This window comes from Eptesicus fuscus, chromosome 1 (genome assembly GCF_027574615.1).
Source record: "Eptesicus fuscus isolate TK198812 chromosome 1, DD_ASM_mEF_20220401, whole genome shotgun sequence".
Taxonomy (NCBI): domain Eukaryota; kingdom Metazoa; phylum Chordata; class Mammalia; order Chiroptera; family Vespertilionidae; genus Eptesicus; species Eptesicus fuscus.
In genome coordinates, this window is record NC_072473.1 from 126641256 (window position 1) to 126713344 (window position 72089).

The 72089-nt window shown below is 43.9% G+C and overlaps 2 protein-coding genes across 6 annotated transcripts; one reads left to right on the forward strand and one right to left on the reverse strand.

The window, feature by feature from the left end:
• Positions 1-3956: 3956 nt before the first annotated feature.
• RRAGB (Ras related GTP binding B) lies at positions 3957-29750 on the reverse strand. 5 transcript variants are annotated; one of them, XM_008158281.3, is made up of 11 exons: positions 29124-29750; positions 28194-28227; positions 23757-23856; positions 19340-19423; positions 17365-17431; positions 14568-14790; positions 11774-11869; positions 9226-9348; positions 7221-7312; positions 6042-6157; positions 3957-4476 (listed from the first exon to the last, which is right to left on the reverse strand). In XM_008158281.3, the coding sequence occupies exons 1-11, from the start codon at positions 29213-29215 to the stop codon at positions 4379-4381; spliced, it is 1125 nt and encodes a 374-aa protein (XP_008156503.1). In that variant the 5' UTR covers positions 29216-29750; the 3' UTR covers positions 3957-4378. The 5 variants fall into 5 exon arrangements, with proteins under 5 accessions (XP_008156503.1, XP_008156504.1, XP_054569702.1 ...); XM_008158282.3 differs by lacking the exon at positions 19340-19423; XM_054713727.1 differs by lacking the exon at positions 19340-19423 and having other exon boundaries at positions 28155-28227.
• Positions 29751-49196: 19446 nt separating this feature from the next.
• MAGEH1 (MAGE family member H1) lies at positions 49197-50134 on the forward strand. Its single transcript, XM_008158312.3, has one exon. It carries the CDS (start codon positions 49453-49455, stop codon positions 50110-50112), a length of 660 nt encoding a protein of 219 aa, XP_008156534.1. The 5' UTR covers positions 49197-49452; the 3' UTR covers positions 50113-50134.
• The last annotated feature ends 21955 nt before the right edge of the window (positions 50135-72089 follow it).

Below are 72089 nucleotides of genomic sequence, written 5' to 3' on the forward strand. Positions count from 1 at the left end.
TGGCTGGCTGGGGGGAGGGCTGCAGGAGGTTGGCCGGCCACATAAGGTTGGCTATGGGAGCACACTGACCACCAGGGGGCAGCTCCTGCATTGAGCGTCTGCCCCCTGGTGGTCAGTGTGCGTCTTAGCAACTGGCTGACTGGTTGTTCCAGTAACGGTCGCTTAGGCTTTTCTATATATAGATATATTATCTAACTGTGTGCCTTCAAAACAAACACATTGTACAACCTAAACATATAAATTTTGTCAATCAAGCCTTAGCAGAGCTGGGGGGGCGTGGATGCTAATTGTGTTCCACACAGTAAGGAAATTTACACAATGGGGCTTGTTTATGAAGGCTGCAGAAGACCCTGAATGCCTTCCTGCTAAAACATTGCTGTAGAGGCCTAAGAAATGTTACAAAGATTTCCCCTCCTGTTTTAAAGGGCCCAAGAGAAGTAGAGGCTATAACTGCTCACAGTAGCCCAGTTCCGGGAGGACAAAAACCCTAAATACTGAAAATTGCTCTGGTTTAACGTAAATCCTACGAGCTGGAGGTATTTTTCTCCTATTGACTCTGCTTCTCACTGCCTACTGTGGTAAAGCTTCTTATTCCATGTGGCAAAGCCCCAGTGAAAACAGACATGAGATAGGTTAACAGCGTTCGGTTTATTATTTCCATAGTAGCGAACAGAGTGGTAGCCTCAAAGCTAGGTATCACACTTGGCACCTCAAACTCTCCACCATGAGCAGATTCTTAAATTCAAGAAGGCCAAGTAACTTCAAGAGTAAGGTTAAGTGCACAAGCTCTGCAGTTTACTACCCAGTTCAAATTCCAGCTTCACCACTACTGCATAACTGTGGGCAAGTTTCTTACCCTCTCTGGGTCCACTTTGCTTATTTAAAAAAACAGGATAGTGACGGACAGCATCAACCTCGTGGGGTTCTTGTGAAAATTAAATGAGATAATCCTTTTACAGCCTTACATTTAGTAAATACTCAACATTTCAAGTAAAGGCAGTACTGTTTGCATTTGGCAAACCCACCTAAGTTTTCATGATATTCTATTGGGTTAGCAAAGAAAGGTGGTCGAATATATTAGGTCCTTATACAAATTGCTATCTGTACTCTTTAGGCTAGCATTGGTTTCCATTTGCAACATACCAGTTATGAAATAGGAACTTCCTAGTCATTACTTCTAAAATAGTGCTTCAAAAAATTGTATATTACTTTGAGAATCAGTGGCCTAAACTATATATATCTTACTTGGTATAATGCCTTCAACTCACCTTGCAAACCTAGTGAACCTGTTTTCCCACTCCTGCTTCCACATCTACATTTCCTCTTCTTTTTTAAAAATATATTTTATTGATTTTTTACAGAGAGGAAGGGAAAGGGAAAGTTAGAAACATCGATGAGAGAGAAACATTGATCAGCTGCCTCCTGCACACCTCCCACTGGGGATGTGCCCACAACCAAGGTACATGCCCCTGACCGGAATCGAACCCGGGACCTTTCAGTCCGCAGGCCAATGCTCTATCCACTGAGCCAAACCGGTCAGGGCACATTTCCTCTTCTTTTCCTTAAGGTAGTGGTTCTCAAAGTATAGTCCCTGGACCAGCAGGATCAGCATCAGTATCACCTGGGAACTTGGTTTTTAAAATTTTATTTTATTTCCATACTAGTGACCTGGTGCACGGATTCATGCACATTGAAAGGATATTAATTAGAAGGTAGCCAGTGGGGTGGGACTGGGTGAGACAGGCTGGACACAATCTGGAGCCAACCTCCTGCAGTCCCCCCCAGCCAGCTGCACCTGAGGCGGTGCTGTGGCTTGAAGGACGTCTGCAGATCAGGGTCCCTCGGGCAGGTGGGGTCCCTCAACCTGGCCTGCGGGGATCTGGCCGAAACCAGCTCTCTGACATCCCCCAAGGGGTCCTAGAGTGTGAGGAATCAGGCTCCCTCCTCTCTGATTCCAGGGTGTGTCACCTGAACACCACTGCTTCTAAGTCACTGCAGCTCGGCAGCTCCTGCATTGAGTGTCTTCCCCCTGGTGGTCAGTGTGTGTCATACCTACTGACCAGTCAGACAGTTACTTAGCCATATATATATATATATATATATATATATAATCCCTTCTAGTCCCTTTTCAACCTCCTCCCCTCCCCCCAGCAATCACCACACTGTTGTCTATATCCATGAGTTCTTTTTTGCTCAATCCCTCCACCCTCCCCAACATCCCCCTACACACACATACCAGAGCTGTCTGCTTGCTTTCTATCTAGGAGTCTGTCTCCCAGCGATTCCACTTCTGGAAATTTATCTGAAGAAACACGAAACACTAATTTAAAAGAATATATGTACCCCTATGTTCACTGCAGTGCTCTTTACAACAGCCAAGATTTGGAAGCAGTTCAAGTGCCCATCAGTAGATGAGTGGATAAAAAAACTGTGGTACATTTACACAATGGACTACTCCTCTGCCTGAAAAAGGAAGAAAAATTTACCCTTTGTGATAGCATGGATGGACCTGAAGAATAGTATGCTAAGCAAAATAAACCAAAGACAAATACCATACGATCTCACTTATATGTGGAATTTAATGAACAGACCTATCTCTCGTTTGATTTCTTCTCTCCATTTCTGTGTTCATGCCTTCACTGTGCACTTGTTTACTTGTGTCTAAGCAGCTCTACCTTAAAATATATTTTTGTCTTCAATCACAAAGACGACTGGATAGTCATTACCATAAGAAGGATTATGTTGAATCATGTTATTTTGCTAACCTTTCATCCTTTTAGACATCCAAGTTATAACTAGAATCTGAGCAAGATGAATCAAGAGCAAATAATGATATAACTTTGTGTTTTTTTGTGTGCTCATATAATTTAATGTCTATATCTATATCTATCTATCCAACTTCTAAAAAAATGCTTTTAGTAGCTCTTTCAAATACCACCCCAGGTATTGAGGATAATGAGTCATGCCAAATCATGACTCCTATTAGTCAGAGAACAGATCCCCGGTTCATTTGCTCTCCTCATTTTCCTAAGTGTTAAAAGGACAAAAAAATCTGGAACATCTACTGAAAAAACTCTCCTTCTCCAGAAGATGAATACAATTATTGATCAAATTAGTCCCGTGCAGTTCTTTTAAGACTTGAGATTGTTAAGCTAAATAATGTAGACTACCAAAACCATATGTACTTTGCTGTTCAGTGAAAAACTCTCTCTCTCGCTCAACTGGGGATAATATGATGGGAAAAGGTGAAGTTCTGGTGGTCTGAAAGAAGTATCTTCAGAACATGAGACGAGAAATGAGATGAGTCTACTGTGCTGTAGACTCCCTAAATGCATTTGTGTTCTGTTAGCGTATCTATGGAAACTGAAAAAGTTAGGGCTTTGAGTAGTTGTAGTGTGTGTTGTTAAGCTCCATTTCTCCCAGTTCACAATGCATGTTTTCTTTAGGAGATGAAGTCAAATAAAATAATGCTACTTGACTAGCACAATGAAGGCATATCCCATTAGGTATAACAGAATACATAAAATTCACCATTTCTGGACCTCAAAGAAAGAAGAGTCACATTTCACAAATCCTATTATTTCTCCTCAACTTTTTATTCATTCCTTCTCCAGTTACATCCTGGAACAGGCTTTCAACACACCTCAGGCCTAGATTACTACCAGAGCTTCCCCAACTGCCATCGGTCAGCCCATATAGTCTAGGTTAATTTTCTTTCAACATTCCTTTCATGTAATTCCCCTCCTCAAAAACCTACAATGGTTTCCTATTTCCTAACACATTACATCTAAACTCTTCTGCCTAGATTTAAGGCTATAATCAGGCTCCATCCTTTGCACCCAACTTTATTTTGTACTATTTCTCAGTAAGAAATAGGTTCCCTTCTAGACTGTGAAATTAACTTGCTCTTCCCTAGGAAAAACTTAAATAAACAAGAAAGAAAAACAGACACTGAATCCCTAACAGCAAGTTTATTTGTAATTGGAGTTAAGGATTATTTTAATGCATGCTGAGGAACAGTAATACTCCAAAGTTCTAGGTTACTATCTTATAGGGAATACAAGACAATGTTAGAAGAGGCTTTGGCACACACAACTATTGGAACAAGATTATCAGAACACACTATTAAAACCTTATTATCAGAACACTCACATATTACCTACTTTTATGTCAGATCAGCTTCATGGACAGCTCATCTAATTTCTCACTGGCTATTTGAGTAAATAGCATTCAAGGGTAAACATTAAGACTGGGGAGTAGGGAAGAAATACAGAAGTGGTAAGCATCACAACATTTCAGAGTCTACATATACTAATACAACAGTAAGATTAAGAAACAGTATTTCAATTTCTTTTCTGAAACAACATTTTGGCAATGTTTAGCGCATGAGAAGACACTGCTTTGGTCCGTCCACTCTTTCCAGCTTTTCAAAGTGTTTCCTGGCATTGCGGATGTTGATCAGAGTCGCTGCAGAAGCTGGGGGTAGGGGTGGGGGAGATACCCAACAAAGTAAGTACAGGCAGTCAAAGGAATGTCTATTAAAAACAAATAAACAAAAGAGAGCCAAATCCCTCAACGTAGTAGGACACAGACAACATATAGGAATATGCAGCCCCAAGTTAAGCACAGTTTAGTTTTTCTGAAAAAGTATATGTGTTTATATTATAAACACAAACTTTACAACATAAATTATCAAAAATTTTTATTTGGGGGCTAATACTATAAAACCTACTATCCTATATTATATTATATATTTTAAATATGTTTTATTGATATCAGAGAGAGGAAGGGAGAGGGAGAGAGAAATAGGAAGATCAATGATGAGAGAGAATTATCGATCGGTTGCCACTCACTGGAGATTGAGCCTGCAACCTGGGCATGAGCCCTGACCAGGAATCAAACCCTGACCTTCTGGTTCATAGGTTGATGCTCAACCACTGAGCCACACCAGCCAGGCTTATGTTACATTTTAATATTAACCAAAGGTAGAAAAAAACAGTGAATCAGAGATAACTTAAACTTCTGGGAACATCATGAAAATACTGCTACAACCTTTATTTTAATGGTTGAAATGAATCTGGCTATTATGGCATGGAAGCCCCAAATATCTCCCTTTATGCCCATAACACAAATATGGAATATGCTACTTAGAAATATACAATGACATATAAAATGGTCAATATTTAATAGTTCAGAGCTAAGACTGACTAGTCTTTTAAAAATCTAGCCTGGCCAGTGTTGCTCAGTGGTTAAGTGTCGTCCTATGAACCAGGAGGTCACAGTTCAATTCCTGGTCAGGGCACAGGCCTGGGTTGCAGGCTTAGTTCCCAGTAGGGAGTGAGCAGGAGGCAGCTGATCAATGATTCTCTCACCATTAATGGTTCTAACTCTCTCTCCCTCTCTCTTCCCCTCTGAAATCAATAAAAAAATATTTTAAAAAAATCTATACTATATATCATACATTTGGGTTCTCCTTTCTTGAAAATACCTATATTTAGTAATTTGATTTTTGAAGTTCCCAAGAACAAAATACCATAGAGCCTAAATTATTTTTAAGCTTCAAAATATACATTTATTAAATAGAAAAAAATATTTATTACTAGTACTAAGTTAGTTTTTTTTTTTGTGATAAAATATACATAACAAGAAATTTAGCCCTGGACATGTGGTTCAGTTAGTTGGACATCAACCCATGCTCCAAAAGGTTGCCAATTTGATTCCCAGTTAGGGCACATGTCCAGGTTCTGGGCTTGATCCCCAGTAGGGCGTGTGAAGGAGGCAGCCGATCGATGTTTCTCTCACATGAAAGTTTCTCTCTCCCCTCCTCTCTCTAAAAAAATCAATAAAGTCTTTTAAAAATTTACCATTTTATCTATTTCTAAATGTACACAGGTCAGTGGCCTTAAGTACATTCACCTGTTGCAAAACCATCCTCACTCACTACAAAATAGTTTTTCAGTATCTAACAAAGTCCTACCTCTAGGGCAATGAGTTTAAAAAATATGTGGCTTTGAACCCATGTTAGCTAAGTTTAAACTTACGAATGGATGGATCAGACATCACAACCATCACATAAGTGTTGGATGTAAAGATATCAATGAAAGCAGCAAAGTTAGAGTTCCTAACTTCCATGCTCTGGAAAGAAGCAGCCAGCTTGCTATAGGAGAGAAGAGAAAAGAGCAAAAAACATAAAATAATAGCAATATAAGAATTTTTATGTTTTAGGAAAACATTTTCATAGCATTATACCTCAACCGACCTCTTCATTAAGAGTTAATCACTAGCTCCATTTTGTTTTCCAAGGAAACTCTAATGCTCAATTGATCATAGTTTGGAAAGTGACTTAGAAAGAGAGTTAGGCCTTGATATTGACTGTGAAATGAAAGTGGGTTTAGACTTAGATCCCTGTTAAAAATCATGTTATAAAAGATTTCTCTTTTATTTAAGAAGCTTTTAAAGTTGAAATTCCTCTATCACTAAGATTAACTTTTGAATTTTAGTTACATGAAATTCAAGAAATGATCCCATCTCTTTGAAAACAAACAAGGAAATTATATTTGCATTTCATTCTATATTTCTCCTTAAAAACGTTAGCATTAAACATGCCAAAAAGTCCCAAAGTGTCTTTTATGCTAAGGCATAAAAGGAATAAACTCATACCTATTCTACTGTCTGGGTATCCAAGTTGTACCAGAGTAAGAATTGTGATTCTTAGATATTTAATAAATTGTGATGTTCAGCCATTGCATCTGCCTATATTCACAACGCTAAGACTCAAATTGTATTTAATCCAAGCTGAGGCAATATGATTAGACATTTCTAGACTCTATTTTGTAACATTCCTGAATCAGTACCTCCCTACTTTAATTACTGTAGTTTCAGAGAAAACCTTGGCATTTGGTGGGGTAAATTATCCTACTTTCTTCTTTTTTAAAACTCTCTTGGACATTTTTTATTTCTTCCCAAACAGAATCAAACATCTCAAAAGGGTACTCTGCTTAGATATTTTTCATATGCTTCTTCTGTATCCCTCGAGTTTACACGAAAGGACAATGAATTTCATTCACCTTAGTCAACTGGAGACTCCCTTAGACTTCAGCTTTCTTTTAAATTGAAGGAACTATTCTGGATATAGAAGTGTAGGCCACTATAGTTATTTGAACCTCTCAAAAGAACATTAATTTTTTCCAGAGGTAAATAGATCCCACAAGACCTCTTACCTGCAGCTCAGCTTAAACTGCTTAATAATGTTGCTGATTTTTTCAAATCTGTGGGCATCACGCTGCTCTTTACACTGATAGTGAGAAATCACCTATGAAAAAGAGCAATGCCCTTTAAATCCATGCAATGTAGTCATATCACCCACTGTTACAGCTCTAGGCCAGCATCTGTCAGTCTCCTGGTCACCTGATTTTCAGGGCAGACTTGGCACCTGGCTTACTATTTCTTTTCCTCGGCCCCATAAGCTGCCAACATTATGCAGAATTTCAACATCCTCATGGATGACTCATCCCATACAGTTTGGTTATAATTTTATTAGATCATTCATGTATTATCTATTTTGATTTGTTGGTCTTCTTTATCACTTACGTTAATCATTAAACGTTCATCTTATTTCAATATTTCTGAGGATGGTCTTTGATTAAAAAAATACAAATCAAAAAAGAAAAAAATATACAAATTCTTAGCTGTTCTTGAGGTACACTTAATGTATTTAATTTTAATAAAGCCTATAACCAAGTGGCTTTTGGTATTATATTTAAAAATCTTAACGAAATGATTATAACCTCTGAGAATTGACTATTTATAATGAACCTACTCAGGATGGACATCCCCGCCAGTTGAGAATACTGTCCCTCACACTTTCAGATTTTAATAAAACCTAAACGAGGCTGAATATACAGATGTAAAAATTTTCAGTAGGAAGCAAAACTGAGTCACTTGCAAGAACCTATGAGATAGATATTATTATCTCCATTTTAGGGAAAGGGAACCAAGCTCAGAGATTAAGAAATGTGTCTAAAATCACTAAGCATTGGTAGAGCTCAGAAACAAATTATTTACTGTAAATTGCTCTTAAGAGTTACATTTACTGAGCTGATCAGCAATTACTTATGCAGTGCTTTTTGACATCTCAAATTCCTTTCTGCTACTGTTATTTAAAATTTTACTTATATGCCCAGCTGGCATGGCTCAGTGGTTGAGAGTCGACCTATGAACCAGGAGGTCATGGTTCGATTCCCGGTCAGGGCACATGCCCAGGTTGTGGGCTTGATCCCCAGTGTGGGGCGTGCAGGAGGCAGCCAATCAGTGATTCTCTCTCATTATTGATGTTTCTCTCTCCCTTCTTCTCTGAAATCAATAAAAAAATAATTTAAAAAAATAAAAATTTTACTTATAAATATATTGGTTTTTGTATCGCCTCTCAGGCCCACACACAGAGTAGGCTTTAATACAGTTAAGTTGAATTTATAACAAAAATTAAAATACCAACATGCCTCTTTTTTCCATTCTGCCTCTCTATGTGAACTCTTAGCTATGTCAGTGAGTTGACCATTACATCTCTTCCATGCTAAAAGTTCTCAACTCAGTCTTTTGTTGAAAAGGGTGGGATGTGAGCTTCCTCAAAAGGGAAATAACCCTCATCTATAATAATAAAAGTGTAATATGCTCATTAGACCGGACGTCCTTCTGGACGACCTTCCCGACGAAGCCAGGGCTGCGAGAGCCAAGCCCCTTGCACGAATTTCGTGCACCGGGCCACTAGTTTCATAATAAAATTCAATAGGAAACAGGGATACTTCAATACAAATGAGCAGTGATTTTCAGATATAATCTAAACTCTGTGTATCAGCAGTCGCCAATTGGTGGTCCGCAGACCATTAGTGGTCCATGAGGTCCGAAAGGCTGGAGACCACTGGTTTAAGGAAACCTTTGGAGCAGCCATCGCCAACCGGTGGTCCAGAAGGTCAGAAAGGTTAGTGACTGCTGCTGTAGATTATACCTACAAAAATCTAAGTTTTTACTAACTACCGAAGAGTGACAAACCAAAGGATTTCTTTCAGGTCGCTTACTGACAATACTACTGTATAAATAAGGCTGGGCATGTTAACATAAACACAAGAAGGAAGAAGGTTCTTCCAGAAAGTAGCACCATGGTGTCCTCTGCTGCTGAATAAAAGAAGGTGAGTGTGAAGTAATATTTGCAGAGAAGAAAGTTCTCACCAGAAAAGTAGCTCTCTCAAATAGAAGCACTTCATCAGCCTCAATAATTTCAGCAAAATTCCTCAGGTTCATCTCTAGCTGCTGAACATTGGGAATCAGCTGATAAACAATGCTGGACCAAGCCTAACAGAACAGAAACGTGGTGGAATATTACCAACAGGCAGCCAGTCCCAGACCTTTGCAAATGAGTAAGCACACTACGACACATGGACAGCAAAACACGGTGATAACTGAGTCCCAAATACTGATAACCAATGACATAAAACAAATAAAATGAGAAAGCAAAGCTAATATTTGACATTTACCCTTCAGTTGGAGTTTTTTAAAAAATTTCAAACACTTTTGTAAAATGCTGCAGAAACTTTTTCCTATTGATAATAAAAAAATAAAAAATAACTTAATTCCATCATGTTATCTTAGGAAAAGTTGAAAACTCTGATCTCCTATTGGGCTATAAAGCTTCTACTCCTGTCATTCAACAAAGATTTAAATCCAACAGTGCAGATTGTACTAAAAAATCAGAACCTAACGATGCTATAGTTAACATATACCTAAAAATCAGTTTTTTTAAAAAATATCAGAGCCACAAAGACAAATGGCCCCTCCCCTCAATGGGATAACATACAAGAGAAATTTTAAGAAAAATTAGTGGCATTATCATTCCAAAAGGCTTATATTCAGCTATATAAATTATTGAATTTAAAATGGTCCACTGCGTGTTTGCCTAAAACTGACTTCATCTAGAGGAGTATGACTAGTGAAAGGAGTTGAAATTAACCACACCTCCCTCTATTCTCTTCTGGCTCTTTAATTTAGTTTGAACCTCCATTAGAATATGTCCTTCAATCTTGCTCTAATTTGTCTGGCAAGGTGTGTAATGTTCTTCTCTCCCACTAGAGGGCAGGAACCTGGTCTTAGTCATTTGTGCGTCCTACAGCATCAAGCGGATATGTGATGAGTGCTTGCAGAATAAAACGGAATATAAAAATGTAAGTTAGCTCTATGCGACATTTATGCAAGCGATAGTAGTGCCATGTCTCTGCTCCAATTAGTTTTATTACTTAGGCATGGGGTTTCAGGCTCCAGGTTCCCAGGTCGGTGTTAATGTCACTGCTGAATTTACCTTGGAGAAGACACCAAAGCTAACCACAGCAGAGACATTGTCACTCACAGCAGTGTTGTGATTAGCCAATTGTCTTTGGTCGTGTTATGTATTGCCATCCTTCACACGGCAGCTGGTTCTTATCAGTGCGTCATGTCCATCCTTATTCACGGTTACCTGTTCTATGGGAATAAGGCTTTGAGAGAAATTCGGCCCAAATTAATCTAGAACAGTATTTCCTAGACAGGTATCTCAAAAATGATCTGTTAATAGAGCGAGGCTGGGTCAACATAATATTGGGGGGGGGGGGGAATGAATTAGTTAAAAAAAATAATAATAAAGCGATGGCTATATTTAAAGTCCAGTGGGGTTTTTTTCTCTCCTTGAGAAATCAGGTTTCTGTGCTTCTGGTTGTAGATACTTGTCGGATGCAGTTGATACTGAGGCTGTAGCTACCAGGGACAGAGAAGGATGTTTTTCCTACCCAGAGTCAAACTTGTCAACAGATACCAGAAGCAGTCTGAAGGAAAGGTCTGACCACAGGAGGGTGTCAAGGAGCCAGTCTTTCAAATCGCTGGATCAGTAGGAGAAAGGGAGGAAGCAGGATAAGGAACCTATGTGCCTATAAGGTCATTTCAGCTTTACCCATAACACAGCTATTGTTGTAACCTCGACAACTACCGCAAGCGGTGTGGTATCCATTCCAGCAGCAGGAACAATCTTTCTGGTTGAAAGAATGCTAGTCTCGCCCAGCCGGCGTGGCTCAGTGGTTAAGCGTCAACCTATGAACTAGGAGGTCTGGGTTCGCTTCCCGATCAGGGCACATGCCCTGGTTGTGGGCTCAATCCCCAGCGTGGGGCATGCAGGAGGCAGCTGATCAATGATCCTCTCTCATCGTTGATGTTTCTCTCTCTCCCCCTCTCCCTTCCTCTCTGAAATCAATAAAAACATACTTATAAAAAAAGAATGCTAGTCTCCATTTGGCATGAAAATGGATGCTACCAAATTCTAGGCAGACATGTCTCATTCTAAGACTCCCTTTGCCAATCTCTCCCTTAAATATTGTTCTTCTCCTGCCATCCAAACTTAGGCAGACTAGCACATATCCTGTAGAAGTACCCGAATATTAGACACAGCTCCAATCAGCACTGAGACCACAACAGGTCAAAATGGATGACAGCCAATGAAACCTCAGCTGTCATGAATATCAGTATCAAATCAATCCTGACCAAACTGGCTAATTCAGTGTGGTTGGTAGGCATGTCGACCCGATCTAAGATCAAAACCAAAATCTCTTAAGGTTAATTCTGATGTTTCAAACAATTTATTATTATTTTTTTTAGTTCAACATTTAGATGGCTATGAAAGAGTTTAAATCTTTTTGATAATACCCTTCTTGCTTTTTTTCATGCTCTAAAATGAGGGAACTCGGAGAAACATACACACCTTATAGAGAGTTTCATCCCAGATAGATGTCCGGAAGCAAGAACATTCCAGTGGGCGAGACAAACGCCTCAGATCTTCTTCTCGCTCTTTAAAAATCTGAATGAAAAAGCCCAACACACTGATCAGTATATATAGCTCTCCTCTTTCTTTGCAAAAGCTGAGATATAATGATCTCTGCATATTTTAAACAGAAAGCATTTCCTCTTTCCTCAGAGGGATTTTTCAATGTGTACAGTACTTCAGAGACATTCTGGCAGAAATGTTTTTAGGTCAGGTCTAAAAGTGACCCTACCTGTGATGGTTAATTTTATGTATTCATTTGGCTAGGCCAGTGGTTGGCAAACTGCGGCTCTTTGGCCCCTTCAGTGTGGCTCTTCCACAAAATACCACGGCCTGGGCGAGTCTATTTTGAAGAAGTGGCGTTAGAAGAAGTTTAAGTTTAAAAAATTTGGCTCTCAAAAGAAATTTCAATCGTTGTCTGTTAATATTTGACTCTGTTGACTAATGAGTCTGCCGACCACTGGGCTAGGCCATGGTACCCAGACCTTTGGTCAAAGATCACTTTAAATGTTGCTGTGAAAGTATATTTTAGATGAGATTAATAATTAACTCAGTAGACTTAAAGCAGATTCCCCTCCACGATGTGGGTGGGCTTGATGCAATCAGTTGAAGGCCTTAAGAGGGAATTCTTCCTCCAGGCTCCCTTCTGACTCAGAGCTGCAACATCTACTCTTCCCTCTTTAGCCTATAGCCCTGCCCTGAAGAATGCAAACTTGCCAGTCTCTACAATTGTTTGAGTTAATTCCTTAAAATCCATCAATCAACCTCTCTACCCCTTCCCTCTATTATATCTATCTACACACACACACACACACACACACACACACACACACTTACTTATTGGTTCTGTTTAAGGGTCCCTCACTAATATATAGAAATACCCATCTTATTTGAAATTGATACTTGGAGAAGCACCCTCGCCATTTTTACTTCAAAATTTCCAAGTCTGACGGAATCTTTAATGAAACAGAATATATCTTTCTTAATTAAGTTTCAAATCCCACAAACAACAGCAATGTATCTTTGGAGAGATCTATATAAGCATTCGGAAAACAGTAAGTTGCCCTAGCTGGTTTGGCTCAGTGGACAGTGCCAGCGGCAGAATGAAGGGTCCCAGGTTGGACCCCAGTCAAGGCCCGGAGAGAAGGGAATAAAAAGATTCGGTCCTCTTTCCATGACCCTAATTTTTAGCAATATAAAACTGAAACTCCTAAACACACACAGTAGTGTGGTGGTTGCCACAGGGAAGGAGGTGGAGCGTGAAGGGGGTCCTAATATATGGTGATGGGAGAAGATTTGACTTTGGGTGGTGGGCACACAGGGGCAATATACAGATCCTGTAACATAGAAACCCACACCTGAAACCTATATACCATATTAACCAATGTCACCCCAATAAATGTAATTCTAAAAAGGGAAAGAAAAAAAAAAATAAAGGCTGTTTAGTGATATTACATAGTTGGGTTCCTTACCTAAATCTGAAAGTTATTTATTAAATGAATACTATCTTTCCCTTACCAGGGACAATTTGTTTTTGAGTGTTAAAAAAAAAAGAACAAATGCCCTAGCCAGTTTTGCTCAGTGGATAGAGCAGTGGTCGGCAAACTGCGGCTCGCGAGCCACACGTGGCTCTTTGGCCCCTTGAGTGTGGCTCGGCGTTAGAACCACTTCTTCAAAATAGACTCGCCCAGGCCGAAAACCGACTTCTGCGCATGGGCCACGAAGTTTCAATTGCACTGTACATGCGCGCCCGCACGTGGTATTTTGTGGAAGAGCCACACTCAAGACTAGCACATATCCTGGGATTGAGCCTGCAACTGAGGTACAGGGCCAAAGAGCCGCATGTGGCTCATGAGCCGTGGTTTGCCAACCACTGGGATAGAGCATCAGCCGACGGACTGAAGGGTCCCAAGTTTGATTCCGGGCAAGGACATGTACCTTGGTTGCAGGCTCCTCCCTGGCCCTGGCCCTGGTCAGGGCGCGTGCAGAAGGCAACCAATCTATGTTTTTCTCACATCGATATTTCTCTCTGTTTTTTCCCTCTCTCTTCCACTCTCTCTAAACAATCAATGGAAAAATGTCCTTGGGTGAGGATTAAAATATATGTGTGTGTGTGTGTGTGTGTGTGTGTGTGTGTGTGGTGTGTGTACACACACACAAAAATGACAAAACTTTATTTTGAAAGCTTAGGTGGAGATTTCTGCCCTGAAAAAAAGGATGGCACAAATGTCCCTATCCTACCTAATAATAGACAAATATGCAAATTGACCGCACCTTCGCTATGCCCAAGCCACGCCCACCAGCCAAGCCACGCCCACCAACAAATCAGGATGAGTATGCAAATTATCCCAACAAAGATGGCGGCTAATTTGCATATCAAGACAGCGTAGAAAGAAGCCAAGAGCTGCAGAAGGGAGCAAAGCTGCAGAGAAGCAAGCAAGCCGGAGGGAGGAGAAGGGAGTAGCGGAGGCGGGGCCGAGGGAGAAGAGAGGAGCGGAGGCAGGGCCAGGGGAGAAGGAAGAAGAGCGGGTGGGCTGGGGGAGAAGGGAGAAAAGCAGGGGGGCTGGCAGAGAAGGCGGGGCTGGGGACAAGGGAGGAGAGCAGGCAGGGCGGGGTAGAGTGCAGCAGGAAACCCTACTGCAGGATTTTTCCTGCAACGGGAACGCTAGTACTTCTATAAAAGAAGTTTGCAAAGCATGTCTACCATTTCCTATAGCACCTTTCTGTTTCTTACCAGATCCCGCTGATCCTCCTGTACCAGATCCATCTTGTGCACCAAGCAAAAGATTTTGGCATCTGGCGAGTTCTGCAGAATGGCCTCCAGGCAGGACTGGTAATAGTGCATGTCCTTTTCCAGTTCGCGGCTCTCCACGTCAAAGACATAAATCAGAACCTCCACGTTTCGGAAGATGTTGTCTCGTTGGCTAGTGAAGTAGTTTTCCATGAATGTGTCCTGTCTAGTAGGAAAAAAAAAAATAAGCAAGTCCTCAGTTTAGGCCCTTCTACTTATGACCTATCTTACGTGAAAGATAATCTAAAAGCTTCGAATGACAGGGCGAATAATAGCAAACCGGTCTGGCTTCAACTTCTTACTTAAGCCTTGCACTCCCCTAAGGCCCTCTCCTTGTGTTCCAAACATACTTTGAACTGTCCTTGGTTCTCCAGGCCCACCATCTATTCCCCGAGGGGCCTTGACACATGCTGTTCATTGTCTCACCTGGCCCTACCTCTACTTCTCATTAATTCCTACTTATCCCTTTAGATTGCAGTTCAATCCGTATTTCTTTACAAAAAACATCCCTGATCTCCCTGACGGGCAAATCCAGTCACCACAGGCCCTTTTACTTTTTAACATTTACAAGTGTGGTATTACTCATCTGCATGAGTTATTAATTAATGGCATTCACTTCCCTAAACAGAAAGCTCTAAGGTAAGGAACATGGTCTGTTACTGTTCGCCGCTGTTTCCCAGCTTTTAGCATAGAGCCTGCCATTGAATAGGTGCCCAGTGAATATTTACTGAAGAACAGTCAATACTCTGAACTATATGAAAATGACTCCAAGAACACTTTCTTTTTTTTAAAAAATATATTTAATTGATTTTTTACAGAGAGGAAGGGAGAGGGACAGAGAGCTAGAAACATCGATGAGAGAGAAACATCGACCAGCTGCCTCTTGCACACCCCCTACCGGGGATGTGCCCGCAACCAATGTACATGCCCTTGACCGGAATCGAACCTGGGACCCTTCAGTCCGCAGGCCGACGCCCTATCCACTGAGCCAAACCGGTTTTGGCCAAGAACACTTTCTAGCTGAACGTTGCTCTTTGCTCCTTAGGCTGTGTACTGTTTCCCAAGGAATTCTCAATGACCAGATGCCTAGCAAAAACCAGAATTTTGTTATGGGAAAAAAACTCATGAACCTACCTGCCAGTCCTGCACTTTCCTATTAAATGGCTGTGTAGCCCGGCCAGTGTGGTTCAGTGGTTGAGCATCAACCCATGAACCAGGAAGTCATGGTTCAATTACCACCAGTCAGGGCACATGCCTCACTGCAGGCTCAATCCCCAGTGTGTAGGAGGCAGCCGGTCGATGCATCTCTCTCTCTCCTTCTCCCTTTCTCTCTGAAATTAATAAAAATATATTTAGCCCTAACTGGTTTGGCTCAATGGATAAGAGTGTCGGACCACTGAAGGGTCCCAGGTTCTATTCCGAACAAGGGCATGTACCTCAGTTGCAGGCTCAATCCCTGGACCTGGTCAGGGCCCACGTGGGAGGCAACCAATCGATGTGTCTCTCTCACATCGATGTTTCTCTCTGTCTCTCCCTGCTCCCTTCCACTCTCTCTAAAAATTGGTGGAAAAATAGCCTCAGGTGAGGATTAACTATATATATACATATACATATACATATATATATATATGTGTGTGTGTATGTGTGTGTGTGTGTGTATATATATATATATAATGAATAAATACATATAAATAGATAAATCGCCGTGTGACCTTAGGAGATGCATAATCTCACTGGACTTCAGCTGCCTTATGTGTAAAAATGACTATAACATCTTATTGCCTAAAAGTAAGAGACTTGGACTGATCTTGACACAGATTACAGAATTGGAAGCAATGGTAATGAGGAAGGATTTGTGTGGAGAAATCTGCTAGAGTGTTAAGTGATCCATCTGCTAGCAATAATGAAGTCATTTTCTTATGGGATATTTGGCTATTTTATTGTTGTTTTTAGCAGATACTCATTGAGCACCTAGTCCATGTCTGGTTCTATGCTAGGAACTGGGAAATGCTGAGCTAACCATGTCTGTTTATTTCGTGAAGCACTTGGCTATGCGTTTTTTAACATATTATCTTACTTAATCATCAAAACAACTCTATGAGTTGGCACAATCATTATCTCTATTGTATGGATGAAGAAACTGTGGTTCAGAGAGTTTACGTGATCAATGCAAGACAACAGCTAACAGGGCTGAGATACAAATGCTAATATACCTCCAGAGTCTAAGCTCCTCACCAGTACACTACACATCAGCCAAAGATCAAATGGCCACAGGGTAGGGAGCAATACCAGCATATAAGCACAGTGAATGTTCATTTATGATGGGATATTCGAGAACTGCCTTGGACATGAGAGAAAACACTGTCTCCTACTCCTTCCACGGAGGAAAGGTATGTGCTCAGGTCTTACGGATAGTGCTTAGACTGCCTGGAGATAATTAATACATAGCCTGGCCTGTGTAGCTCAGTGATGACTCTCTCTCATCATGGATGTTTCTATCTCTCCCTCTGCCTTCCTCTGTGAAATCAATAAAAACATATTTTCAAGTCAGAGATCTTGATGTAATCAAATGCCAATTCTAAATAAATTTTTATCCAATGTATCTATTATGGAAGGCAGCTATGCTCACCACTAGACCACCGACGCCAACCAATGTGTCTATTATGAATGGTAGTTACTCAAGTGCATTCTCCATGCTGATTACTGCCACTGGCCTCACAAGTAATCAGATGGTACTTACCCACCACAGTCCCACAGGTTCAACACCAGGTTTCCCAGAAATCGAACATGGGAATGCTCTACATCAACTGGAAGGTAAATATGACAAATCTAGTAATTGCAGCATGCGAGGCGAAATTCAAACTAAGCAAAGCACTAAGCCCAGGATTTAGAAGGACCAAAGTGGAGTGAAATGCTCAAAGCCACAAGAAGGTGATTTTCAGCTTAGTAGCGTGGTTTAGTGGCAAGGTGGCACCCCGATTACCCTGAGCTACAGAACTGGCTCTCATGTAAGTCGTTTTACTTTTTAGTAGTTTAGTGCTTAAAGCAGAAACAACTGCCAATTAAAATACTAATGTTAAAATCTCAACATGTAAGACAGAGACATATACCATTTAATAGCGCTTCCCTGACCCATTTACCCCTACCAAAGCCCTCCACAAAAAAATTTTTTTAAAGCAACAACCAAAAAAACCCCCCAAAACATACAACGTAACCATATTCACTCCTTCTATTGATTTCCTTCTTTTCATTACTGACCCGACCAAATTCACATCGGGGGTGGTCATTTTTGACCCCTCTGTCCACATTCATTCATTGCTATCCTTTGTAATCTCTCTCAATTCCCACGCCTTGCTTTATAACCTGCCACTAACATTAAGGAAGGCCCTTCCCATCTCAAGCCTACACAACCACAATAGCTCCACAGTTACCTTCCAACAGGAAGCCTTACCCCCTTTATTTTACCCTCTAGGCTACTGCCAGGTTCATCTTCTTAGCACTACTTTGAACATGTCACTCCCCATTCAAAAAACGTACAAAGGCTCCTCTATGTCTATAGGGGGGCATTCAAGGTCCTTCAGAATGTGGCTTCCAGTCTCCCTTTATATTCCCCAATGAGGCATATTAATGATGCCTTTTGCTCCAGTCCAATCTGGTTTATTCATAGTCCTCCCAAACCCCACTACCTCCCCAACCCCCAATGTCCCTGACATCAGGGGTCGCAAACTTGCTAATAGGGGCCAGGCCAGTAAACATACAAGAGCAAAGTTAATCATTTCTGAAGAGTAAACATTTACCCAAGGGGGTCGATGGCGTGAGTGGCAGTTTACTCGGCTGTAGCTCATTTGCCATGCAGGAACATGGGTTTAGGATTAACAGAGCTTTCAATTTTTCAATCGTAGTGGGAAATCCAGATTTTTTAGGGAAACATTTACGTGTTGATAACTACTTCCAATTCTTGAAAACATTGCACAGGCCAAACAAAACACATCTACAGGCCTTTTCCAGCACACAGTCTGCCTGTTTGCGACCTCTGCCTTACTCTTCCCTCCCATGCCCTCTATACTTTGCCTACTCTGCCCATCTGCTTAGAAAGTCCTCCCCACCTTTCTTTCCGAGTTAGATTCATCTTGTAAGACCCAACTAAAACCCCCCACTCTTCTAAAAGCCCTACCTGGCCACCCCCACTTACCGTCATCACTCCCTCTGAATTCATTCAAACATTTACTAAGCACCTACTCTCTGCCAGGCACTAAAAGTCACAAGGTGGAAAAATACAAATTCTCATCCTGGAAATTTCTCCAAGTGGAGCAACTATCACCTTGACAATTTATGTGATAGTCGATCAAGCACACAGTGGTATTTCTTCTATGACTAGCTCGAAGCTGTTGCCTAAACTGGCTGCTAACTTTTGTGCAATTTAAGATTCTCATAAACTGTATCGTAAGCAGCAGAGCATTTTTTTTTAAACGGACACTGGAGCCAAACAGTTCTTAGTTCTACGTCTCTGTGTGACCTTGGGCAAGTCACTTAACCTCGAAGTATAAGTTTCCTCTTCTATTAAAAACGCTGGGAGGCATACTACTGACCTCACAGGCTTACTGTGAGGATTAAAGGAGTTATCATACATAAAGTGCCTGGCACATAGTAGGTGCTCAAACTACCTCCCTTCTCCCCTTTACTTCCCCCTCCTTGGAAAAGGAATCATATCTTACATGTCCTTGTATTTCCAACAGAGTCTACGAGAGAGTAGGTGCTCAAACTGCTATTAATTTGAAGACTATGTAAACGGTCTAGTACTAAAAAAAAATGGAAAGAAGTGCTACTGAGAAAGGGAAAGACAATAACAAAAGAAGTGACAGGATTCAGTGACTGTTTAGATATGGAGCACATGGAATAGAAATCTGGTTTCTATTCCCCATATCACAGATATTGTTCTCATTAAGTGACCAATGGCCTCATTGCCAAATCCAGTGGACTTTTTAGTCCTTGTCTTACTTTCTATAGTATGACACTGTTGACTGCTCTCTTCTCAAAAAATTCTCTTCTCTCGGCCTCTGATATCACGTCTACAACCTTTTTGGCAGATCCTCCTTCATGGGCTCCTATTCTTCTTTCTGTCCCTTAAATGTTAGAGTTCTTCGGGATTCCATCTTTGGTCACCTACTCTCCTATGTATTCTCCTCTTAGGCATGCTCATCTATTCATATTATTTTATTTTCCATTTGGATACTGATAACTCATAAATATGTTATCTCTAATACAGATTTCTCTCCTCCCTTCCTGAATCATATAGTGGACATCTTCACTTGATTAAACCACAAGTATCCCAAACTCAACGTATGCAACTATAATTCATCATCTCCCCATTCTTCCCATAAAATCTATTCCTCCTTCAGTCTTCTCCATCTTAGGGAATGTAACCAGTTGTTTAAGCAAAAACCTTGGTTTCATCCTTGAGTCCACTCTTTTCCCCGCCATTCCCCCCAAACCTATCAATCAGCAAGTCTTATTGACTCTACCTGTTAAATACATCCCAAATCCATTTACTTCTCATCGTATCTATGACCACCACCCTAACCCAAGTTAAGCCTCCATCATCTTTTACCTGGTCTACTAAAATAGTTTCCTGATTTGTTAACCTGTCTCTACCCTTGCCTCCCCTAACCTATCCTTCAGATTACAGATATAATGGTCTCTCAAAAATGCAGATTTTTATTCCAGTTTTCTTTAAAAAGAAAACAACACACGTTATCTCTGTATAATTCTATATATGTATGATTGTATACACTCAGAAAAAAAAAAGGCCTGAGAATGAGGACAGGAATATACTTTCTACACTTCTATGATGTTTGAATTTTTCACAAATATTATACTCTTGTCCTTAAAGTTGAACATTAAAAATGTTAAAATATAACTGTTACTTTCTGTTTAAAATTCTCTAGGGGCTGCCCTCTACTCTCAGTTCAAACTACCTGGCATGATTTATAAGGCACTTTATGATCTAAAACCCACTTTTTGCCTCCCTCTTTAGTCTCCTGTCTCCTATATGGCCCTCTGGCTCTCCTAGTCTTATCCTCTATTATAAGAGCAACTGAAACGAACCAAGAACAGAACTTTGGGAAATCACATACATTTATGGGGCAGAAAGAAAAAAAAATATTCTTTAAAAAAAAGGGAGGGCTGATTAAAGATGAAGGAAGAAAACCAGGGTAATAAGGCATTAAAGAAAAGCCAAGGGAACAGAATTTTGAGAAGATCGGAAATCTCAGAGCCGTCAACAGTGTTTTAGAATAAATTACTTCATAATCATATTTTCATTGACAAATTTACTCTTCCAACACAAACACATTTTAACAGCCCCCTAATGAAGTCATTATTATCACCATTCTGTATCCTTACTTCAAATTTCAAAACAAGTAGACTCTAAGTTTAACAGAATAAAACTGGACTTTTTCATCAATGACAATCTAGAAAAAACACTACACATGAAAGGTGATGTAATATATTTGAAGTACTCTTTTACTACTTTTTAAAGAAAATTTTAAAAGCTGCATACAAAGGAATAGCAAGTAAAAACCAATGTATTTTTAGTCTATAAGTTAAGCAGTAGAACCCAATGACGAACTAGTTAATGATACACTAAAGCATGAAGGTGAACACAATATTTTAAAGTATTAACTTTTACTACCTTTAAGGAAATACAGTAATTGCTAACAAAGTATTATCAATGACGGTCCCGCTTGAGATATCTTTAAGGGCAAGATCTCTGTCCCATTCACAGCGCCTGGCACATAGGAAGCTCTGGAAAAGCACTTGTTGAATAAACGACCTGCTTTGATGTATACGGAGTCATATAATTTGCAACGTACTGTTTATAACATTTCAATGATGCAGCTAGATTATTTTAAAACTATTTTAAGTAGCTACAATAGTTCTGAAATTTGGATCGCAAGACTATTCACTAGACTTAGGGTAGTACGTAAACTCTGCTAATTCCCTAAAAACGAAAATATTAACTGGACGAGAAAAAAGGTGCTTCAATAAAATGTACAGAATTTAAAACACAAAGAGAAAGAAGTCTTCCAAGAATTGCGGCTGTCGCATAATGAATGGAGCAGGAGCACAGACTGACATCCAGCTTTCAGGCTTTCGAGTTGAGTGAGCTGAACTCCTGGGTCACACTTTCCTCATCTATGAAAATGAAGCTCATATAAGGACTAAAGTAAACAAAATAGCATACAATAAACATTAGCTTCCTCTAATCTACTAAAACCATGTGATTATTAGGCCCAGATATTTAACTTGGAAGAACAGGAAAAAAAAGTTAAAATTTAGCAAATCAAGACAGGGAGGAAACTGGACAGGTACTTTCTAGAAGGAAGTCTCTTGAGGCATGATAGGCCAAAGGACCCTGTCCTGACCAAAATTTCTGATGGACTACTTAGCTAAAAACTAGAGGAGATGTTTATCCAGTGTATGAACTGTACAAAGGCTAGGAAGAATAAATAACATATCAGATGAAAGAATTAAAGATAGGATTTACCCTCTTTGCTACTGATAAGGAAACTGAAGCCCAGTAAGACAGCGACTTTTGTGCTGGACTTCACAGTTAACAAACACTGAGTTCAGGAACATGTCATGGGCTAAAACGAACGAAACTGAATAGAGGTAAGCATTCATTCTTAGGTTCAAAATATTAACTGCACAAGAATCAGGAGAATACGTGTTTCGATGATAATATATGTGAAAAGAAATTGGGTGTTTTTATATGACTCAACATAATGAAAGTCACTCCACAAAAAAAGAGAGCCAGACGGTGCTGCCCAGAATATGAGATGTGACAATTTTATCTGCCCTAATCAGGCCACATCAACATTCGAGTCTTAGCACTTTAAGAAAAATGTAGATATGTTCAAACAAGTCCTTAAAAATCCTTCAAAATTATGTCAAGTGAGGAACAGATGGAGGAAGTGGAGATGTTTGACCTCAGGAAGATAAGACTTGGGAGGTAAGAGATGGCTAGGACTGATTGAGACATTTATCATACACAAATATTTGTAGAGGCTCAAGAGAGCGGAAAGGGGGCCAGCCAACAGAAATAAAGGGAAATAGACTCGAGGCTGTAACCAAGAAATGGCTTTCTAACCATTAGAGCTGCTCCAATTGAGAGTCGATACTACACGCCTAGCACAGAAATGAGGTCTCCCTTCTCCTTTGTATCCTAGCATCTGGAACATAAGGTGTTTTTAAAATGTTTGTTGTTCTCCAAACCACAGTGAGATACCTTATGAAGTAGTGGGAGACTCGTCCCTGAAAATGTTCAGGATGCTAGAAACCCACATCAGGAAATCTTTAAAAGCCAGATAAGGGCAATGGCTTCATCACCTAAAGGCCAAGGACCATGAGAGGATCCAGAAATGCTTGGATGCTGCAAAATGAAATGGCATTACAGCCTAGAGACAAAGGGATCTCTCAGGAGCGTGGATCCACTGGCAGCCCAATGGGCCGACACGAGGCAGCCAGATTTAACATTCAAACCATCAAGGGCAATGAAACATTCCTCAAGTCGAAGCCAGAACTCCAGTGAGAACATCCATGTGTATCCAGGAAGAGAAACAGCAGAGCACAGATTAGGTTAACCTCCCTCTCATAACCCCTTCCCCCCCCCCCAGCAATTTACCTTTTAATGAAGCCTAGGACTAACAGCTGCTTAAAAAAAAATCTTTTGGCGATTTTATTGTTATGCTTGTTAATACCCATCAATTAATTTCCTTTTACATAATAACAGTTAAAAAACACATACCTGCCCCCCCCAAAAAAAAACAAAAAACAAAACACGAACAAACAAACAAAAAGATCCCTACGCTTGTTTAAGAAAAAGCAGGGTAAAAAAGAAGTTGCACACGGGCATCCCACTTGGTAAGCAACCTAGAAAAGAAGCACCCAAGAGCGCAAGCAGTAGTAGCCAGAATTAGGCCAAACACCTCTGCGAAGAAATGCAAACAGGGAAAACATGCTGCAAAACAAATCTTTCAACCTCTGCATGGCCAAGTTACTGCAACCAAGTGTGTTATGCGGATCATTAAGAGTTAAGATCACCTGACTTTACAATAAGATAAAACATCTTACTTGTTGCACCAAGTCGACGCGTGTCTCTGGCAATATAATTTGCAAAGATAATAGATCGCATGCTGGTCTTACCAGACCCACTTTTACCCATCAATAGCACCTAAGGACAAAGTGGGGGGGAAAAGAATGAAAAGAAGTTAGCAATCTAAAGCAAATCAAGTCTACAGGGATCTCTCTCTCTCTCTCCTGTACTTGATGTTTTCCTGAAGTAACAGTACCAACAACCTGCTGCGGATAATGGCGACTAACTCCTCAACCAACGGTAAAGGCAGAATACCCAGAATTCCAGGGCCCAGATGCTTAGCTGTCATGAGTCACACATCCTCTTGGCAACAGAACTGCAGTGAGTTTATTATGCTATTAGTATACACTATCATATATTCAAAACTGTGTTAATGCCCAGCCAGCATGGCTCAGTGGTTGAGCATCCCGGTCAGGGCACATGCCTGGGTTTCGGGCTTGATCCCCAGTGTGGGGCATGCAGGAGGCAGTTGATCAATGGTTTTCTCATCATTGATGTTTCTCTCTCTCTCTCTCTCTCCCTCTCCCTTCCTCTCTGAAATCATTAAAAATATATGTATTTATATATATATATATATATATTTCTTTATTGATTTCAGAGAGGAAGGGAGAGGGAGAGAGAGATAGAAACATCAATGATGAGAGAGAATCATTGATCGGCTGCCTCCCGCACGACCCCCACTGGGGATTGAGCCCGCAACCCAGGCATGTGCCCTTGGCCGGAATCGAACCTGGGACCCTTGAGTCGGCAGGCCGACGCTCTATCCACTGAACCAAGCCGGCCAGGGCTAAAAATATATGTATTTTTAAAAGACGATGTTAGCGACATAGCAACTTGAAAGGAAACTGAACCCTGATCTCGCATAATCTAATGTTTTGTGCACTGAACTATAGGACAGGAGATTTCAGTATAACCGAAAGTTTTTTCCTCCTGCTCAAGGTCAACCTTTCCATCTCTGCTACCCATCTCATCCTTTCTACTGACCTCCATGATTTTGCTGTCTCTTTTTTCTTTTCAAATGTCCCATGGCCTACAGCAGTGGTTGGCAAACCGTGGCTCGCAAGCCACATGCGGCTCTTTGGCCCCTTGAGTATGGCTCTTCCACAAAATACCACGTGCGGCTGCGCACGTACAGTGCGATTGAAACTTCGTGGCCCATGCGCAGAAGTCGGTTTTCGGCCTAGGCGAGTCTATTTTGAAGAAATGGTTCTAACACCAAGCCACACTCAAGGGGCCAAAGAGTCGCATGTGGCTCGCGAGCCGCAGTTTGCCGACCACTGGCCTCCAGGATAAAGTCCTTAAACTACATATAACACACCCCCTGATCTGGCTTGTTTATTCCTCTGCCCTCATCTTCTGACCCTCCTTGCCTGGAACTTTTACTGTCCAGCCATACGGAACTGAACTGCTCGTAGTTCCTTTCATTGCTCCCAGATCTCCAGGGACCTGTGCACTATGTCTTTGTTTCACCTTGTACTCTCTGCCAGTAGCTTTCCATTCCCTTTTCTTTCTTCAGCTAATCTCCACCCATTCTTCAAAATTCAGTTCAGTGACCATCTCCTCAAAAAGCTTATCTGGCCCTGGCCGGTGTTGCTCAGTGATTAGAGCACCAGTCTGCACACCGAATGGTCGCAGGTTTGATTCCCAGTCAAGGGCATGTACCTGGGTTGAAGATTCAATCCCTAGCCCTGTTGGGGTGTGTATGTGTGTGTGTGTGTGCAGGAGGCAACCAATCAATGTTTCTCTTTCTCTCCCCCGTTTCCTCACTCCCTTCCCTTCCACTGTCTCTGAAAATAAAAAATATCCTTGGGTGAGGATTAACAACAACAAAAAGCTTCTCTGACCCCAATATGCTAGGCTGGCTTAGGTAATTCTCACCTCTGCCCTTCCATGACACTCTTATAGCACCGCACAGACCATAATGCATTGCAGTTAGCCCATTTTTTGGTCTGAGCTCCTGAATAACAGAGAGAATCCCCTTGGTATCTTCAGTGCCTAACATATAACAGATGCTCAAAATATGTTCCTCAAATGAATGAACAAACTATCAAAACAAAGGTATTAACAAGCATGTCAAACTCGCGGCATACAGCCTACTGGCTGCGAGTTTGACATGCTTGGTATAAAACAAGCACGTTATTAACAATGAGAATTGTCCAATGGAAAGACTGGCCTTGTGACAGTGAATAACCTTCCTGTCAAGGTCAGCATTTAACAAAGACAGAAAAACACCTGTCTGAGATGCTATAGATTCTTGCACTAGAAGGGAATTGGATAAGGGGAATTCTAAGAGTCTTCAAATTTATGAAACAGAGTTCCAATCACCTTGCTTTTCAAATGAAGGGAGGGGTACATGTTCTATCTTCAACCCTAAAATAATTTATAAAAGTTTCTAATTACAAATATAGGGAGGATTAATGAAAGTACACTGCACTCAAGCTCAATTTAATCTAGCTAGATAGCTATGTAACTGTATCGAACTAAGGCAGTGGTCGGCAAACTCATTAGTCAACAGAGCCAAATATCAACAGTACAACGATTGAAATTTCTTTTGAGAGTCCAATTTTTTAAACTTAAACTTCTTCTAACTCCACTTCTTCAAAATAGACTCGCCCAGGCCGTGGTATTTTGTGGAAAAGCCACACTCAAGGGGCCAAAGAGCTGCATGTGGCTCGCGAGCCGCAGTTTGCCGACCACTGCACTAAGGAAATGTTAATCATGAGCCAGTATAAAGTTGTTATAAAAAACGTTTTGTTTTTCTTATTCATGCACAAATTTCTGTTATTTTTAGATAGCCTTATTAATAACTTTAGACAGGCTCATCAAGAACATCCCCTTAGCAAAGCAGAGTTTTTTATATACCGTATTTTCCGGTGTATAAGACGACTGGGCGTATAAGATTTTCCTGGGTTAAAAAGTCGTTTTATAAGCCAGAAAATACGGTAGTCCAATATATCTAATCCATTATATCTAATCCCATCAATATAGTCCAAAATGCTGTATTTTCCAGCGTATAAAACGACTTTTTAACCCAGGAAAATCTTATACACCCAGTCGTCTTATACGCCGGAAAGTTCGGTAATAATTATTAGATGAAGTTAAGCCTAAATATGATAAATATTTTTTCTTTTTTAAAAAATAATTCTTTATTGTCGAAAGTATTACATATGTCCCGTTTTTTCCCCCATTGACTCCCTCCAGCCCCCCCCCCCCCCCCCGCCAGGCCCTTACCACCCCATTGTCTGTGGCCATGGGCCATTTATATACAAATACAAGGATCTTGGTTGAGTACTTCCCACCACCCCACCCACCCTCCCCCACCTTCCCTGAGATTCTATGCTTCCGTGTCTCTGGATCCACTCCATTCATCAGTCTGTTACTTAGATTCCACATGAGTGAGATCATGTGACACTTGTCTTTCTCTGACTTATTTCACTTAGCATGATACTCTCCAGGTCCATCCATGCTGTATCAAAGGGTCTTTTGTTTTAATTTAAGAAATCTTGCTTCAATTGTTTATAAAAGACTGTGTTAGGTGCTGATCGAAGTACTCTACATGTATTTGCTTATTTAAACTTCCCAACTACCCTATGAGATAGGTAATATTATCACCATTTTACAAATGAAGAACATAAAAGCCCCAGAGGTTAAAAAACTTGCTCCAGAGCTGTGCTCTTATGAATTCTGCCTAAAGGGCAAGTTGGGTACCATAGAGCACAAGGGAAAGAGCATTCAATTCCACCTGGAGAACTCATATTAACATCCTATAGTGGCCCAGCTGGTGTGGCTCAGTGGTTGAGCATCAACTTATGAACCAGGCGGTCACGGTTTGATTCAGTCAGGGCCCATGCCCAGGTTGAGGGCTCGATCCTCAGTGGGGGAGGTGCAAGAGGCAGCCATTCAATGGTTCTCTCTCATCATTGATATTTCTCTCCCTTCCTCTCTGAAATCGATAAAAATATAATTTTAAAAAGACCCTATAATGGTAACATTTGAGTTGGGTTCAACAAAAATGTGCAGGCAGAGGCCTGTGTATGTGTGTGTATGGCTTGCAGAAAATGCAAATTAATTTGTACATCTGGAGAAAAACAAATTCTGTATGGCTATGATAAGGTGCATAGGTGTGGTAGATGGTTTAGTCAGGAATCAGTTTTTAAAGAGCATTCTATGCCATGAAGTCCCTTGGATTTTATCCTATGGGCTTTGAGGAGTTACAAAAAGTTAAATATGTGAATGACCCAGATAGATATATGTCTCAGAAAAATTAAATTAACAAGTAAAGACTGGGACATGAGTCAGGGAGAACATGTAGAAGGTTTCTGCAACAGTCCAGGAAACATGGGTTACACTGAATTTTCTGAAGAGTAACTTCTTACCTTCAACTTCATGTTTTTGATGTACTTAATGCATCTTACCTTTTTCTTCAAGGCTGTATTTGGCAGCGCCCACCTGCAGATATAAACCATAAGACAGAATTTCCATGATCCAACTGCCTCAGAAATTGGGATTAAAGAAACACAAATCAATACAGAGATGCAAAAGGGCATGTTTAGCACAACAGCTGAGAACGGCTGTGTGTGGCACCTCAGTTGCGTAGAGGCCCTCATTTTCCTAAATTATACAACTGGGTTTATGCTAACCTAGCCCCTAATTACATGCTCAGGAGACAGCTCCTAGTTATATTTATTTAGGAATATAAATGAGCCATTAAAATGCAAGATTCCACTTTTCATTACCTTACATTTTTTTTTTAAGCAAAGCAACATACACAAGTGCTTTAACAAAGCAAACAATATTGTCGTATTTAAATGTCCTCTGTTGTTTTTTTATAAGCCAGCCTCCGATTTTAAAAATGTGGGAGCATCTTTAACCCTTCAGCTGTCCTTCCAAGTCCTATTTCACTCATTGCAGGCACAAAGGATATAAAATACAAGACTCAATTGCAGATACAAATTGGCACAGAAAGCGCTCTCAAGTCCATGATCTCTGCCCAGGCAATACCAACCCTCCTCCTTTAAGTCTTCTCATCCTCAATACGATGATGCCAAATCTCCTTTATTGATCATTCAAAGCAATTCAGAACCGTCACCTCATTTAGAACACACCTTCCAGGGCTGGTATTAGGGACTGAAAAAAACCCAAGGGTTTTTTTCGACCCAGTTACCAACCAGCCCTCTTTAGTTTCCCCAGTCGCCAAAAGCATGATACTCATCAACCTTACTGGTAAACAGAAGCAGATGATCGCGGGTGGGGGGTTCTCATTCACAATACTCTCTTCAGTCAGCAGCCCCTCGCTCCCCACCCCCACCCCTATTTCCACGTTTGGCATAATACCCTTCACCCACCCAAGCGATCCTTCCGGCTCCCCTATGGGAGGATCCACTCTTGGCCCCAGATTCTCTTTCTCCATCTTTTTCTCGGAGTCAGATTCTTCCATCGCGCAACAAGTCCTTTGCAGTCCCTTCTAAAGCCGCAGTACGCTTTATGTCCCCCCCTCCTTGGCCACCCCCTCAGCCGCCTATTCTCAACGCCTGCAGCCCCTAGGCCTGCTCTGTTCTTGCCTTCGCCTTTGTCCACTGGGGGGCTGCTTTCCCCAGTTACCTTTTACCACCTCAAACTTGGCCCCAAGGCACAGCCGAGCTGGCCGGCTCCAAGGCTAAGGGATGCGGTGATGCAAAGGAAGAAATGGAGGAGGAGCGGGGGGGTGGGGAGGAGCGGGAAAGAGGGGGTGAGGTGGGGGGTAAGGGGGTCTCGAGTTTGGGCCTCACGCCCCAAGGTCTCGAAACCCCAAAGGTGACTTCACCCGCAAAAGAGGTGGGGATGGCGAAGGCAGAGGTGGCAGGAAGAGCAGACCCGTGCAGGCACTAAGCGACGATCCCCTCAGTGGGCTCGTGGGGCCCGAGCCCGCCCAACCCCGAGAGTCCGCCGGCGGCGGTGGCGACGTTTACGACCTAACCGCCCGCCCTTCAGGAGCCCAGGTACTTCACTGCAGCCACACGACTGCAGGCCGGGATCACGTGGGCACCTGCCGTAAACCCAGAGCCCGTCACGTGACTGCCGCTACCCCAGGCGCGGGGGCCGAGGAGCGTACCATAGAGACTGCGCGGAGAAAGGCAGAGTGCCCCCCTAGCGCCGTCACGTGGGCCCCGGCTCGGTGGGGGCCCCGCCCGGCGGCTGGCGCTCCCCTGGGGGGCTATCCGGGTCCCACCCGCCTACGCGATGAGTGGAGGAGTTAAAGGAGACGGTTGTGATTTCAGTGCCGCAAAGCTAGCTTTTTTTTTTTTTTAACTGCTCTTTCCCCCTTCACATTGTTGGTGAATTTATTTTTGAAATTTCTAGCTTCCTTTTTTTAAAAGATCAGTCCCTAGAACGGAGCTTGTCATGAAATGAGTTAATAGCATCTGAACGGATGGCTACTGTGTCTACCACATAGCGCTCAAGGAAAGTTATTATTGGGACCAGTGGTGCATCAGAGATTCTAGGACACGCCCCTATCTCCCCACTTGTTTAAAACGGGAAGGGGAATACGTTCTCATATACCATAGTAAAAAGTCAATAGATGAAGCCCCAAATTGATCATGAGGGACTGCTGATAGGTATATACTTAGTATGTTTAGATTATGAGACCACCAGGAAAAAATGGCCAAAAGCGTTCAAAGAGGCAGGGGATAGGAAGTTAGGGGCCTCTTGCTTTTCATCTTAAGCCCTTTTGTATATTTAGTATATATAAATGTATATATTAAATATATTTATATAAACGTATACATAATGAAATTATACACATATATTTAAACCACATGTATATATTACTTGTTAAGAAAGAAAATGAGCCCTAGATGGTTTGGCTCAGTGGATAGAAGGTCGGCCTGGGGACTGAAAGGTCTTGGGTTCGATTTTGAGCCCAGGTTGTGGGCTCCATCCCCAGTAGGGGGCGTGCAAGAGGCAGCCAATCAATGATTCTCTCTCATCATGGATGTTTCTATCTCTCTCCCTCTCCCTCTCTGAAATCAACAAAAATATATTTTTTTAAAAAAAGAAAGAAAATGAAGGGAAGAATGAAGGGAGGGAAGAGAAGGGAGACTGGATAGGAACATGGCGCTTTCTGCTCCCAGACTTCCCCATTTGCCATCCTATACAATCCCTTCTCACCACAACTACAATGCCTCAATAAAAATTTATTCTATTCTGATCACAGGATTCCTTAGCCCTGTCACTCACTAATCACCTTCCTTCTCCCCACCAGCTGCCTCCAAACCAGCTCCTGTTCTTTTCCCTGAAAGACCCTAAGTCCCAAACCAGGAAGTCACTTTAGATTCATGGCCCTCCATAAAAGACAGTGAGATTAAACGATGATTAGTGTCACTGAGGTAAAGCAGTGAAAACGTATTTTATTCAATAACTATTGTCAGTAGGGGGAAAGCTGAGCTCCATTCCAGTTTGGACATTTTACAGGGCTGGGGGGGCTGGGGGGCAGGGATCAGTAGAGTCAGAGAAATGAAAAATTACAAAAGATTGGTCTGTGTCAATGCGATTAAACCAGCTGTATCTGCTAGCTGGAAGTTATCAAAATTAGGAGTCTATCTTCCCACAGATACTGGAAGACAGAGGCCCTAACCTTCCTGATTATTACATTTCAAGGGAATGACTCTCAGGACCTAGAGAAAGACACTTCTGAGTTGTAAGAGATACATACAAGTGTAATCCCTTTTTATCAAATGTTTTCAGAAAAGTAGATCAGGGATCTACCATTAGATTAGAACATACTGTAATTCTCCTTGCAGACAAGCTTTCTTTTCAGACAAGCTTCTTTTGTTTCTTTTTGTTTGTTTCTTTTGTTGTTTTTGTTTGTTTGTTTGGTTTTGGTTTTTTTGGTTAACCCTTACCCGAGGATATTTTTTCCATAGATTTTTTTTTTTAAGACAGAGTGGAAGGGAGGTAGGGAGAGGAAGAGGGAGAGAGAAAGAGATGTGAGACACCTCCATTTCCTGCACGCTCCCCAACAGGGGGCTAGGGATTGAACCTGTAACCTAGATATGTGCCCTGGACCAGGAATCGAACCCGAGACGCTTCAGTGCACAGGCTAATGCTCTAACCACCAAGCCACAGCGGCCAGGGCACAGACAAACATTTTAATGAAAAGTTGGGGTCAATGCAGAGCTGGGAGTCATTCTAGGGGTATGGCAAGCCTCTTACTGCAGGGGTTTGGACAGAGTTATGTGCTGAGACTTCTAAATATCTCATTAGTCCTTTTCTACAATTTGTCTACTCCTTTCAATTCTTACTGATGTTGTTTTTGTTCCAGCTGTTATAATACCTGGCTGGGTAATTGCAATAGCCTCCTAAGTGATTTTCCTACAGTGGCAGTTCCAAAGGAGTAGGGAGTGGGTGGAATAATCTAATCTTCATCAGTCATCTCATCCCAAAAAGGCACTTAATGTAACTAATATGTTACATTAAGTAAACTTGTAATTATAGGTTCTTTATGTAAAGGCAGCTTTCAAACATAAACCCCACCCTCCTCACCAGGCTTCACCAGCCGTATTGTGCTCTTGAACTGCTGTTTTATTTATTTATTTATTTATTTATTTATTTATTTATTTATTTTTAATATATTTTATTGATTTTTTACTGAGAGGAAGAGAGAGGGATAGAGAGTTAGAAACATCGATGAGAGAGAAACATCGGTCAGCTGCCTCTTGCACACCCCCTGCTGGGGATGTGCCCGTAACCAAGGTACATGCCCTTGACCGGAATCGAACCTGGGACCCCTGAGTCCGCAGGCCGACGCTCTACCCACTGAGCCAAACCGGTATTGGCCGTTTTATTTTTTAAAATAATTCTTTATTGTTGAAAGTATTACATTTGTCCCCCTTTTTCCCCATTGACCCCCTCCAGCCCGCCCCCCCCCACCTCAGGCCCTCCCCACCCCATTGTCTGTGTCTATGATCCGTGCATATATGCATACAAGGTCCTTGGTTGACTACCTCCCACCCGCCTGCTCTCCCCCACCTTCCCGTGAGCTTTAGAAAAGTTCGCTGCCTCCCTGTTGCTGGTCTCCCTTTACCTCTTCTCCAAATCATCACTTTCTTCTGCCCACTCTCCCTCTTTCTATCAAGGACCATGATACAGCTGGTACAGAGAAAGAAAGGGAAGGTAAGGGATGAAGATGAAAAGTGGGAGAAGTGGGGAGTTGGGAAGAGAGAAGGTAGAGAGGAGAAAGGTGAAGAGGAAAGAGGAGGGATAGGGGTAGGAGGATGGTTGTGAAAGAAAGGGATTTGAAAAATGATTGAGGTACTAAACCAAATTAAGATTTAATTCCAAAGAATGATGAATAAGATTGTTGGTACAATACATTCCTATAGAGGTTAAGATTCTGGTTTCTACCCAGATATCCCTTGCTGCTTAGTATGTTTACATTTTCATTAAAGAATCTTGCCTAGATAAGAGATGAAGTTTGCTTTTTATTTTTATTTTTGTCAAATTGCTTGTTAAACTTGTAATTATAGGTTCTTTTTAGAAAGCTCTGCAGGCTTATTCATGCATTCATTCAACAAATATTTATTGAGCAGCCAGGAAATATGTTAGATGCTAGAAATACAAGCATCCCTCTATTTCAGGTCCCACTTCCTATCAGTGCTTCTATCTAACATTCACTATACTCAGATACACATAAACACACACATCCCAACACAGCAGCATTCTGTCTGTCCAGAAATCCTACCCCATATTTTTTCAACCATCCACCTCAGCAAGAAAAAGTAGTATAGACCCATAAGATCCAATATGATAGGTTTCTTTTTACTACCATACTTTAGTTAATTTTGTCATCTTTATCCTCAACCATACCCAAGAGTCTCCAATTCCCAACTGTCCCTCATAACTCCCTTGCCCTTCTTTCTTCTCCACCCTTCTCTGCTCCTTCTGACCCCATAGCTATCATTGCTATTTCCCAGAACCGCATGAGTTTATTACTATATCCTGCTGGAAGCTCTTTCCTCCACATTCCCACCTCTTTGCGTGAAATATCAGGAAATGATCTTCCAGCTAACTGGACTTAATGATTTGATGAATAATTTCTAATGGAGGTTTTTTTTTGTCTGCCTGCCCAGCATGGAAGGAGCTTAGAAATTGCCACTCCATGCTAACAACAAGCAAAAGTCTGGCCAAACTGAAAAATACATGTCTTCTTAGAGTCACCAGAGAAGTAAGTCACAGGGAAAACCAATGCCCCTAAAATTGGAGAGACAGACAGGCAGATGTAGAAAATGATAACTCTCCAGAACAGGAGCCTACACACAGAAACCTCTATGGCAGTGGTTCTCAACCTTTTTAATGCCGTGACCCTTTAATACAGCTCCTCATGTTGTGGTGACCCCCAACCATAAAGTTATTTTCGTTGCTACTTCATAACTGTAATGTTGCTACGGTTATGCATCGTAATGTAAATATCTGTGTTTTCTGATGGTCTTAGGCTCTACAGCAGCGGTTCTCAACCTGTGGGTCGAGAACCACTGTGTCTATGGGAACCACTACTGGGATAGGAAAACCTGAATTGCAATTGATCATTTTCGGGACAAGTCTGAGAGTTAAAAACTCTAGGGCAGCCCAGTCATAGGGGTCCTCCAATCTTTTGTGAGTTTTACTTCCAGGAACTCTATTAGATCCTCACAGTGAATATCAGAGGAAAATATCCTCCTGCCATTGGCAGGAGGATGGAAAAAGTAATCATTTTTTAAACAAACCAGATTTTCTTTTCTTCTTAACAAGGCTTTCTCTCTAAAGAAACGATTTTGCTGGGATTTTATCAGAGTGCCTGGCCTACCAGAGGAAAAGGAAATGCCCAACTCCAGCCTACTCTAAATACCCTGTTCCACCTAAAGGGGGGAAAAAAACCCTGAGAAGCACTGGTGAAGTTCACAGTCTAGGGCAGTGATGGCGAACCCATGACATGCATGTCAGCACTGACACGCGTAGCCATTTCTGATGACATGTGACCGCTGACTCTAGTCGCAAATGTTTCATCCTCCTCTATTAGACACTCTGTGCCAGAGGTCTGTAGGCCAAAACAACAGAAGTCTGGCACAGAGCGTCTAGTTCTGGGACTTCCGGTTAAGCCGGGATCTTTGCCCTCACTTCCGCCGGCAGAGCAGGGAGCAGCAGAACGCAGCGGGGGGACGCATCTTTGGGGGCCCTGCCATTACCAGTAACCAAATAACAGTTAACCACAGCAACCATTATCTACTGTTCTGGGGTGTCATGGATTTCTAATCCATCATTACTGAGATAAGTGAGGGGGAGGCTGGGAGAGGCGAGGGTTTGTGGAGTGCTATGGGTGCCATTTCCCGCCATTAGAAATAGCAGCAGCCATTTTAATTCACATAAGGAACACCATCTTGCTCCATAGTGCAGACTCCATTTCACCACTATTACTGTTGTGCATCCGTATTAACCCCTATTTCTGCTTATTAACCCTTCCCTTTCCTAAAAGACAGTTATATGCACCATTTTGTGGTTAGTTAGGCTAGTTAACCCCTAATTGCCTGCAGGCCTAGCAAGCTATCTATAATTCTATCTTTTGTCACTGCTCTCCTGATAGAGAACCCAAAAAATAAAAAACTAAGGTTAAGTAAAGGAAGTGGTAGTAGCAGTGGCCGACCCTTTCAAGAGACATGGACCGAGATGTATGGCTTTATAGAAAAAAATGGCAGATCATTTTGCATTCTATGTACTGAAACGGTAGTAAGCAGAACGTGGAATATAAATAGACATTTTGAAACTAATCATTCCCAGCTCTTGGAAAAAAGTGAGGATGAAAGGAAGGAATACATTTCCAGGCAACTACACCTTTATAAGAGCCAATCTAATTCCATCCTTAAATTTATGAAAGGCTCTACAAATTTAACATCTGCAAGTTTGAGCATTGCTTACTCTATAGCTCAGCATGGAAAAGTGCTCAGTGAGGGAGAATTTATTAAAGAAACTCTCCTAAGATGTGCACCAGTTCTGTTTCACAATATGCAGAATAAAGATGCAATTATTAAGAGAATATCTGAGTTACCACTCAGTAGAAATATCATAAAAGACCGAATAATGAGACTGAACACAAACGTACAACATCAATTAAAGAGAGACATAAGGAAGTGTAAATATTTTTCGATCTCTCTTGATGAAACTACTGATGTCACATCACATGCTCAGTTGGCCATTATTGGTCGATATCCTGATGGTCTCACAATGAGAGAAGAGTTGATAAAGTTAGTATCAGTGTCAACAAGTAAATCAGGAAGCGAAATATGTTAGGTTGTTATACAAACATTTCATGACCTAAGTAAGCATTGATATCTCTAAAGTTGTGTCAGTGATGACAGATGGGACACCAAATATGGTGGGGGAAAAAGTCGGATTTGTCAAATTGTTTACAGAAGCTATTGGACATCCGATTGTGCCTTTTCATTGTATTATCCATCAGGAGGCTTTATGTGCCAAGGCAGGACTCACCGACTTAAACGACTTAATGTCAGTTGTTACAAAAATAGTTAATTTAATAGCTGCTCGCCCCCTTCACAAGCGAGAATTTTTGGCACTTTTACTGGAGGTTGATTCCACCTACAGTGGACTGCTGATGTATAATAATGTAAGATGGCTGAGCCGAGGCAAAGTTCTTGAGCGCTTTGTGGAGTGCTTTGAAGAAATTAAGGTATTTCTTGACGATAAGGATCTGGGAAACTTTCCTCAGCTTAATGATGATAAGTGGGTAAACACCCTGATGTTTTTTACAGATCTCTCTGTTCATATTAATGAACTGAACTTAAAGTTACATGGTTTTGGCAAAAGTATTGACGTTATGTTTGAATACATAAAAGCTTTTGAAAGTAAAGTTAAAATTTTCAAGCGAGATGTAGAAACTAAAACTTATAAGTATTTTCCTTGAGTAACAAAGTATTTTGAGAAGGCCAGTGCAGCTGTACAAAATGAAATGGAACTCTAGCATATGAAGTACCAGCATGTTTTAGACTCGTTACTTGACCAGTTTAGTGATAGATTTAGTCAATTTAGAAGTCTAGAACAGACCATGAAAATAATTAAGTATCCTGATGTAGTAGTCTACAGTAGTTTGGAATTAAATGGTTTCCAATGGATGCAAATTGATGATTTGGAGATGCAACTTGCAGAATTTCAGGACAGTATCTGGGATCAGGTGTTTGTCGACTTGAGGCCAAAGCTTGAGAATTTGGAAAGGTGCCGCTTGGAGAATCAAGAGGGGTGCCACTACGAACAGGAAATTTGGAGTGCCTGGAACTGACTACCAGACACTTTTAGCACCCTGAAAAATATAGCAATGGCTTTACTCACAATTTTTCCCTCTACATACTTTTGTGAGGCCTTATTCTCAGCATTAAATAATATCAAAACCAACAAAAGAAACAGATTGACAGATGAAGTTAGTAGTGCTTGCTTGGGCTTGAAGTGTACAAAATACCAACCTTCAATTGAAGATTTAGCCAATGAAATTCAGCAACAAAAAAAGTCACTAATAGGCAGGTTAGTTAAAGAATTCCCCCTCCCCTTCACTTATCTTAGTTCACGGCACCCCACACAAGCTAAATAATATCAAGACCCCCCCCCCAAAAAAAAAAAAAACCGACTGACGGATGAACAAAGAAGTCACTAAACAGGTAAGTTAAATATTTAGTTTTTGGCTTATTAAATACAATTATATATAACAATTATACATTTATGTTATTTAAACTACAAATATCGCGAAATAATGTTTTTTCCTCAAAGTGACACACTACCTGAGTTATGCTCAGTTTTTTGGTGAAGTTTCACACACCAAGCTCAAAAGGTTGCCCATCACTGGTCTAGGGACAAAGACTGGGACCTAATTATAGTACTATAGATTCATCTCCCCTCCCCCCCACATTATCACCACATTCCTATTTACCAAAGATCCTTTCACCCAGTATATCGTGTCCACCTTTCAAAAAAATTACAAGGCATACAAAAAGGCAAAAAACACAGTTTGAAAGGACTGAACAAGGATCAATACCAGTCACATATGGCACAAATATTGGAACTACCCAATTGTGAATTTAAAATAATTATGATTAATTTGTGAAGGGCTCTAATGAAAAAATATATAACATGTAATAACAGATAGGTGATATAAGCAGAGAGATGGACATTCTAAGAAGGAATAAAAAAGAGATGCTTGAGATCAGAAAACACTATCTTAGAAGGGAAGATGTCTTGATTGGACTCATTAGTAGATTGGACATGATTGAGGAAAGGATCTCTGACCTTGAGGATATGTAAAAAGAAACTTCCAACACTGAAAAACAAAGATAAAAAGACAAACAATCAGAAAAGAATATTCAAGGATTGTGGGATAAATGTAAAAGGGGTAACATATGCATAATGGGGATATCAAAAGGAGAAGAAAGAGAGGAACAGAAGCAATATTTGAAGCAGTGATGGTACATTGAGAATTTATTGACTTTTTAATATTAACCTTGTATCCTGCAATTTTGCTATAATTACTTATTAGTTCCAGTTGTTTTTTTTATATATATATTTTTTATTGATTTTTTACAGAGAGGAAGGGAGAGGGATAGAGAGTCAGAAACATCGATGAGAGAGAAACATCGATCAGCTGCCTCCTGCACACCCCCTACTGGGGATGTGCCCGCAACCAAGGTACATGCCCTTGACCGGAATCGAACCTGGGACCTTTCAGTCCAAAGGCCGACGCTCTATCCACTGAGCCAAACCGGTTTCGGTCTCCAGTTGTTTTTATATTGATTTTTTCAGATTTTCTATCTAGATGATCAAGTCAACTACAAACAAAGAGAGTTTTATTTATTCCTTCCAGATCTGTATACACTTTTCTTTTTAATTAAAAACACAATGCCATTTACATTACTACAAAAAAGTAAACACTTAGGTAAAAATATTTTTTAAAATATGCACAATGTCTATATCAGGAAAACTTCAAACTCTGGTTAAAGACATTAAAGAACTAAATAAATGTATAGATAGTCCATGACAATGGATAGAAAAACTCAATATTGTCAAGATGTCAGTTCTTCCCAACTTGATCTATAGATTCAATGCAACCCCAATAAAAATCCCAACAAGTTATTTGTGGATATTGACACACTGATTCTAAAGTTAATATGGAGAGATAAAAGATCCAGAACAGCAAACACAATTTTGCAGAAGAACAAAGTTGGAACAGACACTACCCAACATCAAGACTGATTATAAGGTCACAATAATCAAAAGAATGTGGTATTGGCAAAAGATTAGACAAATAGACGAATGCAACAGAACCAAGAGCCCAGAAATATAAATATAGCCAACTGATCTTTGACAAAGGAGCAAAGGCTGTACTGTGTACACATGCAACTCACATACTGCCTTTGCTTACATACTTCCACAAGCCTTTAATCACTGTGTACTATGTATTTTCAACAAACAGTACTGGAACAGCTAGACACCCACAAGCAAAAGATATATCTAAACACAAACCTTACAGCCTTCACAAAAATTAACTCAAAATGGATCAGGAACCTAAATTTAAAATGCAAAGTTATAAAACTCAGAGAAGATAACACCAGAGAAAACCTAGATGATCAGAGGTATGGTGATGATGCCTTTTTAGATACAACAACAAAGACATAATTCATGAAAGAAATAATCGATAAGCTGGACATCATTAAATTTTTTTTAAAACTTCTTCTTTGCAAAAGACAACATGAAGAGAATAAAAACACAAGCCACAGACTGGGAGAAAGTATTTGCAAAAGACACATCTGATGAAAGACTGTTATCCAAAATATACAAAGGACTCTTAAAACTCAATAATAAGAAGAAAAACTTCTATTAAAAATGGGCAAAAACCTTTACAGACAGTTTACCAACGACAATATAAAGATAATAAATAATCATATGGAAAATGATCCACATCATATGACATTAAGGAAATGCAAATTAAAACAACAATGAAATACCACAATACACCTGTTAGAAGGGCCAATATCCAGGATACATGCAACACTAAATGCTGGCAAGGATATGGAATAACTGAAACTCTCATTGGCTAGTTGGAATGCAAAATGTTATAGCCATATTGGAAGACAGTTGGGTGCTTTATGACAAAACTAAACATACTCTTTAGTTTACCATACGATCGAGCAATTGTACTTTTGTATTTACCCAAATGGGTTGAAAACTTATATCCCCACAAAAACCTGCACACAGACTTTTATAGCAGCTTTTTCATAATTGATAGAACTTGGAAGCAATCAAGATGTCCTTCAGTAGGTGAATGCATAAATAAACTGTGGTACATCTAGAAAATGGAATATCATTCAGCACTGAAAAATAATAAGCTATCAAGGCATAGAAAGACATAGAGGAATCTTAAATACACATTACTAAATGAAAGAAGTCAATCCAAAAAGGCTATCTATTTTATGATTCCAACTATATGACATTCCCAAAAAGTCAAAACTATTGAGACATTGAAAAGTTCAGTGGTTGCCTGGGGCTGGGGGGAGGAAGCAATGAATAAACAGAGCACAAAAGGTTTTTAGGTCACTAAAACTATTCTATATAATACTATGCTGGTGGAAATATATCACTATACATTTTTCCACATTCATAGAATATACAACACCAAGAGTGAATCTTAATGTAAACTGTGGGCTTTGGTGATAATGATGTCTCTGCAAAAAGTCTAATAAACACAAATCAGGAAATGCAGATCAAAACTACAATGAGATACCACTTTTCACTTACTAACATGGCTATAAATAACAAACAAAAAAAAACCACATTAAAATAACAAGTGTTGGAAAGGATTTGGAGGAAATGGAATTGTATACATGTCAAAACTTATTAAATTACATGCCAATTACATCTAAAAAACTGTAGTAAAAGGAAATATTTTATCTCACCTATCAGATTGCTGATATGGAGCATACTTGACAATGCTTAGGGCTGGTGTTAGATGTGGCAAAGCATTTACTCTCCACACACTACCGGTGATATTATGAAATGACACAACTATTTAAGGAAGTCATGCTAGATGTATACATCAAAGTTTAAATGTGTAAAACCATCTGAGCCAGAAATTCCATGACTGGAAATATATTCTAAGTAAGTAAGTGGACATTGTTAGGGTATCCAAAGGAGGTACTACCGCATGAGGCCAAAAGTGATAAGGGATTATAAATTTATTAGGTCATCTGGATATCAGATGGACAGAGCCCCAAAACAGCGCTAGCACCCAGGGGTGGGGAGTCAGAGGTTTTAAAGGACTCTACACGGGCTTTTTCAGTGGGGAACTTTTTGGGCAGGTCTGGATCCTGGGAAAGTCAGGAGAGGAAAGACAATGGTCTTAAGTGGAATGTAGTCTTAGCCAGTGGAATGTGGTCTAAGCAAAAGGGAATGTCGGTTGTGAAGTGGTCTAAGGGTCAGTTCCCAGGGGAAGGGTAAGCAATTCAATTATTTGATCAGACCTAACAGACATATGTACAAATGTGAATAGACAGGATGACAGCAACAACATTGCTTCTAAATGTGAACAAATACTCTACATATTCAGCAGTCAACTTATGGTGAAATAAATTATAATACAGCTATAGAATGTAATATTGTGAACTAAAAATTTTATGTGTGCCTCGAGATCCTCAGGTCATGCATATGCAGGCAATAAAATTTGGCCCCTTGCCCTGACTGGTGTGGCTTAGTTGTTTGGGTGTCCTCCTGTGCACCAAAAGGTTGTTGGTTTAATTCCTTGTCAGGGTACATACCTGGGTTGCAGACTTGATCCCCAGTAAGGGGCGTGCAGGAGGCAGCCGATTGATGTTTTGCTCTCACATCAATGTTTCTCTCTCTCCCTCTCCCTTCCTGTCTCTAAAAAAATCAATAAACTATTCTTTTTTAAAAAATATATATTTTATTGATTTTTTACAGAGAGGAAGAGAGAGGGATAGAGAGTTAGAAACATCGATGAGAGAGAAACATCGATCAGCTGCCTCTTGCAAACCTCCTACTGGGGATGTGCCCGTAACCAAGGTACATGCCCTTGACCGGAATCGAACCTGGGACCCTTGAGTCCGAAGGCCGACGCTCTATCCACTGAGCCAAACCGGTTTTGGCCAATAAACTATTCTTAAAAAAAACAAAAACAAAACAAAACAAAAAACAAAAACAAAAACAAAACTTGGCCCCTAGAGATAATTGTTTACAACAATCAAAATCCCACATTCCTGTATCCATTTTAACTTCCAGGTCTTCAAAAATATCGTTCCATTTGTATGAAACACCTTCTGAATTTTCCTCTGCTTCACTCTTACTGAACTTTCAGGTCTCAGTCTACTAGTAAAGGCAACTTATTTACTCAGAGATAACTTCCTGGCCACACTTAATTAGGCTGATTTCCCCTGGTTCATGCTCATATAGCTCATCCAGATTTCTCCTAATCAGAACCTGTCACACTTAGCTTTTTCAATTCTTTGTCTCCACTAACAGACTGTGACCTCACCCTTAAAATCCCAGTGAGTAGGCTGACACCTGGCGTATAATAAATGTTTAGTACGTATAATTCCAAATGAATAAAGTGCCTGGCAAATAGTAGGTATTCATTAAATGGTAACATTTGTATTGCTACTACTGTTTTATTCTGGATTAGACGTTATAGAAGGAGAAGAGATAGGAAGTCAATGAGAATATTACAAGTTGCTGAACAGCAGGAAAATTTAGATATTGAGGGTGAATCCTGAGGATAGTGCTGAAATTTTAGATATAACTGGAGACACTTTAAATATATATATATTTTTTATTGATTTTTAGAGAGGAAAGGAGAGTGTGAAACATCAATGATGAGAGAGAATCACTGATTGGCTGCCTCCTGTATGCCCCCTACTGGGGATCGAGCCCACAACCCCGGGCATGTGCTCTGACATGGAATGGAACCCTGACCTCCTGGTTCATAGGTCAATGCTCAATCACTGAGCCACAAGGGCCAGGCTACAACTGGAGACACTTTAAAGGAACACCTACTCAGCAGACCAGAGACAGCTATTATTATTTACTAGAGGCCTGGATTCATGCGCCAGTGGGGTCCCTCGGCCTGCGGGGATCAGGTCAAGACTGGCTCTCCAACATCCCCCGAGGAGTCCCGGAGTGCGAGAGGTCACAGGCCAGGCTGAGGGACCCCACTGGTGCATGAATCCTCTAGTATGCATATAAGATCTTTGGTTAATCTCTTCCCCCCCTCCCCCTCCCCCCCCTTCCCTCCGAGATTCATCAGTCTGTTCCATGTTTCCATGCCTGTGGTTTCTGCTCCTGCATTGAGTGTCTGCCTCCTGGTGGTCAGTGCATGTCATAGCTACCGGTCAGTGGGTCAAAAGGTACGCTGGTCACTTAGGCTTTTATATGTAGATAAATGTACCACAAACCAGACATTATTCTAAGAACTTACACCTATTAACTCATTTAATCCTCAACATGATTTCACAGATAAGGCCATTGAGGCACAGAAAGATTCAGTATCTTTCCAAGGTTTGCAGTCTTGTGTATGGTGGCATTTAGATTGATCCTAGGTAGTCTCCTTTCAGAGCTCATGCATTTAACCACTGTGTACTACTGCCTTCCCTTAGACGACAGAGGAGAGGAGACACTGTGAAAATCTTTTTTTCATGACCAAGGAGAGATGGGTTGTATTACACAGTTTTATAGACAAGGTAAGGAGAAAGAGACCTATGGAAGACGATGTACTGAGTAAGGGTGCAGATATCCTGCCTAACACTCCAGTGTTCTCCTCCATGGAGCCATCACTTTGCCTGTTTTTCTCTAGTGTTTCTCTTTCTGCAGGACACCGTGTGGGCAATTATTCACACTTAACCTAACAAGTAACATAGTGGTACAGAAAGTATGCATTTCGTGTGGAATAGACATAAAGTATTTCTCACCGAATAGGATGTCTGTCAAAATTTGAAATAAAATTCTATGTATCCATAGTAAAATAATTTATAGTAAAATAATTATATACAAGGATTGTTTTAACTATGGAATATTGTCTGGAAAAAAATGAAAGATTGAAATGAGCTTTAGAAATTTGAGTGACTTTGTTTTTCTCTATTACTTGTCAGCATTGCTGATCATGATTGCATAGTACATACTATATAGCTGAAGAACAAAGGAATATAAAACTCCAAAATTGTCACAAAACTGTGGAAGAAAGGGAAGGTGAGAACTCCCAGAGAAAGTCTCAGGACCTAACTTTTGGCTCCATGCTCAGACTCCCTTCCAAGTCTTCCTCCTCACTAGAGTTACCAGCTTCAGTTTCCTTTTGTGTATATGTTTGTTTGTTTGTTTGTTTGTCTTAGATATATCACATCCTGGCCATAGAATCCTCATCTACTTATCAGCACTTCCCTCTGTTAATCAGATTGTTTGAGTTGAAAATCTGTCATGTGACATTGAGATGACATAATCTAAAGAGAGTGAGCCTTTGTGAGTGCACAAACACCTTTGTGTGTAAATGTACACACAAAGTATGAGAAAAAATTAAAGAAAATTATTAACAATTATCTGTGGGAAGGTTGGTGAAACCATGTAGAGTCCATTTGTTTAGAGAGCACAGATACTCAAGTTCATGTGCCGCTCAATATTTTTGAATGTTATGGGATCCAAGATGGTGGGAGAGTACATGGAAGCTACAATCACTTCCTCCCAGGACCACACTGGAATTACAACTAAATTACAGAATAATCAGCCTGAATAACCAATTGAAAATTAGCTGAACAGAGTCTTATAACCAAGGATTTACAGAAGAAGCCATATTGAGACAGGTAGGAAAGGTGGAAACACTGCAAGGGCTGGCCCTGCACCCACATATGGCAGTTGAGAATCTGGAGGGATATCTCAGCTGCAAAGGTCCCCCCAGAGGAGCGAGGAATCTCAACCCCAGTCTGGAGCACCAGAGCCAGGAAGGGGAAGTGACATAATATCTGCTGTGAAATTCAGTGAGGATTCTATCTGCAGGGAAAGACAGAAGTGTGCTAGAGAAACAGGCACCCTCTTAAAGGGCCAGCTAACAAAATTTCCTTTGTAGCCACTCACCCTGTTCCCTGGTGACGTGAAGGCATCTTGGAGCGGACTGGCTGGTGTGGGTTCAGGGATCGTGTTGAAGGGACAAACACCAAGGTCTCTGTGCTTGGCCCCTCTCCTGCACCAACTGCAGACGCCATCTTTCCTTTCCTGGGTTGAGCACTCCACTCAGTATATAATCAGCTTTGGGGAATGCACTAGCCCCACCCTTCTGACTCCCGATGGCCCCACCCTGCCAAGCTCAAGCCCTGCAGAGTAGCCTGCTGGCTATAGCCAGCCTGGACTGAGGTATAGACTTTCATGCAGGGATCTCAAGGAAGTCTAGGCAAACTTGGCAGGGAAGTGGCAGAGACACACAAGAAGAGTCTAAATTGTGTGACTCTAGGGCAAGGGCCATTTTTCCCTCACACACTTGAAAGACTCCACCATTCCTGTGCATAACCTTCCCTCTATAAGGCCAAATCTTGGTCTGTTTTAGCCTAATGAACTCTGCTGGTCTCACCCCAATAACTGCCTGAGAGCCCAACCCATCAGAGAGGCCTGTGGGTTCCAGGAGGGTGGTGGCTGTCCCTGGTGCAGTCTGAAACTTTTGCTGAGTGGCCTCAAAACTACCACTGTCACCAAGTTTGAATCTGTATCAACCTGGTAAACACCACTTGCTTCTACATTGTGACTCACTGAGAGCGTACCATATGCAACTCACATACTGCCAGAGGCTCCTTTAGTGACTGAACCTAACAGACAGCCACATGTGACGGTGAATCTCTAGGTGCCTTGGGCCTTTTGCTGACCGGACCCTGGGCTCAGTACTGACGGAAGATGGCCTTGCTATGCATCTTGACCCCTCCCATGTGCACCAAGGCCCAGCAGAGGGAGCCACAAACTGTGGATCATTTTTTGGCTCCAGACAGATAGCCCAGGCCCAGTCACAAGCAGTGTCTGAAATGACCTGCACCATAGTCTCTCTCAAGAAGCCCCAGAACTAACACACCAGGTGGTAGACTTCAGGCCACATCAGAGGAGTCAGGTCTTGCATAGCACTATGGTTAGGGTCAATCCTCATAGTCAGCCAGCCTGAAGGTCAACCCCAACCATGGACAGGCCAACAGAATCAAGCCTAAACTATAACAGGAGAGCTCATATAACCTACAAAAGATACATTCCTGCAGCACCTAGCTCAGGTGATCAGGGAGACTAGACTACTGAGCCACATAGGACATCTACTATATATGGCCACCAAACCAAGACATAGCAGATCTACATAATACACAGAAACAAATACAGAGAGGAAGCCAAAATGTAGAGACAAAGAAAAGTGCCCCAAATTAATTAACTGGACAATTCCTCAAAAAAAGAACTAAATGAAATGGAGGCAACAATCTACCAGATACAGAGTTCAAAACAATGGTTATAAGGATGCTCAAGGAACTTAGGGGAAAAATGGGTGAACTCAGTGAGAACTTAAAAAAAAAAGAGAGAGAGAGAGAGATAGTAAACATTAAAAAAACACATAAAAACCATAAAAAAGAACCAGTCAGAAATAAAGAATACAATATCTGAAATAAAGAATACACTAGAAGGAATCAATAACAGATTAGGTGAAGCACAGGATGGAATCAGCAATTTGGAAGACAAGGTAGCAGAAAATACCCAATCAGAGCATCAAAAAGAAAAAAAAAATGAAATGAGGAAAGTCTAAGGGACCTCTGAGACATCCAGCATAGCAACATCCGCACCATAGGGGAACCAGAAGGAGAAGAGAGAGAGCAAGGTATTGAGAACATGTTTGAAAAAATAATGGCTGAAAATTTCCCTAACTTGCTGAAGTTCAAAGTCACACAAGTCCAGAAAATGCAGAGAGACCCAAACAAGGTGAACCTAAAGAGGCCCACACCAAGACACATCATAATTAAAATGGCAAAGGTTAAAGACAAAGAGAGAATCTTAAAAGCAGCAAGGGAAACACAGTTAGTTGCCTACAAGATTGTTCCCGTAAGACTGTCCGATGATTTCTCAACAGAAACATTTCAGGCCAGAAGGGATTGACACAACCACAATGGTATGAAACTAGAATTCAACCACAAGAAAAAAACACACAGAAAAACACACAAACACATGGAGGCTAAAGAGCATAGTATTAAACAATGAGTGGGGGCCCGCTAAAGAGGAACTTATTGGATGAGGAGGGACTGGAAGTGGGGTAAATCCAGGAAGAAGTCTGCTGCATAAATCTAGATAGGAAACCCTGTAAGTCAGAGTGGTGGTAACAGGAACTCTGACATTAATGACCCAGAGTAGAAACAACAATGTCTGTGGTATCAGGGGAAGTGAGCCAAAAATCCTGGCTCTATCATCTGTAAAGGATTTGATATCAGGCCAGTTATTATGTCTGTCATTACATGAGATGCCTCATATTTTCATTGGGCATTCTAATGAGTGTGACCACCTAGAGATAATGCACATTAAGAATGGCAGAAGGAAGTTACTTATTATTGATATCATGAATAATAACAGGCTGAATCTATTATATATGGTGAGGAAAGAAACACAACATGGTTAATAATAAGTGTTTTTGTTAATGGTTATGAATAAATGTTATTTCAGTTAACAGCTGGGAGATCTTTAATGTAACTGCTTATTTATTTTATTTTCATGAGGTAGATATTTCACCTCCCTCTCAGAGTCATTCCAACCCTTAAACAGAAAGCATGAAGGACTAGGGTTCCCAAGGAAAAGGCATGTCCAGGAGTAACCAGGGATGCACTCTAAAGCCTACCAGTGATATGCAACTAGGTCCACAGGAGCAGACAGGCTGATTTCATGAGTATAATATTTGGCAGTTTTTGTTCAGATTATCCCTGATATCACTTGACGTGAGTCAGTACCCTGAAGACCCCAGAGAATCTTAGGGTGAATTTTAGGAAGCACCATCACTCCTGTGATAATGCAGAGTTGGCTAATTAGCTCACTTTTAAGTGAAAAAGATAAAGGTATTAAGAGGAAAAAAAGAAAAGGAACTCATAGACACAGACAACAATATGATGATTACCAGGGGGAAAGGAGCATGGGAGGAGGTAGAAGACAGTAAAGGGGGTGGGGGGGATAAATGATGACGGAAGAAAACTTGACTTTGGGTGATGAACACACAATGCAATGTACAGATGATGTAGTATTATAGATTTGTACACCTGAAACCTATATAATTTTATTAACCAGTGTCACCCAAATAAATTCACTAATTGTTTTTTTTAAAAGAATGATACACGGTGCTTTCCTTAAATACTCCTTTCTCAGACGGTGCAAATATTGACTCATTGCCCTTTGGGGCAGACCAAGACAAGCTGCAGGGACAGAAAGGCCTGTGAGCAGACAGGTGGAATTTAGATACTTGGAGACGAGAGGGAGGGAAATTCAGACAGAGGAAACGGTGAGCAAAGACCTGGGGTGGATAACTTCTGAATATGCCCCAAATCACAGTCAGATTACCGAATGAAAGGAAGAAGTCAAACAAATCAGGTATTCGGGCAGACTGAAGCCGAGAAACCTCAGAGCCAACCTACACTCCACCCTCTCCCCATTTCCCACTTTCACCCAATCAGACTCTAAAGCCTGTCCATCATCACCCTTAAAATGCCTTTCTGCCTCTCCATCTCCATGGCAACCGCCTTCAGGCTCATTTTCATTCCCTCTGGCTTTTTATCCTAATTGCTTCCTGAGTGACCTTCCAGACAATGGTCCGCTCCTCTGTAAGGCAGCCAATCAGTGCCCTGCTTGATCATCCCGTGAATACACAACATTTTAAAGGCTCTGCGTCTCTTGTAGGCTGTTTGCTTTTGCAGCTCTATGTCCTCTCATCGCCATGTTATCTGGGTCTTAGATGGGCCCGTGAATTAATTAGTATACACATGAATGCCTTCTGAAAACAGGGCGAGTGAATGAATGCGCTGTGTAAACCAAGACAGGAAAGGAGAGCTAGGAATAGCGGATTCCTTCCAAGAACCCACGCCCCTTCCCCACCACCACACAAACACACCCTGCCTGCCTTCCGTGGGAATGGAGAAAGAGACACATTCCTTCCCAAGGCCCGCGAGCCAATCCTGTACTAGACTGAAAAAAAATACATGATCCCTGTGCATTTCTCCTCTGCATACCCCTGACCTCGCCAATCCCTAGCCTTCATTTGGGATCTAGCCCCACCCCTGCAGGGGCCAGCCCCCTTTCCTATCTGACAGCGGAAGTCTGGGTGGCGGAGCCGCCCACTTCCTTTTGAGAGTTCGGGGAGTGCGTGGCAGGAGAGGCGGAGCCAATTCTGCCGAGCATTCTCGCGCGCTCGCGGCTGGGGCGCGTGCAGGTGGCGGTTGTTCCCGCAGGTGGGCTCGCGTGGGAGTGCGCGCGGTAGCTGAGACCGTCTGGCTTCTTGCTACAAAGACTCTAGTGGCGTTGGTGGCTTCAGCGGTAGCCCCTTGTGAAGGTAGAGACAGTCGCTTTCTGCAGGGGTACTAGGCATTCTTCCCTAGGATTGCTGTAGGCTCAGCGCCCCTAGCCAACGACATGCCACGGGGACGAAAGAGCAGGCGCCGCCGTAACGCAAGGGCCGCAGAAGAGAACCGCAACAATCGTAAGATACAGGCCTCAGAAGCCTCAGAGACCCCGATGGCCGCCTCTGTGGTCCCGAGCACCCCCGAGGATGACCTGAGCGGCCCCGAAGAAGACCCCAGCACTCCAGCGGAGGCCTCCACCACCCCCCAGGAAGCCTCCAGTACTGCTCAAGCGCAAAAGCCCTCGGTCGCCCGGAGCAATTTTCAAGGCACCAAGAAAAGTCTCCTGATGTCCATATTAGCCCTCATCTTCATCATGGGCAACAGCGCCAAGGAGGCGCTGGTCTGGAAAGTGCTGGGGAAGTTGGGGATGCAGCCTGGCCGGCAGCACAGCATCTTTGGCGATCCAAAGAAGGTGGTCACGGAAGAGTTTGTGCGCCGAGGGTACCTGATTTATAAGCCGGTGCCACGTAGCTGCCCCGTAGAGTACCAGTTCTTCTGGGGACCTCGAGCACACGTGGAATCAAGCAAGCTGAAAGTCATGCATTTTGTGGCAAGGGTGCGTAACCGATGCTCCAAGGACTGGCCATGTAATTACGATTGGGATTCGGATGATGATGCAGAAGTTGAGGCTATCCTCAATTCAGGTGTTGCAGATTACTTCGCCCCTTAGGGAAATCTGGCACACACCCCTGGGTGTGTGTGGGGGAGCGGGGGGGGGGGGCGGGGCGGGGTGTAAAGAGCTTCACAGGTACCCCAAGGAGTATATCACCTGGGTTCTCAGTTGGATATTATGGGGAAGCGGGCGCGCTGTGTTTGTATTTGTGATCAGTGCTAATAGTTGGAAGTGCGAAAAAGACCGTTTGCTTTGGATATTGTAAAATGTTATTCGCTTTAATACAATGTTGTTTAAGGTCACACAATATGTTTAAAATACGATTGAAGAAAAGGTATTTTTCTTTTTTTTTTGTCTTTTGATTTAGTGTAACAGTTTTGCTAACGTTATACAATGAAGTCTTTTCATCATATTCCGTGATCTGGTACCTATTTTATAGCATTGAATAGTCTGTTCTTTGAAATAACCAGTAAAATGTGAAAGAAGGATGGGGCGGGGGGGGGGGGATTCGTTTATGTCTGACCTATCTGAAAACCTTTGTGTCTGCTGTTGTGTAAAGAAGACTTAAGACTCCCGTGATGTTGCTTAGTTATTGCAGAATATAGGGAAAAAATAAAAGCATAATGTCGAGGACACCTTGCTCATTTATTGACCACCAGTCATGTGTGAATCACCAGTGTACACCCTGAAAATACTCATTGGCACACAGCCCTCAGTTCTAAAGAATGTTATAGATTACATGGGAGAGACGAATATATAAACTGGCAGTGTCGTAAGTGCTGTAACAGGGATGAGCTTGGGGTGCCATGAAAATGTAGTAAAGCTAATGTGACCTATCTTGGGTTGGAGCAGGAAGAAGACATCATAGGGAGCTATAAAAATCCAAGAGTTGGCTTGGGGCGATTTGAAAGGGGCATCAGAGCATACTATGAAAATTCTGTACATTGGGTACTTTTGGGATACTTAACCCAGCTGGGAGGAAGTGGCATTGGCAAAGGGAAGGGAGCATCATGGGGGGCAGTGGAAATAGAAAGTACATCTAAATCAGTTTGACAGCAGGGCAGAGGAGAGAGGGGTGCTTGCAGGAAATAGGACATTGTGAGGCACTACAGAGATTAAAGATGTGACTTACAGAAAATTCTGGGTGATATAACAGCCTTCAGTCTGAAAATCATATTGGAGTTGGGAAAAGGAGTCATATAGAGGCACTAAAGGCAGCATGGACATTAGGGAAAACACACCCTTCACTGAACTATTAAGGATATGTCAAGAGGAAGTGGAGAAAAAGAAATGAGATGGGAAGGAGTTGAGCAGGGTCTAGGACATCAAAGGGAGGAAGTTATGTCCGGTTATATGATTAATAATAATGATAATCCTGGAATAATGGGAAGAAATGGCTCCAAAAATGCATACACTCTTGGATGAGGCAGAGATGCAACCGGGGGCATGTCTGAAAGGGGAAATGGCATTTCTCTCAGGAAGGGGTACAAATTGTTTGAAAAGTACAGTGCATGTATGTCCACGGGGTGGAACAGAATTAGCATTCTTACTGTCTCTTTCAGCCAGTGTGGCAAATCCAGAGGACCATCTGGCATGGTGGTGGCCCCTGGTGTATACTAATTCATGTGGGATCCGCTTCCTACCCTCCTCCAGCTTTCAGACTTACCTCATGGTACCAAGGATTCGATGCCCTTCCCATCCATCCTATCACCGGGGCCTTCGGAAGCCTCTACCTCACCCTGCAGCAAAGGTAGAGATGTGGGAGTCGTCCCTCACCTTCTTAACAGATACTGACAAACAATACACATAAGGACCTGTGCCCCCCCCTAAAGTGACCACATTTACCCCCTAAAACTCGGCACTTGATGAACAAAGTCCACTGATAGGGAACACAAGGAAGGGTGCCCCACCTGGCTTTGTGGGGCCCTGAGGCCACAGCTATCACACACAAAAGAGGGGCCAGGGACCCTTCTTCTGCCTTTGCCTCCAGTCAGTCCCACTCTGCTTCCTGCTGTGTGCAAGGTCAAGTCCCTGCGGACAGGTTGGCTAGCAAATGACTTCCTGACAAGGGTTCAGGGACCCATAGAATGAAGCCTGCAGGCTAAGGGGGCTTCAAAGGAAAGCAGGAACTATGACCCCCACCAGCTTCAAATTCATTCAGCAAACAGGGACCTAGAGGGCCTGCTAGGATTCAGGCAGAGTGGCAGAAACTGGGCTGCGAAAAATCAAAAGGCAGGTGGCTGGTGCTGGAGGGGCCATAGTTCTCAACACCACTTCCAGATGTAGACAGGTGTGAATCCGAGGTTCAGATCCCTAAGTGACTTTCCTGTCTAGAGCCGCAAGGAAAACAGTGACCTATACCAAACAAGGCCCCCAGTCCATTCCCACAAACCCAGGGAGTTTTCCTGCAGGCCACTGCGGTCCCTCTCTGCCTGCCACAGCACTCACAAGGGCCTTGTCTACTGAAGACACCGGAGACGTCAGCGCAACAGGCCTCAGTAACCCCGAATGCAGCCTCGAGTTCTCTTGGGGACAGAGCTGACTACAAATCCTCCCCTTTCATAGAAAGGGGCTCATAGACAGCAGACGGGGCCAGGCCAGGTACCTCAGTTGGCTAGAGCATCTTCCCCATACACCAAGCTTGCAGGGCACATACAAGAAGCAGCCAATGATTGGATAAATAAGTGGACACAAACTCTCTCTGTGTCTCTGTCTCTGTCTCTGTCTCTCTGTGTCTCTCTCTCTCTCTCTCTCTCTCCCTCTCTCTCTCTCATCAATAAATAACAATAAAAATGTCACACAGCTCCAGGTCAGTCAGTAAGTGGGAGAGCTGCAGAGCAAAGATGAACTGAGGATCTTCTCTGTACCAGGGGCTGGCCATATATTATCTTTGCCAGGTCAGTAAAAAGATACACGCACCCCAATTTATAGGACGAACCAGCTAGATCAGGAGAAGAAATACTGCACATTCATTCTAATGATACCAGTAGGATGGGAGAGCAGAAGGTCACCCTGGACATTCTGCTCTGACCCCCTTTGAAGTTGGCTGATTACACACACACACACACACACACACACACACACACACACACACACACACGGGAAAAGATAGCTACGTGCAGCTGTGACCTGCAAATGTAACGTGGAAAGAGGAGGGGAGGGGAGGGGAGGGGAGGGTCTGCAGTCCGGCCTTCAGGAGCTCAAAGTCCGATAACAAGGTGACTACTCATCTGTGATGTTACAAACAGCTCAGCCCGTTCCTGGGACCGGAGAATGGTCAGCGTTCCTGAGAAACACTCCCTGAGGGGGTCAGGGTCCGGGCACAGCCACCAAATCAAAGCATGTCCTGTCTTGCTATGTTCTCAAAATGTATTTCTTTTCTGAGAAATGGATCCATGGAGGCGTCTTATCTCTTGACAGCCTTGTTCCATCCTCCAGGCTCCCAGGGTCTGTAAGAAAACTTATCCATAGTTGCCAAGGTGAATTAGACAACTATGGCTCCATTCTTCTTCCGTGCCCTTCCCCACTCCCAGATCCTGTCTGAGTCCATGTTTCCTTTGGCTCTGGTGGGCAATAGCCATCCAAAGATCTCAATGGTTATTTGCAAGCGTGGGTCAAGAAGCTTAACTGGGTCAGAGACCAGTAAAGGGGAGAGAGGGTGGGAGCATGGGACCCCCTGCACTGAAAAACCAGGACTGCTGGACTCCTGAGGGCCCCAGGCAGGAGGCTCCACAGGGAAGTGCAGAGGGTGGAGTGACCTGGCCTACCCAGCCAGGAAGCAATGACCGCCCCAGGCCCATCACCTCCCCCCTTGGCCTGGAGGTGTAGTGTGTCCTCCCCGCTCCCCACCCCACCCCCTGCAATGGTGCTGCAAACAGTTAACCTTCAACTGATGAGCTCACCAGTACACAAGGGCTGGATTTCCGGGGGCCATGAAATGGACAGCAGGGCGGAGGGAGAGGCAGGAAAGGGGGCTCCTGGAAGGAGGTGAGGAAAACAGAATCTTCTTGGTTTCTTTCCCACAGATTCTTACAGAGTCTGTGAGCATCCAGATGGGAACCAGGCTGGGAGCCTCTGCTGTGTCAACCAACAGCCTAAGCTGCCCCCACCACCCAGCAGAGTTTCCAGAGTGAGTTAAAAAGATGCACTTTTAGTGGCCAGCATACCTCTAAAGTGCATTGAGATTCTGGGTCCTAGAACCCCCCAGTTGTTTAGGGAACTCAGGTACAGAGAGCCCCAAGCCCCCAGTGCACAGCAAGACCTGCAGCTGCCATTCCCTGCGCTCCGCCTACGTTGTGCCAGACACTTTGATGGCCGCTGTCATGCAGTGTCTCTACCTCTTGCAGCAGGCAACAAGGTGGGCGCCCCAGGCCATGGTTACAGAGGGAGAAACTCGGGTCAGATACCAGAAGCAGGTTGCTAGGTTCCCCTGGTCGGTCACTGACAGCCTTGGACGTGGATTCAGGGCCAGCCAAGTCTAAAGCCCCAACAGTTTTACTAAAACAATCACAGGGACACCTGGCGCTCCACCCAACCCTGGGAGTCTTCTGTCTTCACACGCCAGCACAGCCACGGTGAAGTGAGGAAGAGCACGCTGGGGTGGGGAAAGGGGGCTGGGACAATAAAGACAATGAGCCATTGGGGATTAGAGGGAAGGTCCCTTCCTGCTGATTGGGTGCGGGCCCAGCCACCACGTGTCCTTGAGGGGTTGCCACGTGTGGAAGGAAGATTTCTTTCCAGACAAGTGTGTCTCTCCCATCCCAGCACATGGCTCAGCCACCTTGCCACCCAGACACTCCATTGATCTTCAGATTCGAGGTCCTGGCTGTCACACAGTGGACCCACCAAACAGCAGACTTTCTGGGCCTGCAACATTGTTTGCTGATCCCCTTTTCAATCCAGAAGGTACACGGGCCGCAGAACTCTCTTACCTTGAGCAGAGTGGGGGGCCTGGGGTAAGGCTCAGGCAGCCAGCAGTGGGTATCAGAAAGGCAGGCTGAGGGGTGTGCTCCTTGGGCCCAGCGCTGTGGCCTTGGCCTCAGCAGTCAGGGGCAGAGGACAGACCACAGCCCTGGAGGAAGGCAGATGTGGATGCCGCCTGGCTCACGTGCTCCCCTGGGAGGTGGGTAATGGCCAGGCTCCCACTGTCTCCTTCCTTTGCAGGAGCACACAACCCCCGCTTTCTGAAGGCAATGGTTTTGACGTAGTGGTGCTGTTGGAGATCAGTGGTTGCTATGAAGATGTAATGAGATATGAAGCAGGTCACTGCAGGGCTTGCCATGCGGGGAACAGTGAAACACCAAAGAGCATAAAGAAGAATGACTCTGGAGCAGTCCAGGGCTGGGAGAACAGGCTTTGGGGGGAACGTGGGCTCTGGGCTGGTGCGGCTCACCACCCAGCAGGCACAGAGCTCACACAGGGTAGATGAAAGCAGAAGGTAGAGCCCATAAATAGCTGGTGAAAATCAGGCCCCGTTCTTGACAGGTCGGTTTTTGCCGCAGTTTGTGACTAATGACACCCTAGCAAATGTTGTCTCAAAATAAGCAGTCCACGAGAAGTGCCCGAAATCCCTCCTGCAACTCCGACCAAAGAGACTCTTGATCTATTCTCAGCCTACAAAGTCTCAAAAGTAACTGGGCCCACGGTATTTTGGACGCTGAGATTATCTAAGAATTCATTCATTCACTCACTCATTCAACACGTTTTCAAAGGTCTATTTGTGCCGGTCACAGTTCCCGTTGCCTGGGAAACATACATGACACATCACAGGCTCTCTTGCTGGGAAACAGGAAATTGAAGGTAAACCTTTTCAATAACAAATTATCCAGTGCCTCAGACAGACATTAGTCCTCTTAGGGGGCCCACTCTGCCCACAGAGAACAGACAAAGGTGCATTGGAAACGTGAGGAAAGAAAGGGAGTATTACATTTCAAGCTAAGGGGTAGTCAGAGCTGTCCTCATTGGAGGGGTGACATCAGCTAAGAAAGGGTCGGTGAGGGGATTCGCTCTACTGATACAGGAAATGTTGTTCATGCAGCAAAACCTGTGCGTGCAAAGGCTCCAAGCCCAGGAGCAGGTAGCAGGTTTGAGGAACGGTGGAGAGGCCAGTGTGACTGGCATGGAATGAGCAAAGAGGACAAGAGTTCGAGAGACAGTCCAAGGCATTAAGAGAACCCCACATTGTGTAGGGCCTAGTTGGTCATTTTAAGAAACTGGGCTCCTGATGGCAATGAAATGTGGGGGCAGGAGGAGGGAGACCAGGTAGGAAGCTACAGCTGTAAGTCCGGCTAGAGTTGGTGGTGATCTTGACCATCCTGGTAGCAGCAGATATGGTGAGAGCTGCTCAGTGTCTGGGCGTATTTTGAGGTTGACCTAACAGAATTCCTGCTGGTTTCCATGGGGAGTGTCAGAGAGGAGTCAAGGATGACGCCAAGTGTTTCTCCTCACAAGGAGTAGAAGGGAATGACGGTCAAATTATATGGGCTTTATAGTTGGGAGAGGGGATCAAGAATGCCGTCTGTATACGTGCAATTAAGTAAATGTCCCTTTGACACTCATGGGGGTGGGGTAGGCAGTGGTATAAATTCAGTTGTATGGAAGTCAGGAATGTGGCTGAGAGGTTTGCCTAAGAAGCCGTGACATGATAGGCAATCAGGTAGGGGGTGAGTGCATACAGAGAGGCACAGAGGAGCAGAGGATCACGGACAGTCGCCTGCAGCATGAAGGTCAGGGAGAACAGGAGGTACCGACCCAGGACAGGGAGTGTTGTCACCAGAGCTAGAGACGGAGAGTGCAGTGACTGCAAAGCCCATGGAAGCAAAGTGTATCCAGGGAGAGCCAGTGGGCAACGATGCACAGCGGGCTGATGCCAGGTGAAATGGAGTGAGGGTGAGACGTGACCATTGCATGTAGTGACATAGAGGGTCCTCGAGACCTCGATGAGAGCAGCATTCAGTGAAGGGAGGGGTCCAGCGGAGAGCAGTGAAGTCCATAGCACAGGGCGGCACAGAAGTCCTGGCACAGCCACCGTGAGTGGGCAGGAGGGCATTGGACCTTGCGTGAAGAGGGGGCCACAGCATGCACAAGGAGTTGCAAGTCACGCGGGTACTGGATGACAGAGAGCTCAGCTAGCCTTTCTGGGCCCCCTGACCTCCTCTACCTGAGGTCAGGCACCTGCCGATTTGATGTGCCTCCCTGTCTGTTGAGCATCAGTTATGTGCCAGGCTCCTTCGTGACATTTAATACTCCAAACAGCTCAATGTAGGCTATATCCTGATCCCCATTACACAAGCTAGAGATGTGATGCACAAGGGGGCAGGTGGACTGGCAAGGGCACTCAGCCATTGATTGGAGGACTCAATACTGAGCCCAAACAGGCTCATTATCAAGACCGACTTATAACCATAGGCTGGGACCTGCTGGCAACTCAAAGTGTGCCACTGTGCTTGCTGCCCGTCACCCCTGGTAACAAGGCTCCCCGGTAAACCACAGCTGCTTCGAATGACCTCGCCACAGCCAGGCGGGGTGTCTGAGCACGTGCCTCAGGCTCTGAGTGACATGCTCCCGCAGAGTTGGAGCTCAATCCCAAGTCTGAGACCGCGGGTGGCAGAGCCCCTGTGATGGTGACTTCCTTGAAACAGAACTCTGCTCTGAAGGCGGCCGACTCCACGTGGAACTGACATCCCAGAACCACACACTGTCTTGTCTTGACTTTACCAACTCTTTCCAACAGCGAGGCCCGTGTCCTGAACAGGATTTCCCTGGGATCATTAAAAACTCTGATCAAACTGAAAGCCACTGTGCCATTTGGGACACTACCCTTTAGACTGCTGGACACACACACACACACACACACACACACACACACACCCTTTGTCACCTTTGGGGGCTCTCTACCATTGGCTTCATTCTGGTGTCTCCCACTGCATACCCAGCGAGTCTGGCAAACAGGCCATCTGCTCTCACCCCAGGATGAGCTTCCTGATGCGGGGGAGGCCCTTCTGCAGGGAAAGCCTGGGGCCAGAGAAGATGGTGAGGCTTTCAGGAGAGCGGGCCTCAGGTCACAGGGCCCAGACCTATCCTGGGGGAAGGGAAATCACGCGGCTGATCTGAGCCAGTGAGAATGACTTCAGACTCCATGACAAGAAAGGAACAAGAGGAAGAGATGGCACTGGCGCCCTCAGAGACCCGGATTTGGAGGGCGGCTTAGTTCAAAGATGAGCTCCTGCAAGGCACACACCTCCTCCTCCCCACGCCTACGGCCCTGTCCCTGAAACGTGGATCAAGGCCTTCAGGTGCCCACTGCCCTGCAAGTGGACATTCAGCGTCACCTTTCTGTGCTTTCCACGCAGACAGAGCCTCAGTTAACAGGCTTGAAGCTGCGTCCCGCTTTTCAGAGAGCACTCCTCTGAGAGGCTCCCCAGCGGGCGAGCTCAGCTTGAGGCATCGCTGCCTCATAAGGTGTGCAAGGTGCAGAGCAGCCTCCAGGGCAATGTCAGAGGCCCCTTTGAAGTCCTGGCAAGATAAACTCTTTGTTCCGGGTCCAAGAGAACACAGTGGAGGGAAACTAGGCAAGTTGAGTGGAGACCTGCTGCTCCCCAACCCAAGGTGTTTACACAACAGCTCAGGGACCCATCAAAGTTGTCTAACTCGTGTCAGCCCCTGGGAACACTATCACACACACGAATGATGCCTCCTGCTCATAGACACACTGCAAAAGCAGCCAGCTGACCTTCCCAAGGTCCTGCGACTGCTGCTTCTCAAACTATCTGGTGAAAAACCAGGGTTTGTTCTTTACCAACTCAGTCACTCTGCATCAACGCATTTGTATAACGTACGGAAAGTGAACTCACACAAGAGGAAAAATGAGAAAGTACAGCCCTGATGTTTTGACCATCATGGAAACTCTCGCCGCATGCTTTGCAATTTTCTGAGCGTGTAATCTCCAGCTCTCCTTCCCATATATCAGATCGGCTCTTCAATGCAAGTTTTACCCTGAGGGTGAGGTTAAGTGGAAAGTGGCACCAGAGCCCAGCCTGTGTGTGTGTGGCGAGGGTCCCCTTTCCCCAGAACCCATCTCCTTATCTGCTCTTTGGAAGGGTTGCCTCCCACAGTGCTTCCCGGTACCTGGGCCACAGCACATCTTCCCGGCCACTGCCCAGTCGTACCCTTCTCTTGGGCACCCCTCTCAGCCCAGTCCAGAGGCAGCTACAGAAGCCAGGGTACCATGGGCCACTCTAGCACCCTCATGCTGCCCCCTGACAAAATTGCTCTGTGCTCCCAGCCCTGGAAGGCTATCTGATCATCTGATTTTCATATGCTCCTCTCACCTGTTGACCTCTGTGATGCGCCCTCCTGTTTCAACATCCCCAGCACTCCTTCTCAGCTCGTTGAGGGAGGAGTTCTGAAAGGCTTATCCTCGGACCCCACAATGATACATAAGCCTCCCTTTCCCCCAGTGGGTGACATCCCCACTATGCTGCTGAGGTCCTACAGATGGGCATCAACCTCTCTCTACAGGTGCACACCTGATCCCCATACCACAGACAGCCACCCCACACAGCTTCAGACTCTCCTGGATGCTATCTTACCCATCTTCACTTCTGAGTGTGTCCTCACAGGCAGGCAGACGTATCCCCAGATGGACACACACAAACATGGGCCCACACACCATATGGACACCACAGAAACACCCGACATACACTTCCACACCCACAAACATACCTAATAAAGCATAGTCACAAGGCCACACACAAGTTCACAAATATATACATGTGTGCACACAGGATGGAGAAAATCTCAGGGGGTAAGATGTCCAGAAATGTCCTTAAGTGCACACACACATGAAAACTATCACACATTACAAAAACATATTTACTCTCTAAGAAAACCACACATGCATATATGACACACATGCATACTAGGGGAGAAACATGTTGTGTCTACCCACACTATCCAAGTTCTGAGATAAAAAGGATAAGGATGCATTTGTAAGTCTCTGGCTCTTTCTTCTTTCCAGGCCTAAAATACATAGTTCAATTTCTCTCTCTCTCTCTCTCTCTCTCTCTCTCTCTCTCTCTCTCTCTCTCTCTCTCTCATCTTTCCTTCTTAGACATAAACACAGAAACCAAACACACACGAGGAAGAAATACACACAATCTCTCTCACAACCACAAACACACTCATGCATACCCTTGCACAAACACATACATTTACCCCCTCTCTTTCTGTTACACTCACACGGACACACACACACACGCTAATACACATGCTAACACACACAGCTCCCAGAGACATGGCAAGGTGAGAAAGTGGAGGCGGGACAACATGGCTGCAGGTCCTGGGCAGTAGTTACTGGGAGTAGGTGGCCCTGCAGCGAACCTGGAGCCCTGGGCCACAGAGGATCCCCATTCCTGGCACCCAGCCTGGGCGGCTCCAAATCCAAACACAAGGCAGCCTGCTTCTCAGCTTCCTCTGTGCAAGGTTCCCTGCTCCCTCTTCCTGCTCTGAAGCCTTCCTCCCTTCCTCCCTCCCTTGCATGACCCTCCTGGAATGCAGCTATGAAGAGAAAGCAGATATACCTGCTGTTCTGGTCAAACAGTGAGTAGTCTCAGGAACCGTGACTCAGAAAGAAGCCCGAGTGGTGGTGTGCAGGGGGGATGAAGGAGGAAAAGCTATCTGCAGGCCAGCGCCGGAATGGGAGCTCTGCAGGCAGAGCAGCAGACAGCAATCTGGGAGGAAAGTGACCAGAGAGGAGGGAAGACCATGGAATCCTGCCCTGTGACCCGGAGCTGACAACACAGCCACGATGTCCCTAAACCTCCCAAGGGGTTTCCTGGCACGCCTCGCCCCTTCCATCTCTGTGTACTCAGACAGATTCCCTGAGAAAGCCTCAGTCCCTGGCATGTTGACCTTTGACATTAGGCTTGGGGCCTGCAGATAATAAGTGCATCAGCTGCAAATTCCTGCAGAAAGTCAACAGCCGAGGGCCTGGTCATCAGCTCATGCAGAGGAGCAATGGCCCCCTCTTCTCCTCACCATGTGGCTGATGCCCCCAAAGACCTCTGCCCCTTCCAGGGAGATGCCCACAGGGCGGGGTGCAGAGCTATGAGGGCTGGGATTGGGGCCGCCCAGGGCACAACCTGAGACCCAAGAACCAGGACAACCTTGACGCCCACTTTTTCCAGCCAGGCTTCTGACCAGACCCCGTGTGCCTCTCCAGTCCGGGCGAGAATTACTAGTATGTGGATCAGTGATGAGATTATGTGATGATAAAACCAGCAATGGATGTTGAAAAAGATGCCTCTGAATTATCAGTATTAATGAAATAGAACTGGGCACGGCAGGAAAGTGGAAGGAGCTGTACCTAGAACAGGGACCACTTAGAGGGCTATGATAGTGTTCTCCTCAATGTAACCCACAGTCTATGCACATCAGTGACTCTGTGCCCCCGTGCACACTGACAACAGCTCCAGGAGAGCAGTTGGGAAAGGAATGGGGGAACTAGGGGAGATGGGAAAGCAATGGGGGAACTAGGGGACACTGGAAAGCAATGGGAGAACTAGGGGAGATGAGAAAGGAATGGGGGAACTAGGGGAGATGGAAAGGAATGGGGGAACTAAGGGAGATGGGAAGGAATGGGGGAACTAGGGAAGATGGGAAAGGAATGGGGGAACTAGGGGAGATGGGAAAGGAATGGGGGAACTAGGGGAGATGAGAAAGGAATGGGGGAAGTAGGGGAGACTGGAAAGCTATGGGAGAACTAGGGGAGATGGAAAGGAATGGGGGAAGTAGGGAAGATGGGAAGGAATGGGGGAAGTAGGGGAGATGAGAAAGGAATGGGGGAAGTAGGGGAGATGAGAAAGCAATGGGAGAACTAGGGGAGATGAGAAAGGAATGGGGGAAGTAGGGGAGATGGGAAAGGAATGGTGGAACTAGGGGAGATGGGAAAGGAATGGGGGAACTAGGGGAGATTGGAAAGGAATGGGGGAAGTAGGGGAGATGAGAAAGCAATGCGAGAACTAGCGGAGATGAGAAAGGTATGGGGGAAGTAGGGGAGATGGGAAAGGAATGGGGGAACTAGGGGAGATGGGAAGGAATGGGGGAACTAGGGGAGATGGGAAAGGAATGGCGGAAGTAGGGGAGATGGGAAAGGAATGGGGGAATTTGTGGAGGCAGGAAAGCAATGAGAGAACTAGTGGAGATGGGAAAGGAATGGTGGAACTAGGAGATATGGGAAGGAATGGGGGAACTAGGGGAGGCAGGAAAGCAATGAGAGAACCAGTGGAGATGGGATAGCAGAGAGAACCAGTGGAGATGGGAAAGCAATGGGGGAAGTAGGGGAGATGGGAAAGCAATGGGGGAAGTAGGGGAGATGGGGAAGGCAATGGTGGAAGTAGGGGAGATGGGAAAGTAATTGGGGAAGTAGGGGAGATGGGAAAGCAATGGGGGGACTAGTGGGATGCACCATATTTATCACACCAAGAACTCATGGACTGAGTAGCCTTCCCCTTCCACTGTACCCTGCTGTGTCCCACTTTGTTGGAGGGAGGAATCATCAGCCAAAGACTTGTTCCTGCCTTTGGACACCAAAGGTGGAGCAATCTTAGGGCTGTCGTGTCTCTCTCCTAAGGGAGAGAAGTGAAGGTTGGACTGGCTCCTGTGAGTTCCTTGTCCATATCTACCCCCCACACCAGTCCTAACCCCGGGCTGGCAGAATACAGAAGGGGCTCATCTCTTAAGAAGGAAGGACATGGGTAGGAAATGACTACCATTTTGTTGTTGTTCATCTTCCACTGAGGATATTTTTTCCATTGACTTTTAGCTAGTGGAAAGGAAGGAGGGACGGAGGGAGGAGGAGGGAGGAAGAAGGAGGGTGGGCGGGAGAAGGAGGTAGAGGAAGCCACATGGATTGGCTGCTTCCAGCTTGGTTCCCAACTGTGGCTTGGGTTAGGACTTGAAACCCAGGTATGTGCCCTTGGTGGGGAAGCAAACCAGCGAACCTTCTGTGCACGGGCCAACGCTCTAACTACGGAGAAGCACCAGCCAGGGTGGGAAAGTCTATCGTTCCCTGTCCCATGCATTCAGGAGTGTGGACCTTTTTGCCAGTGAGATCTCTGCATAGCAAGAGTAAGCCTTGGGTGGGTCAGAAGTGGTGGTGCTTGGGGATGGAGGACTTGGCCATTTATCCCCAGACCAGGAGAGTCATCCAGCAGGCTACTAGGTGTGGTACTGGCTTCCTGACTGTGGGTGGGAGCCCCCAGAACTGAGGGAACATCAAGAATTGAACTCAGGCCGAAACCGGCTTGGCTCAATGGATAGAGCGTCGGTCTGCGGACTGAAAGGTCCCAGGTTTTATTCCGGTCAAGGGCATGTACATTGGCTGCGGGCACACACCTGGTAGGGGGTGTGCAGGAGGCAGCTAGTCGATGATTCTCTCTCATCGATGTTTCTAGCTCTCTATCCCTCTCCCTTCCTCTCTGTAAAAAATCAATAAAATATATTTTTTTTTAAAAAAAGAATTGAACTCAGGCAATTGCCTCTCATTCTCTGACAAACAATCTCTCTTTCAGTGACCACACACACACACACACACACACACACACACAGCCTGCCCTCAACACCCTGGTGTATGATCAAGCACTTTCTCAATTCTCATGGGTGGGGGCTGCAGGTACTACTTACACCCTTTGGGAAAGGTTGGGATTTGGCATCAGAACGCTTGACTGTCTCACTTTTGCTGGGCTGTGTGACAGTGGACCAAGCCTTTCCCTTTTTGAGTCTCAGCATGCACAACTGCACCGAGCTAATACCTACGCAAGGAGATGGCTGGAAGGGTGAAATGAGGTGCAGTGTATGCGACTGCTGTGTAGAGTGCACGGGGGCTGGGCGCATATTCCGAGTCTGATCATTGCTGAAGGTAATAATAGACAGGAAAGAGGACTGTGACGCTGGTCCACATTCCCACCCCCGTGGGAAGAAGGCCTGCCTGTCCCGTCTGATTCCTGTGCAAATCACAGCTGAACCTGTGCCCTGAGGGTGAGTCCCTGGGGTCAATGCTCTCACCATCATTTCGCTGGACTGCAAGCTCCATGGAGTCAGGCCTTTCTGGGTTTCTTTGCTTTATCTACTGATATAACCTAGGTGCCTAGAACGGTACCTTGGGAAGATTCAACAGTCAGAAAACCTTGGTGTGTGAGTCAATGGATCCTTTTGAGCATCTAGTGCAAAAGAGGTCAATGGTAGTGGTAATAAACACTTTCAAGTTACTGAGGTATCCCCACAAAGAAATCAGGCGGCAGCAGAATAATACCTCACTCATCTTCCAAATGAAAGATATGGAATTATTTTAAACTTCAACGACCACTGAAGCTGAGCAGGCACGTGCCATGAATCATTAAGCTAAGAGTCAATTGTGCAATAGCAAAAGCAGGGAAGTTGCTAGGATACTCTGAAGGTGGTACAGAATTATCCACTTGATCCGGGAGCAGATTCCTCAATGAGCAAGGAATGCACTTCACAGCAACAGCTTGTATTGATTGAGCACCAGTGGTGTTCTCCGTGTGTATTTATAGAATTTATATTGGAAAATGTTACCCTCACCTCCGCCCTATGGGATACGGTTTATAATCTTTACAGATGGCATGTCTGGAATTCACAGAGGTTAGATAGCTTAAACAGGGCGACCCAAGGTTTCATTAAATGGCAGAATGAAGATGTAACACCAGCTCTCTCCAAGACCAAAACCTGGACTTTGCTCTTAAATCTCAAAAGGCACCACACCCTTCACTGTCTGCGAGCTAGTTAAAAGGGCTACTACGGGATAGGCCCGAGTTCAGGTGCAGTGTGAATTCACCAGAGGGATTAAGACACAATACATCCATAGGGAGGCCCTTACACAGACTATCTATGGGCAGAATCTCACACTTTACTACAGTGTGCTCTCTTGTGCAAGGACAAGTCAACGTCTTCGTTTTCAAGACGAATCCTACTTGGCTCGGACACACTGCAGTGGGTGCCAGAGGTGGGCAGGGGATCACCACTTACCTTTCACGATTAAAGATTCCTCAGGCTCCTTCAGTTTGGCTGCTTCATTTTAGGCAATTATGGTGTCAATGCAGAGTTCTCCTCCTCCTCCTTTTGCTTTACAAGATGACGCCTGGGGATTGAGGGGAGGGTGTGGCTTGCCTGATGTAAAGGTGGCAGCACAAAGATGCCCTGAGTCTTCGGTTCTGTTTCTGGAGGCTGCCTCTGTGGCTCTGCAGTTTGAATGCTGCCTTCTTACTGGACTGTTCTCTTGCTACACTCGTGGGACCCCTCAGACTTGGTTGCCACGGGGGTGCCCAGGGTATCATTCCGTACAGCAAGGGCCTCTGGCCGATTTTCCTTACATATTGTCCTGTGTGGAAGAGCGTGACCCCAAGATTCATGTCTATCCAGAACCTCAGACTATGGCTTTATTTGGACATAGAGCCCATGCTGATGGAATTAGCTTAATGAGGCCAGGTTGGATTAGGGCAGGACCTTAATTCAACACAAATAGTAAAACTGTGGTCTTCCTATAACATAAAGAACACACAGAGACACAGACTCACGCAGAGGATCACACCATAAAAGGGGAAGGCGGAGATTAGAGGGATGCCTGAACAAGCCAGGGGACTCCAAGGAGGGGGCAGCTGTCAGAGGCTGGGAAGGGCAAGGAAGGATCCTCCCCCAAAGGCGTCAGAAGGAGTGTGGCTCTGCCCACACCTTGCTTCAAAATTCCAGCCTCCAGACTGTGAGAGAATATGTTCCTGTTGTTCAAACCCCCCATTTATGGTCACTTGTTACAGCAGCTCCGAGAGCCCGATACCTGCCCCTCTAATCAAAGATTTTGAGCACATGCCTCCACTGTATGGATATGTATGAACTTACAATTTATACAATGGTGAGTGACACTATGTTAGGATGCCATGCTCTTCATCAAACATACACTAAAATTAGAAGTTGAAAAGGAGGTAATAAACATAAAAATCCCCAGAATCTCTAATATTGAGGTTTTCCTACATCTTGGTAGCTCTTCTTACCCACCTCCTATGTGTGCACACCCCCTTTGTAAACCAGTGTGCTCCAAGATCCCTTCCTCCCGGCTAGAGTGACTCTGGTGTGTTCAACAGCAAACACCCAGTTGCCTTCCAACCCTTCCATGAGGCTGGTGACATATTCTCGACCTCCTGTAAAGGAAGTGGCAGCTGTGGGAAGGCTCACGGGCTCAGGCTCTGATCTCTCCACATCCCCTCTGAGTAAAGTGTGTCCACAGGCTGCAAGACAGCTTTGGTCTCCCAGTAGTCATGTTGGCCATTGTGGTGGGCAGGTGCCCATTCTTGTCCAGCTCTCCCATCTTCTAAATATGACCACTTAAAGCAATTGTCAGAACATGATGTCAGGACACACTTATGTTAAATAATTTTCTCTTCTCTCTCCACCTCTTTCTCCCTGCCCCTTCCCACACTTCTTCTGAGAAAAATAAACAGTTATTTTACGTCTTCTGTCTAAGTGTCAAAGACCTATTGCTCATATAACATGGCATCCTTCTTCCCAAGGCTACATGCACATGTTCACTCACCCAGAGGTTTTAACACTGTTGGAAGGCAAAATATTTCTTGAAAATTTAATGACAAATACTTGCATATGTTATTGCAAACTAGTACCCAGTTATTCAGCGCTGCTTCGGAAATCACACAATCCCGAAGGAAGCAGATGGAGAGACCACCTCTTAGCTTGAAAAGGTCAGGATGGGACTGTTCCAGTCTTGAATATAATACAAGAGCAGAGGGCAGGGAGCCACAGTGGGGAACATGATAGCTGATACACTAGTCTCCAACTTCTACTCTTACCTCCTGGAGAATCTAGTAGCCTCCTCATGCAGTGGGTCCAAGGGGCCCTCATTTCCTGGGAATACACAGGGACATGTTGGGGAATCGTCCCTCTTGGGTAAAGAAGAGCAACCTATCCAGGGGATCCTGCCATGATTTCCCACACTTCTTCTGGCCCACTGCTGGTAAGGAAGGGAGGTCACTGGCTGAGACAGTTCCCAAGACTGGGGAGAGTTGAGCCCAAATTCCTATGAATGGAATGTGGAATATATGCCCATTCCTCAGTGAGGGTCCTTGTTTCTACTTACTTTTCTATTTCTCATTGTAAGAATTATACCCATGAAGCACTTAAAACAAAATTTTAAAACAGAAAGAAGAAGGAAGATCTGACCCCAATGCTGTCCAGACCCAACCCTCTGGCCCAAGGACCAGGACAACCATGACTGTCATTATGCCCCAGCCGGGTTTCTAAACTGGCAAGAGGAGAGCAGATTACAAGTACTTCAACCACATAATGTCCTGGAGAAGAGGAGGGGGAAGGCAGTATTTTAAGAGACACAATCAACCCCATGTAATGTGTGGTGGTTTTAGGATCCTAGTCTGATCAAACGAATTGTATCAATATATTTAGGAGACCATTGGGGAAATGGAAATGTAATTAGGTGGTAAGTAGATGGTGGTAAGTCAGTCTTGGTCCCTTCCTTGGGTGTGATATTGTGCCGTGGTTATGGAAAGGGGGTCCTTATTTCTTAAAGTGCACTTCTGGATGAAATGAGTTGATGCCTACATTTTGCTTCACAGTACTCCAGGGAAAACATTCGCATAATGGGATGTACATGAAACACAAACTGAAAAAGTTAATGATTGTTGAAGTTGATGACTCTTGAACTTAATGGGCACACGGAATGCATCATACTATTCCTTCTGCTTTCATGTGTTTGAATTTTTCCATAATAATCAGAAAATGAAATGCTTGACTTACTACAGGTAACGTGGGGGCAAGAGATGAGGAATGGAAAAAATAGTCACATTCATGGGAACAAAAGAGCCAGTGCAATATGCAAATGGCTGTGAACTATCAGTCACATATTCATAGATGACCTGCCAATGGCAGATTCTGGCAGATATAAGCCATCCTCAGACAAATGGGCTGAAAATGACTTTGCAATGAAAACAGAGTTCATTTACCCAGAGAAAGAACTTGGAAAGAAGGGGACATCTTTCCAATCTCTTAAATATGTGTTATTTCTTAAAAATCACCTTTTCTGTTCTTGTTGAAGGAGATAGAAGCAAATTACTTATACAATAATATGCCCCACCGGTAAGAATATTGAGGGTGGTGTGCTTGGAATCCTCTTGCCTAAAAGACACATGGAATACTACGCTGTGGTAAAAAAGAAGGCATTCTTACCATTTGCAACAGCATGGATGGAACTGGAGAGCATTATGCTAAGCGAAATAAGCCAGTCAGAGAAAGATAAATATCACATGATGTCACTCATTTGTGGAATATAATGAACAACATAAACTGACGAACAAAAACAGATCCAGAGACAGAGAAGCATCGATCGGACTGTCATACCTCAAAGGGAAGGTAGGGGAGGGTGGGGGTAATGGGGAGAGATCAACAAAAGGACTTGTATGCATGCATATGAGCCTAACCAATGGACACAGACACCAGGGGGGTGAAGGCATGAGTCAGGGGGGTGCGCAATGGGGAAATAAGGACACATATGTAATACCTTAATCAATAAAGAAAAAAAGAAAAAAATTAAGGAAAAGAAATAAAAGAAACGCGGTGACAAGAATTGCCATCTGTCTCATATGAAAGGTTAGTGAAGAAAATCATTTCAGTGCAGAGAGAGGTTTTCAGGGATCAGAAGCAAGGGCACATGTCTTAAAGTCATCACCATCTTCAAGGCAAAAGGATGCAGTAAAGAATCTCTCACTCTTTAGGAACTTCTGCCTAGGGGACCCTCTGTGTCTGGGGATCCATGATCCTGGGACAGGAGGTGGCAATCTTTCCACTGTGCCCCTCCAAATATCTCACTGCTGTTCACTGCTATGCCACTGGTAGAACAGAATGCTACCTGACACAGGTCCCCGATAGTGAATGTGCGTGTGTATGTGTGTGTGTGTGTGTGTGTGTGTGTGAGAGAGAGAGAGAGAGAGAGAGAGAGAGAGAGAGAGGTCGGTCCTCACTATAAAGGGGAGGAGAGAAGATGTCCCCGTCTACAGAAACTACATTTTAAAGACAAAAATAGAGAAACTCATGCAAAAAGGGTGCCATTATTTTCTATCTTTCATCGAATATATAACATAGGCAAAGCTCTGATTAAGGCACCAGCAAAGGTAGGATAGGTCTCCCATCAGCCTCCTTCCAAAGAGACAGGCAGAGGGAGAAAAGGTCAGGTACCCAGGAATCAGACATCAGAAATTGGTGTGTAAATTGTAGTACTATATAGGTGTGGGGACTATAAATTTGTTTGTATGATGTATGTGTGTGTGTGTGGACATGCAGGTGTCTGTGACCATGGGAGGGAGGAGAGTGTGGGTGAGTATGCATATGGGTGTGTGTGTATGTGGGGGGTGTGGGCATGTGTGTAAGCACACATGTAGATGTGGGGGCAGGTGTGCATATGTGTGCATGTGTGTATGGGTCAACAGAACACTACATCCTTTTTCTTGCAAGGGTTCCTAAAAGCCTCCATGTGGCCTGAGCTTAAGCTGTGGGGCCGTCTCTGTGATCAACATCACGACTGCCATCACCACCACTGACGATAAATTCCACTTCCTGGGACTACCGCAGCTGGGTGCTCTCCACACATCACTGCTGATTATCCTCCCAACCAGGTAACCTCAGCTGTCAATCCCATTCCCAGCCAAGGAGAGTGACCTCCTTGGGCCGCAATCCACACCCCTTTGCCAGATACCAAACCCTGCTGCACCCAGGGCACCAGGACACAATGCCAGCGGGTGTCCCGGGATCTCTGATGGGGCAGAGTGAGGAGGCCCTGCAGCAGGGGAGGCGCTGAAGGGGGGATCGTGAATTGTTGGAGGGGAGAGCAGCAATTTTGTGTGATGACTTCCATGCTTGAGCTCCATCGCTGGGCCAGTCTGTTAGGAGTTGCTCCTTCAGCAGCAGCTGAGCTGCCCGAGTGCAGGACAGGAAGAGGAAAGGGAGGAGGCCCCTCTTCCTCAGCCCCTCAAGGGCGAGAGGATGGTTTTCTCCGACTCACACACACGGGTTCCTGGGGGCTTTCGGGGATGGGCCTCCAGGCAGGCTGATTGTCAGTGCTTCCTGAGGGAGACCATGCTTCAAGAGCTGGCCCCTGTGGGCCCGAAGCTGACCCCGAGTGTGGGAGGGGAGAAGGGGGCTGGAATTCAGGCAGCTCTCTCCTCCCCGAAGCCCAGGAGGGTTCCTTTAAACCCACATGGGTGCTGTGGTCCTTCCAGTCCAGGCGGTGTGGGGCTTCGTGAAGCCCTATCTATAAAATGCTCTGTGATTCTTTGCTGAATGTTCGTTTTCTAAATGAATGATCACATTAATTAACAATGACTAACTAACCCATCTTCATTAATGTTTTTAGATAATACAAATTTACAAGGTTTTAATTCAGACATATATAAAACCCCAAACCCATACATAAATGCATGGGTAAGAAAATACCTTCTAACTGTGAAAAAAAGAAAAAGAAAATATAGCATAGACACAGGATAACAATATGTGGGAACAAAGAAGGAGAAAAGATGGTTGGATATTATGTCATCACCATAAGTTCTCATGGTGTGTATCGCAATACACTTGTTTCCCTCATATGTCCTGTGAATATGCTTGGTTTAGATGGCTAAGATCATACAATAAATAGGATACGGTGCCCTGCCTTTCTACTTTCTCTTCATTTGCGAATGTAGGCATATGAGTCCTCACAAAGATATGAAATGGGGAATCACATTTGCTCGTACATTAAACAGATTGCAGGTTTCAAAATGACAACATGAGATGTAATCAGACCTGTCCCTGGAAGTGCAGAGCATGTGATCTCTCTAGGTCTGAGGGACTCTGTGGGCACATGGAAGCAGCCTCAAGTCTCAATCACTGCAAGCTGTGGAGTGGGGCTGGCGGGGGGAGGGGTAAAGAAGATGGTCTAGGGTTCCCCCTAACACCGGAGCCTCTTGCTCCTTTTACCATGCACCTCATACTTTCAGGGAAACCCCTGCTCCTGGGTCCTCAAAATGGTTAAAGACTGAGCTGCAACAGGAAAAACGCTAATGAGCAGTGGACGAACCCACTGAGAGCGGAAGAGAATGTATGCAGGCTTCTGGAACCGCTGCCACCTCTAAAGGAGGCCCAGCACGGGAAAGAAACAGGAGGCCATACGCATGCGAAGATCATATTCGAATACTTGGCAAATGGCAGGGTCTTTGACATCAACACATCCATCAGCATGAAAGTGAACAATTCAGATACATTCCTGTTTGTCTCCTGCATAAACTATAGCATCACAGCCGATGTGTACTAAAGTGTACAGACATGGCTGGATATGATTTCTAAAGCCTTTTGCAGCTCTGTCCCTAGAGGGAGGCTGCTGAGGGCCAAAAAGTCCTCCTATTTTCATGATTTCCATGTCTAGTTTTGTAGAATGTTATCTGTCTTCTGGTTATTCAAAGCAAGGTGGTAAACATAAAGATGACTGGGAAAAGACTTTGGAATATTTACTTGGCTGCTGTTTGTGTGCCAACCAGAAATAATGGAACATGAAGACTTGTTGCCAAACCAAAGCATTTGAGCAATTCCCTGGCAGGTGGGCTGACTTCCTCCCTCCCATTACACTGGTCACATCTTTGCAAATCCAGTACATACTCATCGGAGTATTTCCCCATTAGCCCCATTCCTCAGGCAAAGACAGCAGTGTCGGTGAGCCATGTCAGGTGGTGTGCCTTCCAAACTTCACATCTCCAGTTTAAAGGGACAAAGAATTTTGGTTGAAACAGTTCAAGGATGACCGGCCAATGGATTGGCTCAGGGCTCTCCCGTTGTTAGCACCAAAGGCCCTCTGCCCTGGGGAATCTCTTCCTGGGACACGGAGAGCCCGGTTTCACACATGGAGGCAGAGGTTGGGGAGGGGACACAGAACTCTATGGCCGCTCCCAGACAGAGGCTGAGAGGCACCTGCTTGC

Bases quoted from the DNA above. Each gene is read 5' to 3' on its own strand.
- MAGEH1 (XM_008158312.3), top strand. From the start codon at position 49,453: ATGCCACGGGGACGAAAGAGCAGGCGCCGCCGTAACGCAAGGGCCGCA.
- RRAGB (XM_008158281.3), bottom strand. From the start codon at position 29,215: ATGGAAGAATCTGACTCCGAGAAAAAGATGGAGAAAGAGAATCTGGGG. The intron at 17,432-19,339 runs GTAAGATATGAT...TTTACCTTCCAG, and splicing joins TGTTGGAAATACAAGGACAT to TTGATGTAGAGCATTCCCAT. The intron at 7,313-9,225 runs GTGAGAACTTTC...TCTTTTTCATAG, and splicing joins TTGAGAGAGCTACTTTTCTG to GTGATTTCTCACTATCAGTG.